Source organism: Leptosomus discolor, chromosome 6 (genome assembly GCF_034619465.1).
Source record: "Leptosomus discolor isolate bLepDis1 chromosome 6, bLepDis1.hap2, whole genome shotgun sequence".
NCBI lineage: Eukaryota > Metazoa > Chordata > Aves > Leptosomiformes > Leptosomidae > Leptosomus > Leptosomus discolor.
This window is the reverse complement of record NC_141396.1, coordinates 58,337,503-58,409,591: the sequence shown is the minus strand read 5'-3', so window position 1 is coordinate 58,409,591 and position 72,089 is coordinate 58,337,503. Positions and strand designations below refer to the sequence as shown.

General features: G+C 43.7%; 2 protein-coding genes across 2 annotated transcripts in view; one reads left to right on the top strand and one right to left on the bottom strand.

The window, feature by feature from the left end:
• The window catches only part of PAXIP1 (PAX interacting protein 1), a 36,141-nt gene extending 10,480 nt beyond the window's left edge, over nt 1-25,661 (bottom strand). Inside the window, exons 1-10 of the mRNA XM_086467331.1 lie at nt 25,575-25,661; nt 20,029-20,163; nt 18,003-18,046; nt 12,505-12,568; nt 11,397-11,510; nt 6,154-6,798; nt 2,552-3,275; nt 1,652-1,746; nt 582-677; nt 130-267 (exon numbers count right to left, since the gene is read on the bottom strand). Of these exons, the coding sequence (XP_086323457.1) occupies nt 130-267; nt 582-677; nt 1,652-1,746; nt 2,552-3,275; nt 6,154-6,798; nt 11,397-11,510; nt 12,505-12,568; nt 18,003-18,046; nt 20,029-20,163; nt 25,575-25,661 (2,142 nt within the window). The remainder of the gene's footprint in view (nt 1-129; nt 268-581; nt 678-1,651; nt 1,747-2,551; nt 3,276-6,153; nt 6,799-11,396; nt 11,511-12,504; nt 12,569-18,002; nt 18,047-20,028; nt 20,164-25,574) is intronic.
• A 20,780-nt stretch (nt 25,662-46,441) lies between these two features.
• HTR5A (5-hydroxytryptamine receptor 5A) lies at nt 46,442-48,456 on the top strand. The gene is made up of 2 exons (XM_009961836.2): nt 46,442-47,179; nt 48,124-48,456. The coding sequence occupies exons 1-2, from the start codon at nt 46,442-46,444 to the stop codon at nt 48,454-48,456; spliced, it is 1,071 nt and encodes a 356-aa protein (XP_009960138.2).
• The last annotated feature ends 23,633 nt before the right edge of the window (nt 48,457-72,089 follow it).

Genomic DNA, 72,089 nt, shown 5'->3' with positions numbered 1-72,089 from the left:
TAACAGAAGCTTTTCTTCCTAGACAAAAGAAATGTGCATGTTGCTTTGAGTAGGCACTTTCTAGCTATATTTTAATACTGCTCATGCAATGAAGCAAGCTATTCTTTAGAAGTAAGCTTTTTTTCTTACATGTTGAGAGCATGGCTTTCCTCCTGGTGGAAATGCCACTGGGAAATGAAGGGCTCGATGAGGTGGCACCATTTTCTTCTTCTTCAAGATTGAGTTCAACCAATGTGCCGTAATACACCTCTTCCTTTCTCTTAAAGCCTATGAAGACGTGCATAAACAGCTTTTAAAAACCAAAATAGATCTTTATTTTATAAAATTTTTCTACAATGCAAAGCTTTGATTGTAATAATTTGTTTTCCTCTACTTTTTCAGGATCGTCCTTCTCACAGCATCTTTCTCAGTGTTCTCTGGAATAAATCTACTACATGCGTTATGAAAGTCTGTCACACCACACATCATAAAAAAGCAGATCATGAAACATTTTAATGTTACACTAGCAATCTAAGCATGAAGTACACCTGAAAAGCCCTACCTTTTCAGTAATAAAAGGAAAGCATGGATGAATAGCTTACCTGAGCGTACATGTTACTGACTTGGCTTTCACAAAGAAGATGAGTACATCGGCTTGTAAGGGTAGGGTCCACTGTCCCACCATGTGCCTGAATGATCTGGTAAGAGAACAAACCCAGAACTCCTAATATTTTTTTAAAAAAATTAAAATTACCCTAAGAGATAAACAGTCTGAAACAAAAATCTACTCTTTAGGACACTGCCACCATTAGCACCATATCACTGAAGAGTTACCCCCCCAAAAAGGTTTTTATCTAGCTTAAGAACATTTTTGAAAAAAAAATAAAAAATAAAAAAAATGGAGAAACCAAAACTAAATATGCACCTTTTCACTGAGCTACAAAAAGTCTATTTTTTTAGAATCAATTAAAAAAATCAAATCAAGATATAAACAAAAATAACCCTTCTCACATTTTTTATTTTTGCAGTATAACTATTAAACAATGCTTCATGAACTGTTCAATTCTATCTCAGCAATAAACACAAGTGCTGTTAAAAATGTCAACAGCTTACTTGATTATGCAAAATTGTAGGGAAAATTCAACTATAAAATCCATCAGAAGTTTCTGAAGAACATCAAAGTCCTCTCATTTAGGAAAGGATACAATCAGATTTTTCTGAAAAATAGAAGTTGGCAAAAAATAGAAACACTCTATTCCTCCATCTTTTTCACTCAGGTGGATACCTCACAGGCCAAAATTATATGCAAAAAAATAGTCTTTTTATACAATCAAGTTAAAGATAGATAGCAATGCTATATTACATCTGCTGCACTACAGCTGCCTGATTAAAAGCATAAATAGTCAGGAAACAGTTAAGTCTATAACTTGTTTAGCTCACATTCTGACTAAAGACGCAATTCAACCCAATTCAACATCTAAAGCATTTTTATTACTGTTTCTGGTCAGCTGCAGTTGACTAATGGTTCTTAAGTTGCAAGACCAACATTACACAAAAGGATGCCTAAAGAAAAGTGATCAGTGCTGAAATACTTACAACGATTTCTTTTAGAATTTAGTTACTATGACATCATGTTATCATGTTTTTTTTTAAAAATACAGCATAATCTTACCCGTTTCCAGGTTGCTAACAGCTGTTTGTCAGACATCTGCTCTGGGTAATCAGCAATTGCAAAGACACAGCCCAGTAGGAAATACTCTTCTGGAACTGGAAGAGTTTGGCACATAAAAGAAGAAAAAAATTAAATACTACAAGTCTGAAGAGCTCATCTCAGAACATATTTGCTACACTGATACCTTCTATTACCAGGTTACAAACTTCATTCAATTTTCAAGTAAATCTGTCTTAGAAAAAGTAGGATCCAAAATTTCAACGCTGACAGCCACATCTAAAGGCACAGTTCAGCCCACAGTTTGGTTTTGTTCTGGGTGTTTTTTTTGTTGAGGAAGGGGGCTAAAGGGGCAGAAGGAAGTGGCACCAAAAAGAAAACAGTAAGACGAACCTACTCTTCTACAGATCAGCTATGAATAGTCAAAACAATCAAAAAGCTTTTTGTTCTACTAGCATGGACAGAATTCAAAGCACGTTATGACAGCTTCCTATCTGATACTGAATCCTCATTAATTTACTAGTATTTCCAAAATTAAGTTGTCTTTCCAGCTGTTATGCTGTTCGAAAACATCCCCCTTCCCCTTTTCCAAAAGAAAAAAAAAATTAAGAATTTATGGTATTCATAGATGAACACTGTTCTCATAGTATCATTTATATGCTAGTGGCATATATTTGAAAAGAGAACATTCTCAGTGCTCTCATGCTTTTCAGATTTCTGCATCATCCTTATTCGTTATTTAAATGTTTGCCTAAAAATTAGTAAAACAGGTCCTGAGCCACGAACGGCTTTTCTCCTACCACCCCATACTGTAAACACAGCATTATTTTTCGACATTCTAACCCACAGTAGGTCACATCATTAGCCACTTTTTTCCAGGATCAGAAAGCAATAATTACTAACTCTCTGCTGCTGGATCGTGTCCAAAAAGTGGCTGCTGTTGCAGTTGTTGCTGTTGCTGCTGGTGGTGTTGCGGCTGCTGGGCTGCAACTTGATGCTGTAGTGCTTGAGATGTCTGAGTTAAGTGTTGCGTGGCCTGATTCTGCATTTGCTGCTGCTGATGCTGTTGGTGTAATCGCTGTAAGTGCTGCTGCTGCAGCTGCTGCTGCTGCATTTGCTGCTGCTGATGTTGCAGCTGCTGTTGTTGCAGATTCTGTTGCTGTAGCTGCTGCAACTGCTGCTGCTGCAGCTGCTGCTGCTGCAGCTGATGAAGTTGCTGCTGCAAAGCATGCTGCTGCTGGAACTGGAGCTGTTGCTGAGGACGGTGGAGCTGCTGTTGAGCGTGTAACTGCTGCTGTGGAAACTGAAGCTGCTGCTGTGCGAACTGGTGCTGCTGATGAACTTGCTGTTGCTGTTGTGAAAACTGATGAGGCTGTTGCTGTTGGAAAGACTGCTGGGAAATCTGGGGTTGTTGCTGCTGCTGCTGTTGTAGCTGCATAAGTTGTTGAGGTTGAAGGTGTAAAAGAGGATGGTGCTGCTGCTGCTGTGCTTGATGTGACTGCTGTAATAAATGTGTCTCTGGTGTTAGTTTCACTTGACTAAACAGCACTGCATTTGGATGTCCCTGTTGGCTATGATTTACTTGTTGTTCTAAACTTTTTGTAGGTGCTGAAAGTGACTGTAATATCTAGAAAACAAAGATTAGTTTTGTGACCTTTTTGTTGTCATTCAGTTTTACAATTATTTAAAGAACTACTGGGAAAATACAAGTCTCAAAAGAAAAGAACCCTATGCTTAAATACCTTGTAAGCTGTAACTGTTAACAGCAAAATGAAAAGTCATGACTTACTCATAGAAAAGTGTGGAGCTACATGTGGCTCCTAATACAAGGCAATGCACATTTTAACAAGATTTAGGATTCACACCCGTCCCTGTATTATTGATGATATCTCTAATAGCATTATGACTATTAACACTATATTAATTATTACATTGATCAACTCAATCAACTGTAATATTCATTTTACAATCCTGTTGGCCCATTAAGTTCAAAGTTTAGTTCCATAGTCTTATTTTCTTTAACTTAAAAATTGCTAATAACAACTCTACTAATTAGTGCTCTTTGAAACATGGGAACTTAATACAACCTTGCTTTCTTTTGAACCAATTCAGGAATATTTAGTTCTAATTTTTAAATTGAATCCCCAAATACAAATAAAACCATTGATCTGCTGAGCACAAGTAGTTTTGTGAGGAAAAAAACCCCAACCAACCCATACTTAAGAATAATAGATTTTAGGTTTATACAGAGTGCTGAACTAACCTGGAGTATAATTTCATTTTTAGACGTATAACTCACTGTTACGGGAAAAAAATCACGTCACACTAAGCAGACACGAGTTAGCAAGTGAGTTTTTGAAGCATCAGAAAAGGGAAAATAAGGCAAATTCCTAGTAGATTAGGATGAGTTCTACATATTTATTAAAATATTTTAATATAAACTACCTATTAGAAGGAGCAACAGGAAACTCTATAGACTCACCATTCATAAAGTCTTTTAAATATGAAATCAGCTTTGGTCAATCCTGCAAAGCTTGTTTCCTTCACCCGCCCTATTTCACCACATAGAGTGTAAACTTCAGTGATGTGTGTGTGCGAGAGAGAGGAATCAAAGCACGTCACTAAAACACAAAGCCAATTAACTGTATCCTCTCAATGAAACGTCCATCAACTCTTCATCAGAGGTGGCTCAAGGGTTTTTTTGCAATGCACTTCAAAACACCTCAGGTTCCATCTAAGTAATTTTGATGTTGTTGGTATAGCACACATTTACAACCACGATTATCAAGGTATCACCCATCACTAAAGTCTAGACAGCACCACAGTACAAACATTCAATAACTAAAAATGACATACACAAAATGTATGTTTCTGTGGCTCAGTGTGAGGACAGATCTTCATGCTGCTCTCCACAAAAAAGTCCCAAAAGTCAAAATTACAGAAGCTTCAGGACACATATTTCAAAATAAAGGAATAAAACTTTCAAAAGTATCCTAGGGCTATATCCAGAAAGTAACTATATCTGCAAAATGCTTTTTTATTACAGATCTTGCCATTCAGCAGAAATCTGAGGTTCAAGTTAAACATTAACTCCCCAAGATTGTGCACCAAGACAGGGAATCCACCCAAGACTGGTACCAAGCAGGATACAAAGTACAATTTAACCTAGCCAGAGGGAAATTATAAGGAAAAAGGTAGAATTGGTTTTCCTCCCTCTAGGAAGCAGATTCACGATTCTAAGATGCAAAGCTCTCCTCCAGGTGCTGGAGCAAGCATGGGCAACTGACACAGCAGCCTGATATGGTACTTGAGAACAGTCCTTGCACACCAAAGTCAAGTCCCTAGTCTAACAGACTTCTGGAGAACAAAGTCTAGCCAAAGCACGATACCGTCAACTGCCCTGTAGCTCTACAAATATTACTTACAGAAAGATACTTCCACAGGAACACCACTAAAAAGCAGTTGATATACAGTGACTGGGTTGTAGATGTGATGTTCTGACATGAAAGCAGCAGCCAACTTACCAGCACTGGCCAGCCAACCAGGATGGTGGTGGTCTTGCTCAGTCCTTACTCAGAAGTCTCAGTCCTTAAACAATTCAAGGCACTGAGAAGAGGAATCTAAGACTTGCTTTTAAAATGAAGCCTGTATTTCCATTTCATATTCAGAAGTCACATGCACAACAGAGTGACTCCACTTTTTTTGTTTAAGTCCTAGCTTTAAGCTTCTATATTATTCAGGCACCTTTGAAAGTTTTACCATCAGATGAACATCCAAATAAATGCACCAATGCAATTATTTAAGTAAAAGATATGTCTAACATTTGCCAGCACCTACTTTTCTCATGTTCCCTTCCCATGAACATCTAAGAACTTCAATGCTCTAAGTTATTTCAGTGCATGCTCACTGGCTTTTTATTTTCTTCTAAAAATAATTCAATACAAAAGCTGTAATTATTTCAACTATACGAGTGGCATAAGAACTTGTAAGCTAGGACTCCTGCATCATAATCCTGACTATAGGATATAACACCTTAATGATGTCCAGCAGAACAACATAGTATAGAACTGAACCTACTGTTGAGAACAATCAATTTCACAGTTTCATGTGTTTAGAGCACAAATAATTCCTTGCACTGAATGAAAAGAATGAAAAGCTTGAACGGTATGAAATCACGTTTCCCGAACTAGCCAAATAATTCTAGAATTATTTTTTTTTGCTCTTATCAAGAAATCAACACTGAAACTCTAAACCACACTATAGTTAAACACAGCTTTACTCTTCCAAACATTTTTTTCCAAATGCATTCTTAGTTCTGTGAACCTGCGAGGAATTAAGTTACCTATTATGGGCAGGTTATTCATTTGGGCACAGCTTCCAAGTAATATGGGGAACTTTAAATCCTTTGTACATTTAAAGAACAAGAAAAGGAAATGGAAGTTCTTGGAAACGATAGTTCTTAAGAAAAAGTCCAATATCTTATAAATCAAAAATCCAACACTTACATGTGCTACATTTGATGGTCTATTAATCTGCTGAATGTCAGCACTATTAGTGATATTCCTTAACGTCCGCACGGCTGGACTCCACGTAGCCATCATTTCCTGTCGATCAGAACTTTGGGCACCTTGTACTGAAGCCATTAGATTGCCTCTCATATCTGGAGGCAAAATATTACCTGGCACTGGTGGGACATTGGCACATAAATTAATTAACCCAGAGTCTTTCCCTTGAGGCAACCTACGCTTTGCTGCAGATGCCTGTGGGACTTCAGCCGGTGTCCAATTCAAATTCCTTTCTTGCTTTTCTGGAGAAGAATCTGAAGAATCATCAAACATCAGTTCCCCTTTTGCCTTTTCAGCAGGAGTAGATTTTGGTGAAAAAACTTGATCACCCAAAGGTGACCCTTCTCGAGAAGATGCTGGGCTTGATAATTTTTCATCGGTACTAGCTTCATTTTGAGAATCTTGTTCTTCATTTTCTGCTTCTTCCTCCTCTTCCTCCTCCTCTTCTTCTTCCTCCTCGTATATAATTAAACGAGGATGATAAGGAGTCTCTTCTTTTTTAGCCTTATCAGCTATAGAATCCAGTACCCAGTCTGGTGTCACAATTTTAATGCTGTTCCGTTTACAAGCACATTCGTATTTTTCCTGGGGGGGGGGGGGAAAAGGTAAAAACTTTACTTAAAGACAAAAAATTATCAATAACATTTTGAGGGCAGGGCTAGAGCATGGATCCCAAGAGGCTGGCCAATCACAGGGAGTTATCTCTCCCAGAACCAACAGGACAAACTACACTACTGTGTGTAACCACAAGTTCCAAGAGATTAAAACAAAAACCTTCACATTTACCATATAAAGGACTCAGAGGGCACAACTGCAGAAGGTTAAGTCTTCACTTGCAAAAACACCACTACCTAAATTCTTCTCAAACCCAATCACCAAAGGATTCGAATGTCATGAAACTTAGTTCTGAAAAAGCCTTCAGAACCCCAGCAGCTAGGAACACCACAGTCAATACTAGGATGCAGCTAATTTTCAGGTTGCCATTAAGGTGAGTCTAAACAGTTTATACTTCCATTTTGTCCACTAAAAAGGAAAAAACCCAAAACCCTCCAAAAAAAACCCCAAAAAGCACCATGAAAAAGCATTTAGGGAAAAATCAGAATTTCACAATAGAGACAAATATTTACGAAGTGATCACTGAAAAAAATGCATTTCAGCAGGAATACAAATCAGAAACAGGTCAGATATTTCCCATACACCACCTCAGAAGCTGCAAGCTGCAATGTTGCCCTCAACTTGAAAGTTACACTTCTGTTCAAATCATTTCAGAGGTTACGATGTTGACAAAGTAGAAAACTTCATCGCTCCCCCCCTCCGCTACCACTTCATCATTTGAAGATATATACAAATAGTCAAAACTTCACTTTACTGTCCTAAGGAAATAGAAATAGACACAGAATATGTGCTTTATTCATTCAAATATCCTCTTTGATGGAAACCCCTCACAAGTATCAAGACAGTGGGAAAAAAAACGACCAAAGCTTTCCTTAGAAGATTTGAAACTAATTTCAGGACCTAATATTTAAAAGTGATTGAACTGGGATTTTCTTTGTATGTCAAACAATATAAATTAACAACTAGCACAGAGGAAATTAATTTAATTTAATTTAATGATTCTCTAGAGCTATTTCCTACACTGAAACTGTCATTCAAACACAATAAAGAGATTACAGATGAAACCAAGTTTATTTGCAGATATGAGCTTTCATTCTTTCTTTGTGGTGAGAATTATTAAGAACCTTGTTTTATCATCTTATGTCTAGTCAAAGCAATCATTTCACTAGTGTCAAAACTGTTCTCATTACAAACTGCTGCAGATTCCCTTGTAGTAGTATGTTAGAGCAGCAGGACTAGAAACATTTTAAGTAATCATCCTATAAAATTGTTCCCATTCAATGATTACGTAAATTAAACAAGATATTTTATCCTACAGATACGAAATGCTAATGTGTTTTTTTTCAGTTTCTTGACTGGCAAGCTCAAGACAACATCCTTTGCTCTAAGAAGCTCATGATTTAAGGCAATACTTCTTAAATGTATATCATTGCCTCTTAAAAATACCATTTTAGGTAGCAAAGCTCCTTGTTCAAACATTACATTTCATTGTGACAGAGAAGACAATTAGGGTGGTGTTCAGTACACCCGTCTAAATCTTCCACAGAAGAAAGATCATGCACTTTTAAAAATACAAACAAAAGAAACAAAACTAAAACCTAAAAACTAACAACCCCTCAAAAAAAAAAAAATCCTACAACGGTTCTTACAGTTTTAAATGAAACGAGGGAGGAAGAAAAAGCAAGCACTTCCCATGTCCACACTTTCTCTTCTCCCAATGCCAGCCCATGTTTTATTCTGAAACACTTTCCTATGTATTGCACGCCTAAGTTTATTGTCTTCCTACTAGCCACATTTTTTTCTCTATCTTAGTATTAGTTTACATTAACTCCAAATATGAAAAGAGTCATTGATGGGACAATAATATACTAAATTTGTATAAAACAACATTAGAAGCTTCATAGAGTTTTACAGATTTATATAAGGAGGTATAGAACTTGATCTTACTCATGTTCGTTCAAATAACTAACCTGTGTGACCCCTCCCACTGATGTGAAATTTTAAAAATGGTGATGGAAATGTGCTCACGTTATTAAAGAACAAAAAATTAAACACAAAAAAAAAAAAACAAACCAAAAACTTGCTCCATCCACCACATTAACTAAAAGCTCCCAAGCAATCATTTTTAAGTGAGCTTCAATTTAGTTGAAGTATTTTCAGTCTCTGAACAAACACATTAAATCAATTATAAATTTCTTCTTCAGGAAGAGGAGTTTCAGTGAACTATTATAACCAAAGCATTACTAGCATTATAGCAGAGGAGGCTATTCTGATGTGCTCAGTGTTGCCTTTAGCCAGTTACCTGATCTTTCTGATTCAGTTACTCCATCTGCATCAAGACAGCAACTCCTACATGGCATCAGGAAGTCAAATGATGATACTAAATTAGGAGGAGCTGTGGACCCTCTTGAGGGTAGAGAGGCCTTATAGAGAGATTTGGATAGACTGGAGCTGGGCAATCACCAACTGTATGAAATTTAACAAGAGCAAGTGCCAGATTCTGCTCCTGGGATGGGGTAATCCTGGTTACACAAACAAAGTGGGGAACAAACAGCTGGAGAGCAGCCATGCAGAAAGAGATCTGGGGGTTTGCACTGATGATGAGTTGAATATAAGTCAGCCCTGGCAGCCAAAAAGGACAACCATGTCCTGGGGTGCATCAAGCACAGAACAACTAGCAGGTCAGGGAAAGGGACTGTCCCACTCTACACTGCACTGGTGCGGCGCCAGGGTGAGTGCTGGGTGCAGTTTTGGGTGCCTCAATTTATACACAAGGACATCAAAGTATTAGAGTGTGTCCAGAGAAGGACAACCAAGATGATGAAAGGTCTCAAAGGCAAGACTTATGAGGAGCGGCTGAGGTCACTTGGTTTGTTCAGCCTGGAGAAGAGAGGGCTGAGGGGTGACCTCATCGCAGTCTACAACTTCCTCAAGGGGGACAGTGGGGGTGGAGGTGCTGATACCCTGTCTCTGGTGACCAGCAACAGGACACAAGCAAATGGAATGAAGCTGCAACAGGGGAAGTTCAGATTGCACATTAGGAGAAGGTTCTCCACTGAGAGGGTGGTCAGTCACTGAACAGGCTCCCCAGGGAGGTGGTCACAGCACCAAGACTGTCAGAGTTCAGGGAGTGTCTGGACAATGCTCTTAGTCATGTGGTTTAGTTTTAAGTAGTTGTCCTAGATTAAAGTGTAAGATGTGCCCAAAAAGTATTCTATTACCATCTTCATGAGCTGTTGAGACCAGGTGGGGCGGTGCTCCCTGCCTGCCCCCTCTGGACTATCTCCTGTTACTGGGCACAACAATGCCTTATCGCCTGACCCATCGATAACTCGCTCCTGGACTATCTCCTGTTAACGGCCCATCAAGGAACTGCCTCAGGACTCCCCATCCCATTGTGAGATGCTCCGCCCGAGGGGAAGGAGCCAAGCAGTCCATGCCAAATAAAAACTGAGATCTCGAACACCCTAGCAGCTTTCTTCCACTGGATTCCCAGAGTTTTCCCCCCCCCCACTGGAGTTCCAGAGGACAAAAGCTACCTACCTACCACTGGACCTTCGGAGGAAGACCAGACTCTTTTACCTGATCGCTGCTTCCACAGAACTACATCCATTGCTTCAGGAGGACTGCAGCCACCATCTTATCGGACTGCTACTGCCACCCTAACAGGGTGTCAGGTTGTATTTCTGACTCTGTTAGGGTAAACCAGTGGGTTGGGGTTTTTTTTCTGCCTTGTGTTATATATATATTAGTAAAGAACTGTTATTCCTATTCCCCATATCTTTGCCTGAAGGCCCCTTAATTTCAAAATTATAATAATTTGGAGGGAAGGGGGTTGCATATTCCATTTCAAGGGAGGCTCCTGCAGACACCTGTCTTTCAAACCACAACAGTAGTCCTGCGAGGAGCAGGGAGATGGACTCAATGATCCTTACAGGTCCCTTCCAAATTAAGGTATTCTTTGACACTATGATGGGAGTGGTTTGAAGTATGACTCCTTTATCAGCAGTTGGACAGGAATGCTGTGTATAGTTTACCCTCCAGTCTCCCTTTAAGAAGAATGAGTTGAGGGATTTTGAGAGCTCTCTTTTCTTTAAGGGGAAAAAAAAAAAAAAAAAAAAAATCAACCCCCCCCCAAACTCTTCCTTCTTTGGCTCGTTTTATTCCTTTCTCCCTCATAAGGTCAAAAGGCATTTTACGCCATTTTTCAATGTTGTCCTTCATTTTTCTTTCCTGATTCTGTATCCACAGATTTACAAATCACAATCACTAGCGATTATGACACATCAAAATTCGGTTAAGACAAACAGAATAAAGAATAAAATCCTTTATTCAACCAGAAATGTAAATACCGATATGAAATTGGATATTTTTTAATTAATCAGGCTTAAAGCCATGCAGAAAATAAATAGGAACTGAATAGCTGCAATGCATAATTGTGTTGAATTTAGCTGTTCAAGACTAGCAAACTGTCTTAAGAATCCTAACTTCAGGGAGATGGAAAATTTTTGATTATTCAAAAGCAAATGAGATTTACAAGAAGAATTGTACATGTAATAAACTCTTACCCCCTTTGGCTCAGGCACAATCAAATGAGTACACTTATTATTGAGGCTCAGCTGGCAATTCCCTCCATAAAAAGTAATCAAAGCCCACAGCGTACTTCGGTCTTCAGATGAAACCTAAAAGGAAGGTAAATAAGCCTTTTAGTTCCATGCAACCAGCTGCCTTCTGCTTGAATAATTTTAGTACAAACCATGACATACCGTTTACAAGTCTGGCTAATGTATTACCTATCACTTTTAAATACCAAATTAGCATGAAAGTCACAGAGAAAAAAGGGTGACAAAGAGACGCAACAGGAAAAGATATTAAACAATTATTTTTAACCTGCACAAAAATAAAACTTTTTTCACTCCTGTAAAACTCAACACTAATATATCACTTTCCACAAGAGAAAACAGTGATCAAGCAAACAAAAATTATTTATCTTAGACAACCTGTTTAAATTCATTAAACAGAATTTTAACAAGTAGATTGAATTAACAGCCTGTGTGAACATATGAAGTGGTTATTTCTAACAATTTCTGTCAGGGCAATGTCCCCCTCCCCTGCCAAGAAAGCCACATGTATTTAAGCCATTACCATTCAGAGTCAGTGACAGTGTTACAGGAACAACTTGTTTTAAAGTCTAAAGCACATATATGCATATATTCCATCAGCATCTAGGCCCTGAGCCGGTCTGTCTGCACACACCCTGGTCATGGATCCAGAGAGCTGGCTACGAATACAAGCCACTGAAGCACCACCTTTTTGCTCACTTTACTCACTGGCACCCTTGTTAAGGTTTCAGTGCATAAGCAGGTAAAACATGTTGACTGGATATTGTGTTAATGCAGAAACAGAAGAACAGGAACAAGACTTTACAGTCGAGTGTACTCTGCCATTTTAGAATCACCATATGGCTGAATACTGAGATAAATTACTGATTGAATGTACACAGTTTGAAATGTTCATGCCCTCATTTTCAGTGAAAAACTGTCTTAGGTGATAATTCACCTAACATACAGAAAAAAGTCATAGTACAACAGAAAAACTGGTATCTCTCCTCAAAGAAACAAAGCATTGCACACATACTGTACAGTGGAGCAAACTGAAATATGATTCACTTCTTACCTGAGAGAGACAGGCAGTGACTCCAAAAAAGATCTGACACGATTCTGGAGAAAAACCATTTACACTGGAAAGCAGGTGTCAAGGATGTAAAATAATTTAAATGAGAGTTTCCTGAGGGACATTAAAAGGAAATTAAATAGTGTGCATACTAGTTCTGAGATATTATCAAGTATCTGACCATTCAAAAAACTTTTATCTTTAAAAGCATGTTGTCTGTTTCCAATTCCAAATTGTATGCATCAAGAAAAAACAGAGGTGCAAACTGGATCAGGATACCTCTTAATATTACGACCGATTTTGGTAACATTATAAATTTGCCTCTTCCCAGAACATCTCCCTCAGCCCATCTCAGGATGCTTAGCTTATAGGAGTCAAGCCATTATCAAGAGCTTTCTGCCATTATCAAGAGCTTATCTTCCATGCTTAAAAGAACAGGACAATCTGAAGAAGAAATTTTCGCTACAGTCAGCAACAGATTATATAGAAGTATTATGATGCACAACAAATTTGATAAAACAAGACTGACCAAAAAAAGCGTGTTTCTTCTAAAAAAAAAAAAAAAGCTAATAGCAGACACCTGTGGGAAAGTTCAAGTGCCTTTTTTGCATGCTTATTAAAAACGACAGCAATCCAGCGGATGACTTCATTTAAAACCAGCATGAATAACAGCACAGACTTAAAAAGAATATGGGTTAGAATGCAATACAGAAGCCAGATGTTTCAGACATGCCGAAGTTTTGTAACCAAATGGTAGAGTATTTGGTTGAAGATATCTTTTGGAATCTAACCTGCCCTTTGCAATTTCTCTGAGACTCAAAAAGTGGGAACAGTTTCCTAGCATACAGCATGGTTATTAAGTCCACAAAAGGTGCTGAAACAACAAACGTATCAAGGAACAAGCTCATATATCAAGAAAAACACAAACAAAGTAATTATTAGAGAGATTATCTGCAAACAGTAGTAGGCAAGTCAGTATAAGCAAGTGCCCAATCTTCCAGAGCTGATTTTTCTCCTACAGAGATACAACCCTGCACTGGAAGTTGGCTATGCAACAGATACGGGCAGGGGAGTGCAGTCTAGGAGCTACTGCAAAACACAAACTGAGGTAACATCACACTGGGATGTAAAACCAGAAGTTTTCCACCATGCTTTCAAAATTCAAGATCTCTGGTAGTAATGCATATTTGTTTTCAGATGCATGAAAGAGATAAATGAAGCAGTATGTAAAAAAGAGCAGGAAAAATTTTTACAGACCTAGTAAATATGACTTACAAGAAGAAACTGAAAGACCAGAATTGATGTGATTCAGAAGCTAAGACAACACATATTCAAATCTTTTAAAGGCTGCCAAATGAAAAGAGATGTAGTTTGTCCTCCCTCTTCAGAGTGGCTTGGATAAATCAAAACAAGGTTATGTTTTAAGACTGCAGCATGCTAATGGGGTTAAACTCCAGCATCACAATAGCGAGGCAGTGCAAGTTGACCGAGGCAGTGCAAGTTGACCCGGGAGACTATGGAATCCCCACTACGGGAGGGGCCTTGTGAAACAGGAGAGAGAACGGTGTGACAGAAGTGACCTGGGGAAGACAGATGGACCATCTGACTTCTGTAATTTCCCTCCCTTTTCTACACTTTCACATGATTTTGTGTTTAAGATACATGCACATCTTGTCGGAAAATATGACTACAGAAACAGAATTATAGAATCATTTAGGTTGGAAAAGACCTTTAAGATCATCAATTCCAACCATTAACCTAACATTGCCAAGTCCACCACTAAACCATGTCCCTAAGAACCACATCTACACGTCTTTTAAATACCTCCAGGGATGGTGACTCCACCACCTCCCTGGGCAGCCTGTGCCAATCCCTGGCAACTCTTTTGGGGAAGAAATTCTTCTTAATATCCAATCTAAACCTCTCCTGATGTAACTTGAGGCCATTTCCTCTTGTCCTGTTGCTTGTTACTTGGGAGAAAAGAGCAACACTCACTTCACTATAACCTGCTTTCATCAGGTACTTGTAGAGCAATAAGGTCTCCCCTCAGCTTCCTTTTCTCCAGGCTAAACCACCCCAGTTCTCTCAGCCACTCCTCATACTCGTTCTCCAGACCCTTCACCAGCTTCGCTGCCCTTCTCTGGACACGCTCCAGCACCTCAATGTCCTTCTTGCAGTGAGGGGCCCAAAACTGCACTCAGCATTCGAGGGGTGGCCTTATCAGTGCCGAGTACAGGGGCACGATCACCTCCCTGTTCCTGCTGGCCACGCTACTGCTGATACACATGTGCATTGCGTTAAAAGAACACACTGAGATTTCTGAAATGAAACAAAATTATCTTCCCCCTGCTGTTGACAGACCCATCAGCAATACTTAAATTCTGAGACCCAGGAGAGGCAACACACAGCAAGCTGACAACAAAGCCCAAAGCACTTTAAAACTTAAGAACAGATTACTGCCATTATCCAGAATACTCCAAGAAGTTCAAGTTTGATGACCATCCTAAATTTCACTGTGTTGCTCAGTATCCCATATGAGGTAGAGATTCAGTACTGAATCTTTCAGAAGTGTACAGTTGTCTGCTCCCTGACTGAACATCTGTTCCTAGCGCACAAAGCAGCAAGAGCTCAGTATTTAGCTTTTAAGAGGTCCATCAGTTGGACTGCAGCTTGCACTCTCTAAAAAATAGGAGCAAAATAGACCCTCTTAAAACAGTTACAAGCAGCACAATGATAATGTCCCAAGCGAGTCTGAAAAACAAAATAAGAGGGAACACAACAAAAATCACTTTTTTTTCCTCCCAGCAACAAAAATTCAGAAGTGCTCTGACCCTCTTTCATCTGTACAAGACCATGGGAAATCAAACCCCTCCTCATTCTTCCTTCTGCTGCTATCAGAACAATTAAGAAAGAAATCACCAGCCCTCTTTATGGCCTTATAATTGAGGTTTTCACACACAAAATTGTCCTTCCTTCTTCCAAAGGCTGCTTCCCGCTTCATTTTTCTGTTGCTTCCCTTCAGCTGCAGGTTAGTCAGATTTTGGAAGATCAGTTAGCAGGGAACAAGAGAACACTGCCTTCTGAAGTTCCCCCTGGTGAAAATAACTTTCATAGTGGAATGTTAAAATATATTTATAAGAAACAGGCAAAATTATTATGCTTTTATATTGTATTAAATCTTTCTACATTGAACTTCACCTTTAACAACTGACAGGCAAATGTCCATCAAATAAGTACTGGAATTGGTAAGCCAACATAAAGTCTTTAAGGGTCCTATTAGATCCATAGATCTAACTGACAAAAGATGTTTCTAAGGATTTGTTTCTTCAGAAATTCAATGACCACTTTGAGCATCACATCTCCAAATTAAAACATAAACAACAAAAATGTAGGATCTCAAACCTCTACCTAAACGGGGTCCAAAACCAATCAACTGGAAAAAGTAAGCTATGCCTATTAACTACTGTATTTTTTTCATTATGGTAGCACCTAAAACCCTAATGAAAGGCCGGATGCCACTGCACTAGGAGTCATAAAGAGACTGAAAACAGAACAAAGTTAAGACTTAACAACCCATTTTAGTGAGCACTGTAAGGCTCAGAATAAAATCTAAAACCACCAGGTTCTAAGGACATGAAGTGCTAGAAAGAATAAAGGCAAGGGTCCACGGAGACATTTATTGCTGAAGGTGTACAAAACCTCCTTCTTCCGTGCAACTCAAGAATACGATACGACTGAGACCTGCTCTTTTCATTCCTGTACACCCGCAATAAAGACTTCCTGAGCAATAGCCATTGAGGGCTACGTTCACGCATTTATTGCTACAATTTAGTTACGGACTGCATCACTCAGTGGCTTTATCTGTCCATTTCTCTTCTGAGTATGTAACAACATCAGCTCTTAAGAGTAGTACCCTTTTAAGAACCCCTGGTTTCAGAGAGAAGACCAATTTTCTAATAGCGTAACTTCTCCACAGGAAAGAACCACACTAATAATGCAATGCTAGATTACTTGAGCCTGAAAATGTAGGTAATTGCAAGCTATTTTATTATTTTTTCGACCAGTCCTCAGGAACAGGGAGAAGGTTTACAGATGTGTGACACACACAACTATACGCTCCCCTCCTGATGATGAAAGGATGATAAACACATTGATTATTTCCAGATGCAAAAGCCAAAAATCGCCAGCCTATATCACATCACAATAATCAAATTACTTTTCATACAGGAGCAGCTCTGCTAATTTGGATTTTGCCACGTAACGTTTGGTGCAATTTTTTCCATTTGGAAGCAAAGTCACTCATGGAAAACTTTCTTCTGCTGCAGTCAGACAACTGACCATGACTATGGCAAGTGTTTCACACTAACTGCTGAATCCTGTCTGACCTCTTGATTATCGTGATCAAAACAGCTGCCAAGACCTCACTGTATCCTTTTATCCAATGAACTCAATGCCTTCTCTCCCAACAGTTCACTCCCTGAGCTGAATTCTCTTGGGGAAGCAGAGAATATACAGGCTATTTCCGAAATAGTCAAAACACAGTGAGATGCAAAGGCACATGCCTTGAAACACTGGGTATAAAACATGAATTCTAAATCACTGAAGCACATTAAGACCTGAATTGCTAATACAAACACCTGGATTCTTGCCTCTACCACTTCTTGTTTTCCATTACAGACGTGACCACCTGCTAACCTCATTCCAAAATGAGATCTCATGCCTGACAGCATACCTCCCTAGTCCTGGCGTTGTTCGTTGCAATCATCTGCTCATGTCTGTACTGAAATGTGTTGCTGTGCTTCAGCTTTTCCATACCCATAATCTTTATTGTGAATAGTCTAAGAAAAAGATGCATGAATTTTTCTCTATAACAAGAGCCATTGTCACCACTCCTATGAACCAAAGAAAAAATTGAGGGGAACATAAATAATGATGAAACAGTAATAACTGACAAGAAGAGGAAGGAATATGCCATCCATATACAAGAATATATGCTCCAAACATAGATCTATCCAAAGACAAACAACAAGGGTCTACCGAAGGCAAGGACAGACTATTCCAAAAATGGGAATACTAACACTATCTGTTTATAGTGTTACTTATAATACAGTGTTGATATGAGTTATTGTGTATTTATCCCTTAATTCTGCTTCTAGAAAAGGCAGAATAGGCCATTCTACTCTGAACCATCATTTGCCCCCTTACAGCATTTTTCCTGGCTCCTCACAGTTAATTATCAACTTCCAGATAAAATGTTTTGAGTCCATTGGTTGACAGTTTTCTTGCAAGTGCCTATTAACCATCCAAAATAGCCAGGGGGACTGGGAAACTGAAGTAAGACAAAGAAGCTCCAAACATGCTGCAATCTGGGCAGGCAAAACACATCCCATAATTAAAAAAATTTAGGCTGTACATACTTGAAACAGTCTCTAATCCCTGAATGGTATCCATTTTAACACGTTTCCTATAGAATTGATTCAAATTTGAACTTAAAAGGATACGGCAGAAGAGCTCCACAGCGAACAGACAAGATCACCCAGGAAGGCTGAAAAATAAAAACCACAAGACAATAAAAACCACAAGACATTAAAAACCTTGGTCTGCCTGTATGTAACATGAATTACCTTCCAAGTTCATACCATAGCTACTTTCAATACATATCTCCCAGCTTTGAAAGTCTAAGTGTTTCACAGACACTGTACTTAGGCCTTTACAAAAAAGACTGTTTCGACTTGTAGGAGTTAATACAAAGACTGCTCAAAGGTTGCGCAGCAATAGGAGAGCAAGACCCCTTTCTCTCGTCCTTCTATTGTGCCAGGAAAAACATTTATAGTATTTATTCATCCTCTCCCTTTTTTCACTTCTCCCTGCTCTAAAAAGCAAAACCAACCAAACAAAAAACCCTACAAAAACCCCACACCTTCCAGCCATCACCAAGGAGTCAGGAACTGTAACCTTACAGAGAAAGAAGTTCCTAAACACACAGCAATGCCAGCTGCTAAGCACACAGGTGATAGCCCCTAACTGACAGGATTCTGGGACAGGAGGGCTCAAAGGGAGAGAGGGAGGTGGTGGAAAATGGAGGAGATGTAGGACAATGGTCCCAAAACAGCATATAAGGAAGAAGAGGGAAAGAGTGGCATCACATTCAGTATGAAATTACTTTTCCTCAAAAAACAAACAAAAAATATATTGTGGTAACTTTGTTTTTGGTGTCCCAATTCTTGGTTGCTCTCTTTCCCTTACAAGAAGCCATACAAAAAAATGAACTAAAAAAATTTCATTCGTAACTCCTCAACCCTCTGCCAAAAAAAAAAAAAAGGGGGAGATTTTCCTCCCTCAAGTTTTTCTCTTCCTTATTCTCTCTAACAAGCTACCTTTGCCTCTGACTTCCATTCCCTTAAGATTTAGTCTAATTTTCTTGATTACAGATCATGCTGTGATGTTTTCAGGTCAAACTAAGTGACCTGACTGCAAGAGTTCCTCTTGTTTGGCAAATCAAAAAATTTAGCTAGTACCAGTTATAAAGAAAATTAAATTATTTAAGTAAATGGCACTATTAAGCAGAAAGCACTGTTAGGATGCTGATGTTCCTCCTTCACGTGAGAATGGCAGCAGTTGTCTTGTTTGTAAGATAAAAATTTTGCCACAAAACACTTCAGAAAAAGGAACCAAAACTTAATGAGCACACTCACTATAACCATAAGGTCTCCAACTGAGCACCTTTTATTTTTTGGAATTAAATCATACTTCTACACTGTCAGGTGAATTCTCATGACATAAGCTATCAAAATTCTCTACTGCTACCTGCAACCATAAGGAAAAAATAACTCGAAATCATGTACCCAAAGGTACTGGCAGTGAAATACTAGTGTTTTTTCTTCTAATCACTCTCCTGACTTGCAGGGTGACAAGTTCACATTTTCAAACTTGAAGCCCATAATCTCCCACTGGAAGAATAACCACTATTGCAAGATAGTAATAAAATATCAGTAATTTCAGTATGAGTAAGGAAAAAAAAAAATCTTGAAAAACTACAATCAAGAGAAAAAAATATAATCTCTTTTTCTACAAGGTCCTATTGTTTAAAATTAGCGTAGTACACATAGGCAGAATCAATAACATTATTTCACACCTTGCCAATTATACATGTTTAAAAAAAACCCTCAGCAGTCTACTCCTTAATTGAGGTTTTCCACTGCCAGAGGCCTGTAAGAACCTTCCCATCACAAACACTCCTGAAGTACAGCTAATAGGACACCATATCTCACAGATGACTGAAGGAAGAATTTGGAAAAAAACAGAACAGAAAATAAAAAAACCCAAACCACTGATAGATACACAGCCACAAGAGAAATGGGAGAACAGAATTATAATAGAAGTCTACAATAAAAGTTTGCATAACAAGAATAAAAGATTTTGAGAGACATGTTTCATATGGTCACCATCCAAACATGAGTGTTTTCTGTTACAATCATGAGGTATCCATGGCAGCACTTTGACACTATCATGGATGAGTTAATTCACCTTTACAACAGGGAGATCAAAAACTTCACGGGATTCTCCAACTTCTGGATTGTCCCCATCTTCTGAAATAATATGTGAAGCCAGGGCATTGTAAGAAACTTCCTTTGCTTTCCCAGCTTTCAGAAGTTGAATAACCTAAACCCAAAAGAGAACAGGGAGAAGTCAACAATTTTTAGCACCTTTTATTTGAGAAAAACGTTAATGCAAGAACACAGTAACATACGAGAGGAATGAATACGACCTTCCCTCTCGGTTGGCCTCCTGTAAGCAGCTAGCACTCTTTCTGAAGTTACCCAATGCATCCCATTTAAAACCTGACAGCCAATGCTTTACACCTCTGCCATATTTTAATCTTACAAGTTGAAGATTTACTTGCCCAACTGATTCGGGCTGGGGCAGAAATCTGGAAAATGTCAAAATTTTTCCAAAACATATACGCCTTAAAAAACATCTCGAAACAATCTTCTCTCAGGCAGGATAAGAAAACTCTTCTTCGTACTGTTTATTTTTGCATATGGCAGCTTTGGAAGTGTTTGAATATACTTTAAAAGAAAAGCTTGAACTTTAAAAAAGGTAACATTATAACTGTCCATAGCAGTCTTCAGAGGAATTCTTCCAGATTTGGCCAGTTATTTACTTGGATAGAGGGGAAAAAAATGATCATGCATTTTCTGTAAATGTTCATGTAACAGCTAAGAAAAGAATTCCACCTTCACCAAATGCATTTGGTTCAAATATTTCTAGATCAAATCAATATACCTCATCCCAGATCTTAAGAGTAAGTTTGAAGAAGCCATTCAGCTGCTCCAACAGTCTGGCCAGACAGAAGAACTAAGGAAAGAACAGGCCTAATACCCCCTTGGTATGAAAAAGGATCTGCAAGCAAAAAAAGTTGTAAGCACTGTCTTGAGAAGGGGAAAACATTCTAATAAAGAGTTGATGTATTGGGAAAAGAAGTGATGAAGGACTAACCGATTCAGAGAAGTAAGAAAGAGAAAAAAAAAGTAGGACACATGCCTGCTAAGTTACTACCTTGAAGAGCTGGATTGAAATGTCTCACTCGATCACTCTGTCCTCAGACAGTGCAAAACATCTCGCAACTCCCAAAGCACAAGTTACTCCTGTTGTTGCAAGGCCCACATAGAAGAGGCTGGTTTAGGAGTTCAGCAACCTCTCAGCTCAGTTGCAGAGATCTGTGTGAGGAATCCAGCCTTGCCCCTCAAAAACAAGACTCACTTTTATTTGAATAAAAGTAACAGAGAAGGTAGCGGGGTGAACAGGGGAGGAGAAGAAAAAAAGTTTTAAAACAGTAAGGTCTAGAGTTCAAATGTTAAAAATGCCAATTAAGATTATTTTTCCCTTTTTCCTTTTATTATTCAGAAATAAAGAAGAGTTCCACTTCATAATGATTTTGCAGAACCAAACTGGTACGATGTTCATCCCCCAAAACCTGCTAGGGACAGATGTCAACCCCTCAAAACCTGCTGGGGACACTCCCTTCATAACAGGACACTCTCCCCACAACAGGGAACAGCAGAGAGCAAGGCACCACACTCATCAAACAGAACAGGCAGTAACCGGTCCTTAAGCAATTGCTACCTACCCCGTACACGAAATAGGACAGAGAAGGCACTGAAAAAGAGCCCCTTTCGAAACATGGTGTCAGGCTATTATAAAGCACCTACGCCAAGCAGAAAAACAAGGATGGAAAAATCGCCACTCAGTGAGGAGACAACTTTGGCATTTCCTGACTGAAGTACTTTACTTGACAACTCTGTTTTCAAAAACAAAAATCAACTTTTTCTGCAGTGAATATGTGATATTATTAAATTAAAAAATATTTACTCTAAAATAACCAAGAAAATCAATCACGAGCTGCCCGTTCTTGGCACCACACAGTCAGGAACAGGCGAGAACGTTTCCAGTTCACACACCAACCTCCTAAATCAAGGGATACCTTCCTGCACGAAATCCAGTTAACAGCAAGGTAACACAAGATGCTGTAATTCCAGCAGGGAAAGCTAAATCAAAATAAAGCACTTTTGAAATGAGTTGGTATTTAAGAACAGCCCCACCACACAAGCTCCTTCTCCGGCACAGCTCTCTCTGGGTTACAAGCCCCAATCAGATGTTTATTTAAGGGAAAGCTAAAACCAGGAGTGAACGCAATGAAACCTGCACACCCAAATCGGACAGACAGCGTGAGAAAGGAGTTACAACTAATGAGCTGCAAGTACGAAAATTCCATTTTTTAATGGAAACAATGCTGCATTAAAGAGCTTGCCCTAAGAGCCTGCTTATGCAAAAAAAAGTTACACTAGTTTCAGGTAGTAAGTTTAAACACTATGAATAGGCTAAATCCTAACATCGTATGATTATTTAACGTGGTATGGAAAAGACTTTTCCTAATTTAGCTCATGCCAACCTCAAAACTCCTCTCAGAACACAACTTCTTCAGTTTAAGTAGTGCCTGGACTGAAAAGGTGTATTGGCACAACTGAAGAACTTCACCTATACGAGTATCAACCATACACCTGTAACTAGAAAAAAACAACGCTGAAGAGCCCTAATAGGAACATTGTACAAATCCTGCACTTTAGGCGTTAGCTTATATCCATTAAATGAAATTTCATTTTCTAGGGCACAGAAATTTTATCTTTGTTCTCTCCCATTAAAAATCTGTGTCGGAAGAAATAAGAGGAATAGTTCAAAACTAAGAAGTAAGACAATCAGCATTAAAAAAAATAAATAAACCAAGAGATAACCAGAAAACAAATATCCTGCTCAAGGTCCTTATGCTGCATTACCTTTTATCTCTTTCTGTACGAAATACGGATTTTAACTGCTGCTACCAAAGTGTGATGGTTTGGGTTTACATCTTTTAGGAAAGCAGGAAGTATTTATTAAAAAAAAAAAAGGTGACATCTACTCATCACCCCCTGTAAGGTGTGAGCAGCCAAGTGCTCATCTCAATGGAATGGATTTAAAGTTGTGAGCCAGCAGCCTAATTCTCCCTCGTTTGCCCAAGAACACCTAGGCACAATTCCAGACTTTTGTTTCCCTTCTGGTTTATGCTGCATATGTTTTAATAGGTAGTGGGTACGCAGTTATTCACCTGAATATATTCCTTTTTTTTTTTCTTCTTACTCTTGGATTTATTTTGATTAGAGTGCTCACTTGTGCTAGGCCTGTTTTAATATTTACTAAGATAACTGTTTTTCCACGAAACCACTTGGAAATCTAAGCTGATCGAAGTGTGCTCCTCCCCAAAGGATGAAGGAGGAAACTTCTTTTCAAAATCAATCTAGCATCCATTTGTATATGAAGAAGTAAAATGTACCAAATATATCTGTAATTTTGGTATTAGTAACGAACAACATTTCACTGTAAGAACTGTTTTTAAAAGCTGTTTGTGGAGTTCGATTTAGAATTTCTGCTTTCTGTCCTGGTTCAAAACACACCGGTAAATACTGCTCTTGTTCAGCTGCTCCCAGGGTACCACAGAGGGCACCTGCAGAAGGGAGGACAAAGGCACCACCAAGAGCTGACCCCAAGCTCAGCACAATGCGCTTCCTCGCTCCAACTCAGCTCCGTCCCAGGCAGGACTGTGCCCTCCCCGGTGCTCCGCGCTCCCAAGGGCTCACCAGCACAGGCACCAGCACAGGCACCAGCACAGACTGGAGCAAGCCCTGGTCTCCGCCTAACGCTATGCCTCACCAACCAGCCGCTTCAGAAACCAGAGCACACGGGGGGGAACAGCATTTAGACAGGCCAGCCAGCTGCCGAAACAACTCGGAGCCACAGGACTTCTCAATTTGGGCATCGCTCGTCATGAGAGAGTGGCTAAACAGCTCCCAGCACAACCTGATCTTGGAAGCAGCACGGCCAGCTCCGTGCAGTGCTGTGCCTGACCTCATCAACTCCGCCAGAGCCACCCTCGGTGTCTGCCTGCGACCCAGAGAAGTCATCTGCAAACAGAGGAGAATTTAGCGCACCTCACTTAGAGCAAATGAAAGCCTTAGGACAATGACACTAACTGCTAAGAAGAATAAAACTGAAGAAAGAGAACTAGCTGAAGGGAATGCTTGTTTACTCACTCTGTGGGAATACCGCTGATACTTGCCGTGTCAACATAGAACTAACTACTTGCCTTTTGGGACACTATTTATATGATAAATGATATACAAGAGTCCTATCGCCTTTTTGCACTCCTCCTCACACACATAATAATATTGCTGCTACAAGGGTCTTTTTAAACACAGGAACTGTTATTCAAGCTCGAACACACTGTCAAAAATTTTATGTCTAAAGACCTTGGGGGTTTTTTCCTGCTCTTTAACTCTATTCCTAGACTGCATTTCTTTTAGCATATAATCCTATTCCTATGAATAAAAACCACCTCAACAGGTCAGCACCTACAAGTTCACGTAAAGGCCTACAAGACTCAGTGAATGCCAGGACACAAGATTAAAGGAACCCAATGCTGAACTAAGATTCAACTACCGAAGAAGGAAAGACTTTCATTTCAGTGTGAAACATGTCCTAATGTTTGCACGAAGGTGCTGTCCTTAAGCTAGATCCGGTAGGCTTCAAACACTTGTCTAATTGGACATGCCACAGAAACTTTTCTTTAACCACCTTCAGCCAACGTGACTGGGTGTTATTAACTGTAAGGCCAACTGCATCATCTAGGGTACTGCCCCGGGCCAGAGCAGGCCAGCCTTGTCATCCAGGGTATCGCCCTAGGCCAGAGGGAGTTTGCCAGCACCTTCTGCTCCTCACCTCCTCCACATCAGGGCAGGGAACACATAGCGATGACCCCTCCAGCCACACCAGCCCCTCTGCGCACCCAACGGGTGCGGAAAAGTCCCGGGGAAGGCACCAGCGGTGCCGGGCTGCGCCCATCCCGCGAGGCTCACACCGAGCGGGACGGGACGGCCGGCCAAGCCCGCCTTCGTGAAGCCTCCCCCGCGCCCGCAGCGGCCTGTCACTGTCCCCGTCCTGAATCCGGATACAGCGACGGGGCGGGAACGGGCGGGGCTGGGGCTGGCACAGCGGAGGAGTCAGAGCGCGGCCCTGGCGGGGCAGCGGCGGTGCCCGTCGCGGCTCTGCCCGCCGTTCCTCCGCCTTCGGCGGAGGAGCGGCGGGCAGAGCCGCGACGGGCACCGCCGCTGCCCCGCCCGGCCCGGGCTGGAACAGGAAGTCCCTTCGCCCGCCCCTCCTCCGCTCAGGCGGCCACGGGGCCTGCGCGGCGGGGCCGCCGGCTCCCATGGCGGGTGGCGGCGCGCTGACCGCGGCCGTTACCGCCCGTTACCCCGCCCCACCCCCACCCCCCGAACACCCCGGGAGGCGGCGGGGCGCGTGCTGCGAAGAGGCGCGTGAGCCTCGAGCCCGCGCGGGAAGTGTCGGGGAAAGGGGGGGGGGGGGGGGGGGGGGGCGTGTGTGAACAGGAGCTGGACGATCCCACAGTGCCCCCCTCCTCGGGGGGGAGGGGGGGGGGTAGGAAGGAGCTGAGGGAAGGGGCGAGGGGGAGGGTGACCCGGTACCTTGGGGTCGATGTCTCCCACCACGAAGAACTTGACATCTTTGAACATCTCCTCCGGGACTTTCAGCTCCTCTTCGTCCGCCGACATGGTCCCGGCCGCCACCACCGCGGACCGCCCCCCCCGGCCCCGCGCCCCCTCCCCGATATCCCCCCGCGCTCACTGTGGAGAGCCGCCGGGGCCCGGGTCTCCCGTCCCCTCCCCCCGCCGAGCCGCCGAACCGCGCGAGCAAGGCGCGCGCTGCGGGACACACCATCCCCCGCCGGGACGCAGGGGGGGTGGAAGGGGGAGGGGAGAGCCGCCCGGGCAAAGCGGCTCCCCCCGCCCGATCAGCCACCCCCGCTGCCGCAGGACGGCGCCCGCTCCTGATCCACGGGCGCTATCTCTGCTCCTCCCCCTCCCTCCGAACCGAACCGGGAGCCAGCATCCGGGTCCGAACCTCCCCCCGTACGGAACGCAATGGACTCGCCCCGAACGACAGAGGCGGGCAGCGGGGATACCCGGACCCGCCCATTGGCAAACAGGCGAGGGAAGGGGGGAGGGGAGCGCACCGCCCTCCAGCCCCGCCTCTCAGGGCCGCCCCCCGCCCCGCCCCGCCTCCCGCCTCCCGTTCCCGCCGTGTGGGCGACGGCGACGATCGTTACGGGGCCTCTCGGCCGCCCGCTCCTGCCCAGGCTCCGCCTCGCCTCCCGCCGCACCCCGCAGGCGGACGGACGGCCCGGCGGGCGAAGGGGCCCTCACGGGGCCGAGGGGAGCGGTGGGTGGCGGCCGACGGCCCCTGGGGTGGCGGGTTTCGGTGTCCCCGCTGGGTCCTGGGCCTGAGCTGGGCCTTGCCGCGCTCTGAGGGCCCGAGCGGGGCTGGAGCCGCGCTCCTCGCACTCGAACCCCCGGTGACCGCGAGGAGTCGGGGCCTGTGGCACTCCCGTTTTCTTCGCCATTCCAGGCTTTCGTCGCTCTTCCTCGGGGATCAGAGAGCAACAGCCAGCAGCTTGCCACTGCAGCCGGTGAGGGATGATACGCTATGTGCTACGTACACCGTACGCATGGTACAACGTTCTGCACTTTCCAGCGTCAAACCATTTTTTTTCAGTTCATCACGAACCTTTCAAAATTCGATCCTTTCCCCCCAAAAAAACCAATGTTAACCCTTCCAGCTGGGAGCGCCTGCAAATCTAGTGGGTGTCATACGTATTCCAGCACCCAACTCGTTAATGAACATACTGACTACTACCAAAATCAGACATTTTCCCTCGAAAACTGACATTTTCCCTCAAAAGCCTACTCAAAGCATCCTTCTATGTTGACAGTAAGCCGTTCAAACCTAGACAGGGATGTATCTTACATAACTTTAACTGATGAGAAAACAGAAATCATCACTTCAAATTACCTTTATAGTCAACAGAGAGATATGAGCACTTTCAGAGCCTGATTCATCTGGCATATTTTAAACATCTGTGTGTTGTCTGATAAATCTTGCCTCTGCACTATGCTTTCTGAAGGAATTTTGGAGCCCTCATAATACTTTCACATGGATAATATTTCCCTCCCATACTTATGAGCGATGTTCAGAGAGGACATCAAAAGGCTTATTGAAATAAAAACACAGGACATCTACTGTTTGCCTCCTACCTACAAGGCCTGTAATACTTCCCCAGGGGGAAAAAAAAAAAAAAAAAAAGCTTTATTTAACCTGACTTATTCTTGAAACAGACCTGGTAGAAACTATTCATCTGTTTACATGAAATTTATTATTTATCCAGTATTTTGAGGGGAGTTTAAGTGAAATTTGAAGTATCCAAGTTCCAAACTTCTCGTCCTTTTTCAAGGAAGGCGCTTCATCTGCCTTTCTTTTGGATTTCCATGTGATACCTGTGCCTTTCTACTCCAGCTACATAAGAAATACTCAACCTATCACCCCTTCCCTTCTTTTCCTACTCCAGAAAGAGATTCTACCCTTTGGTTGCAGGTTTTATGGCATTGCCCCCCCTCCCCATATTAACATTTACTTTTTTAGTTAAAATGAGTAAAAAGCCATTAAACTTTTAATTACACCTTTTTTTTTTTCATAGTACAGACAAGAGTAGAAACAATCACTGCTTTTAAATCTCAGTTTGTCCCCTTCATGCAATCATTCGCTTTCTTATCTCACTTTCTATCTTTTCTAATAACTTGCTTTTGTTTAGGGTCATTTTCTTCTGCCCCAAGTATTTCCTGGACTGTCTTTGAAAAACACTTCTCTGAGCCTTGCCTTCCTTTACAGCCACTGCTCAGGCCTCCAGATCCAGCCCTCACTTTCTTTGTCACATATTTTCCTCTCTTTCCAACTCCATTTTTGATCCATTTGGACTTCTTCTTACTAAATTAGAACTACTTTGACCAAAATCTTCATTCACCTGAAGCGAAATATTTTTCTTATTCTTCTTGATCTATCAGATATCATAAACACCATTGCTTCCTGAGTTTCCTTTCCTTTTGGATTTCAGTGTCTCTATAATCACCTGCATCTTCCAGCACTGGTAATTCTCTCCTTTTTTTTTTTTTTTTCATAAATATCACTGTCTCTCAGGTTTCTGTCCACATTTTTCTCTGAATTCTTTTCTCTTTGTGATGTCATTCATTACTTGGCTTCATCTTCTTTCTCAGTATGATTGCTAAATTGCCCCTTCTCACAAGAGTACTTTCCTTATATCTAATCTCATATGCTGTTGCATATTCCCTCTCCACACAGAGAAAACCAAAGTGATTTGTCGTCTCAATTTCTCTACTCAACTTATTTTCTTTGTAACTGTAATGAGTTCCCCTGGCCTTCCTATCCTTTGGATTTACCATAGCCGCATTATTTTTAGTTCTTCATACAACTCCAAGATTACACGTATTTCAAATTAAGGGTTATACTAATTCTGACAAAGAAGCATAATGCAAACAACTAGCACACTTTGAATGGGGTTTTTAATAATAATGCTCCTGCCCAAACCTTCAGCTGAAATTGTGCTATTGCACAACTGGGGGCAGCACTTTGGGTTTTCTGTTAGTTGAAATGCATCGCAAAAGCAGTTTTCCACAAAAAGATACCCATTAATAAGGTGTCAACCTTAACCAGAATTGTTCTTTTTGACTAATTATGACAAAAAAAAACCCCAAGAATAAAGTTTAATTCCATTCACACTATGGAAGTGTGAAAAAAAAATGTGGAAAAAAAAAGAGGTGTTAAGAGATAACTAAAATACCTTTACCAAAAAAATTTGTTTTATAAATTCAGGCCTGGAAAGCAAAGACAAAGCTGTTGGAGCCCTGACCTGGGATGTGGGATGTGGACATTTGGGTCTGTCCTTCTCTTCCCGAATGGAGCAAAAGCAACTTCACTGAGGCCCAAGGTAGGTATGGCTGCTGGATCCCTGCATCCTCTGGATGTTCTTTAACCACAGAGCCTTGGGAAGAAGGAGACCATCACATCCTCCTTCCACCAAACGAATAAGCCCTGAAAGCAGCTACTGGACAGAGCCCTGAGGCCGTGCTTGGTGAAAGAAGAATGACTTGGAAAGTCTTACCAGAGCTCGAGCGGATGTCAGGCAGGTAACCAGCCGTGCAGCACAGCCAAAGCAAAGGCATTTCTGTACGTGACAGCAATCGATGTACAGCAACGGGTCTACAGAAAACTTGCCTGGTAGAAGTTTAGACACCTTACAGTTTTAGTGGCCCCTGAGATATGATTTTGTAAATCTCAGTATCGGATTTTGGGTCACATAGAGTGGGTGTTGTATTCTCAGCAGTGATACTAATCTTCTCACACGGAAATTTCTTTTTATCCACAGTTTTGTTGGCTTCAAGATGACCATCCCAGGAGAAAATGTGACATGAGTCACAAATTCTTTCCCTTAATTATCTTCTAAATAAGCCGTAGAGTTAAATTAATGAATGTATTTTTTACTTCTTCATGTATTTCATGAGTCACCTGTCAACAAGTTATTTAAATTCTAGTAATTAGACTATTTCCAACAAAAATGAATAGCTCTGATTTCTGCATTGTGTGTGTGATCTACTTTACGAACCATAAGAACAGAACACTAGATTGAAAAGGTATGTTATTGAACAAGAAAAATATCCCCTGTATTTGCCAGAAATAAATTCTGGGTTCTGCTCACAGTTCAGCACACAGAATGAAGACAAAGCAGTGGGCTGGTCCCACTGCTTAGTCACAGCAAGATGTAGAACAAAGTGCTCACCTATATCTAGCCTCAATAGGGATTTGTTAGGTAATGAGATAAAGCTCGTCTGCACGAGCTCAGCGTGACAATGGCAGGAGGGGAAGCCCAAATAATATCCTGCCAGGCTGCTCCCAGACCCTTCCCAGGGACCATCAAAGGCCCATCTGCACAAGCCAGAGGAGCAGAGGGGCACACTGGCAGGTGGGAACTCAAAGCAAAGTACCACCACCTTGTTGGGGACCCTCCCAGAGCTGTCCCAGCCAAGCCGTCGGCCCCAGATCAAGCTGGACCAGGTGGTGAACGGGTGAAGTGGCCCAGGAGCAAAGGAGGTGCGTGGGTCTTTAAGGGCCAGCTCTGGGTGTGACAGCACCCGTGTGTCTCTAGGGGCGAGAGCATGGGGGGGTCACCTATGGGATCTGAGAAGTCCTGGCCAACTGTGTGTGTCTGATGTTCAGTACCACCAACTGCAGTATGGCTGCAGCCTTGGGGCTTGTATGTCTAGATGCCAGCAACTGGGGAGACTGGGATTGAGGAACCTGCCTTCTGTGTGTACATATATTCTCACTAGTGGACTTCCATACTGTCCAGCCAAAGGGGGAGCAGGCCAAGGCCATTGGTGCTGTCCACGTTGATGTGAGAGCTCTGAGTATGTCTGTGATGTGTGTGGCTGAGCACGTATCTATGTATGTCTGTAGTGTATGTGTGTGCTTCTCTGTGTGTGTGTGTGCCTGCTGGGATGCGTGTTCAGCCTCGCTGCTGGTTGGACTGGGAGACACGGACCAGCAGCAGCCTCGGCTCTCTTGGGCTGTAGGATCCAGAATGGTGGATTTTCTTCTAACGGTACTCATCCTGCCCATTCATTTCATCCTCTTTCAGAAGGGTTTGCAGTCTTTCCCTATCACATCACTGGACTTGGGATGCTCTGTCCCAAGGTGGCATGCTCGTGTGTCGAGCCAAGCGGCTGTTAGTAGGTCTGATCACAACACGCAGGGATGAGACCAGTTTAAAGGAACTTAACTCTTGCAGAGGTGCTGAGCACATGGCAGAACCTTTGTCTACCCAAGAAACATCAAAGATTGGACTCGCTTTAAGTACAGTCTCTGCTCTGATGTAGCCACAGCAGTGTAAAAGCATGGGAGCAACAGCTTGCAGAGATCAATTATGCCTTAATGCGAGTTTATTTGGGGGCTTAGTTACTCTAGTGAACAGACTGAACAGAGACTGTGCACATCACTGTAGTCCACAATAATCTGAACAGCACGTTATCTGTACTATAAACACACCAAGCACAGCATCTAATATGTCTTAACCATGAGAGTACTGTACCTGGAATTTTATGACCATGTTTCCAGAAAAGGTGTAAAGCCGTCTTTATTTTGCAACGTGTGTCTCTTGCACACGGTGAAAGCCCACTGAGTTGACAAGATTTGTGCTGACAATTAGTCTTCGCTTACATAAATGCCTTATTTGTGTGCACAAATGATTATATGAAAAATTCATATGCACCTACAATATCATATTTAGGCATAATTGCTTGTGAAAAAACAACAGTTTGATTTTTTTCTTGCAGTTAATTAAATTCAGAGCTTAGATTAAATTGTATATTTGTTTTACTCCAGTGAGCAGAAGGCTTTCTGAGTCCTTTCTTAATAATACATACTCATTTGGTGGCAGCTGGCTTTCTAGATGTTATTTTTCCAATAAAATATATCTTCACAAAGTACCCAATTTTTACAGAAAGCTGATCTTAGTGTCTATATGTCTGGAAAGTTGATGAGAAGTCACAGAAGGCATGTTCCTGCATTATCACCACACCAGTTTCTTAACATGAATAAGAATCTACTTTTAGAATCTGAAACAAAATATCCAAAACAGGTATATAGAGGGCTCTGCTTTGGCTTGAATTGTCTATGCATTTTTCCTCTTTCCTTCAGTGGGACTCCTTGCAACAGCAAAAGTGATTTATAGTTAAAAATTTTCTTTTTATCTGTACTGCAACGCTGAATCCTAAAAGGCTCTCTTGGAACCGATAGTTTCGTTTTCGATTATCTTCCAGTGCCAGAACTGCGCTGAGCAGGTCTTGTCATTTGCTTGACAGTTTTCTTTTTTAATATAATAGTTAAAAAATGTTTAGCAAGTGCCAAGCAACAAGGTGTACATTTACTATAACTGCATAAATGAGCAGGGGAGGAGAATGCTCTCATTAGCACATCTAACGTGAGGGCAGTTTGTATCAGAAGTCAGACATGGTATTGGAGGAGGAGATACACTCCTTTCTGTTACTGCTCAGGAATGCGTCTGGCATATTAGCCTGCAGGGGAAAGGTGAACGAGCCCTTGTGTGTCACATCGCTGCGGCTGGGTCTGCCTTCATCAAAACACAGCTCGCAGGACGGGACGCAGTGTAATTGCACTAGTCACACTTGTCTAGAGCCGCTCCTGCTCCACGATCTGCTCCAGGTGTACCGTAGTACCACGTCGTTACGGGCCTTGCTGGAAGCAGGTCTACTGGGACGGCTGCATTGTTGTTTTTAGCTAATAAAGGAATTAATTATGCAGACTGGTGCAGGGCTCTTCAACACTGCAGAGTCTCCACACATACAGCTGAAAGGAGCTGCCAGCATGGATGGGGGAGAGCAGGAGGAACCCCTAGATATCCCCTCTCCTTTAAAACTTCCAGTGATAACATCTACAGAACCTTCCTGATACCTTGTTCTAGTGTTGTCAAAATTCCTTGTGGTTAGAAAATCTTCCCTAATATGTGATCTAAATCTTCTGTTCTGTAAATGAGGCTGATTATTTCTGTCCGACTTTCCCTCAGACTACCAATAACCCTCTCTATATAAATTTTCTAGATACATACATACATACTTGGTTTTATATATAAATACTTATTTATGACATTATAAAACTTTCTTAATGAGTTCTGGACCTTATTGTAATGCATCAGGAGAGAAGAATGCAAGTTGTCCCAGTGCTCTGGGCAAATTTTCCACAAATAAAATGTGGGCCTTTAATTTATAGGCTCCGTTCTTTGCATCTCAGAAGTCTTAGCTTCTGCTCCTACTAAGGTACCTACCAATTTCTGTATATTTTCTGAGTTTGAGAAGAAATGTTTCTGAAATGTGGTGGGTAGTTATCCCTATAGCCCTTCTTTGTAGCTTGTCAAGATTTCCTTCACTTACAGGCTTTCCATTTGGGTAAATTAGTGTATGGAGAATAGAAATTTTCCTTTAAGCCTGGGCTTCCATTCGTGTGGGCTTGAAAAAAAGTCAATGAAACCTGGAGTTAGTGAAAGTAGTTTTTCTAGAAAGGAACAAACTTGGCATTATTTGTGCCAAATCTGTATTACGTGATTCAAAGGACACTAACGTCTGTATTTATTTTTACATTGTTATTGCATAAATGCAGAAAAAGGCAACTGAAGTTGGTGACATTCCAGAGCATGTTCAGAAAAGTGTGAGGAGTGAGCCTGGGTACTTCTCTGAGATGATCTCCATTATTCATTTATGGCTTTGTGTTTATGAGAAGAGTAAAAACCCTAAGTTTGTGCTGATAAAACTTTTACATCACATTGCTCTTTCTGTATGTTGCCCAGAAAGTTAAATGTTTGTTTTACTCATCTAGAAAGAGGAATGGACAGAAGACACTTGCCTGAGGATGTGGCATCACATCACAGCTGTGCTATTCTGCAGGCTCACTGCTGCTGCAAAGAGGGGCAGGTTTCCTCCCTCCTTTCCAAGGCAGCCTGGTTGGTTCGTTGATCGCGTTTTGCCGTGCTTCTGTTGCTCCTCTCAAACAGGTTGTGACACTTATCTGACCAACATGGGGCCAAACTCCCCGAAAACTAATCATCTGATTTATGCAAGGCCTGAAGCAGCATAAGGGAGAGCCTCATGCTGCTGAGATGGGAGAAGTTGTCCGCTGCTAACTTAGATCCTCCAACGTGCAATCTCACTTAAGTTGACTTAAACCACCCCAAAACCTCCCTTGGTTCTGGTCGTTCATTTCTGCCTCTGCACTTTTTTCAGCACTATGCTCGCACAGCAGTTTCAGTGCCTCGGGGCTGACCCACACTGAACAGCCTATTAAAAATGGTTGGGTTTCCTGCATAACTGACTCAGTTAACCCGGTACTGGCTCGGTCTGGGCAGTGACTTGGGGTTCACAGAGCAGGAGATGGAGGGCAGCAGCTACACAAGCCCATCTGGCTGCCTGTGCTGCCAGAGAAATTCGTATGTAGCCATGGGACCTTAATGCTAAAACAAATGAAAGATATTTCTGCTAGGAAACTTTCCCTGGCTGACATAAATTTACAGCAAGTCCATCATCTTCAGAGCAGTTCCTCCAACTTACTGAGTGTGAGGCCAGAAGGCCACTTAGATTAACCTTTCTCATGGAGGAGAGGGAGCAGAGTTGATCACTCCATTGTTTTTCTCTAAAAACCGCCCCAGTCTGGGAGCACATTTCTGCTTTATGGCCTTCCCAGATGCTGAAGCTTAGAGCAGCATTTTCAGGGTGGTCCAAAGACATATGCCTGCACATCCTTGAACATAGACACAGAGGCATACGTACTTACCTGCCTATGATTTGGCACGTACAGAGAAGTTGATTGCGTTTGTCACACATTTGTGGATGCAGCTTTGGAAGGCTCCCAGTACTTACATCGGGATGTTACTGTACTATGCAGACAAGTAGTTAGTGTTGCCAGGCTGGACTGCCACTTTCTTTTTCTGCAGAAGGAACCTGATTTCTGTTTCTCACATATTTTCAAATGAAACAAAGACCTTACATCAACATTCTTGAAAAATATGTTCTGACAGCATTCTGATAACAGCCTTGAGGCCAGAAGAAACCAGTAGATCTTCTGGTCAGTCTTTCTTGTAATTTGCTCTTAAATTTCATCTAAAATTCTCTTGCTCTGAGCAGAGTATCTTGAGTGACTGGTTAGTCAAAGTGGAACATCTAGAAAGATATTGAATCCTCATCTGAAGACATCGAGAGATGAAGAATCCACTGCTGCTGTTAGTTGATCAATAATTTTAACATGACCTTGGAGCCAGCTTAATTAATTAAGAGATTAATAGCTAGAACTCTTTGCCTCTTTAGTATGCCAAGCAGAAAACATTATGAACTAACACATTTGTTACTTAAGTCCCTAATTGTCTGCCACTCTTCAACGTGAAAAGAAAAAAAAAAAAGAATTATTGATTAGGTATCTCGAGTAAGTCTGTTTTAATGATCTCAACTACTCAGTACTAACCAGAGGTTGGGATTCAAAGAAACAGGTCTCACTGGCAAGACTTCTCTCATTGGAGCTAAGCTCAGGACAAATGCAGGCGTGCTGCTTATACTCACAGGCCAGTCCTGGCTCTAACTCTCTGGTTTTGCTTCCAGGAGGCTTTCAGGGAAATGAAGACTCTGCAAGTCCCTAAATGTTCTGGTTAATTGAAAGATACAGTCTGTGGATATGCTGAAGCACCCTCAATATGAACAAATAGTTCTCTGAACCAAGAAAGCCTATAATCAATCCATTTATGTCTCAAGGTCTAATTTCTTTGTGAACTGGCTGAGGCCAATTAAATTTTAAGTTCACAGTGTGGCTCCTTCAGTGTCTAGTAAGGTCTTTCACCCCTACCATATCCCTGATGCCTCTACAGCCTGGTCAGGTATGGTTGAACATGCCCAGGAATTGGGGAAGAGACACAGCTGCCTTATCACATGCAAGAAAATATGATCACATTGAACCTCTCCAAGACCCCAGGCTACAAAGAAGCTGCCTCTTCTGGTTTTGGTATACTACTGCCTGAACTTGGTAGCTCTCAAATGTGCTTAAAGGACCATCCTCCTCCGTCACTGAGGCCTCTGCTATGTTCATACCAATGTTGGTCATTTTTAGTCTATGACACTGCGGTAGACACTCACAGATACAGGTTTAACCTTCAAAGAAGCCACTGAAAACTTCTCCAGGTTTATATAGAGCTTGCTGAGTTCCTTATATAAATTAGAGCGGCCTCAGGGTCCCAGGATTTGCCAAGTCTGAATTCTCAGTGTTGCAAATGGAAGAAATTGTGGCATGAGGCAGCAAGCACCAAAGCTGTAATGATCTTCCTTCAGGGTGTCAATTACATTTGCTGTTTGCCTTATGGCACACGTAGGTGATTACAGCGTGAAGGCCGGGATACATTTGTTTAATGTATCCTTGAACTCTATTACATTTTCCACTCATCTTGCTAGAGCCTTATCTTCAATTACACTCCTTTCCATATGCCCCAAGCTGTTATTTGTTACAAGACCAACCTGACCCTCTTGTATCCAAAATGTCAGTGAATTAAATCAAATTTTTATACTTTTCAGCTTGAACAGTTATCTCACGATGCACATAACAAACAGATAATGAGATCTGCATTTTATTAGACACAGTGGTGCTTACTGATGTTTAACTATTAGGCAGAACCATTTTGCTGCTCGCAGTTACAATTACATTATTTTTCTCTGTGGCTGGATAGCTGTCAAATGATTTAACTCATTCTAAATGTGTATTATAGTATTTTCCTTAGTGTTGCTTGCACTCGTATTTAGAGAACTGAATATATTTCTATTCTTTTTTCCTAAAAGGGAAGGGACATTTCCATAGTTACATTTCTCTACAGTCTAAGCTTTTTGCCTCCTATATTTTGTGACAATTTTCCCAAGCTTTGTCTCAAGTCAAGGATGCTCCAAAATCACACTTAGCTTTAAGCATATCCTCAAACCCTGCTCATTTGGATAGGACTAAAGCACATACTTGAAATTAAACAGGGTCACGAATGAGGATACATTCCTGAAATAAGTCCATGTGAAAAATGACCCACTGGGCATGTTCTAATGGTTAATATACACACCATCTAGTTGTAGTGCTCTATGCTTTTTAGCCTTTATATGTACGTGCTTATAGTTTATGACTCATCCAGTGCTCATAATGGTTAAATGACAAATGCACCACATTGGGATCTAATCAATGCAAATATTTAGGTCCATCACAGGATACGCGAAGATCTGCCCCCCCAGAAGAGCCTAGCTACCACGTGGCTCTCCTACATGCCGGGATTTAACTCACACATTCATAAATAATCCAGTTGGTAAATACCAAAAGGTTACCCTCACCGGTTTTGTGTGTATTCTCCTGTTCTGGCTCAGGGCAAGGGAAGGAAGAGAGGAATGCAGGGAGGTGAATCTAACTCTCTTTACATTAAGCTGACAAGAACAGAACCACACATGTCATCATTTACTGTATCTCAATTTGCAGAGGGTAATTTCTCATAATAGGCTGAATTGATTGCTTGCTGTACAAACCTTGGAGACTGTTTGGTCTTGGTTTTGTACAGCAAAAGCTCACCCATGTCTCTCTTCACTCTGAAGGATAAAGGTTATAAAAGCTACTACAGGAGTATTATTATTCAGATAAAGAAAAGAAAGCTTGTTTCAGATAGGGATGTCTTTTTGAGATTTACTAAGGAGTCCGGAGGATTTAGATATCTACATTTTAGACATTTCAGTTTTATAAAAAAATCTTACTACTTTTAAAAATAATAATCCTCCTTGAAATGAATGGAAGAGATGCACCCCGAGCCATAGATCGCTTATGAAAATCTATTATTTCCTCACCTATTTCACTGATGCTCACAGAAAGCAGCTGCCATAATTTTTTTACAATAAACGCTGGGCATACTGGGTTTACACAACCCAAACCCTTGCACTAAACCTCGCGTGTGTAAAATATTCCAGCTGATGCACCTAATGACCCCCCTCTGGTTCTTCACGACCCATGGTGCTCTTTTGTAACACTGTACGTCTGAGGCTGTAATGCGCTGGTCAATGGGGCATGCCTCTCAGTGGGCAGGAGGGGTTGTCTGGGGTGAGGACACCGGCATTTGTGGTTCCTTACAGGCACAGCTGTCATAAAAACAGAAAAGCTGCAAGAAAACCTCCTCGAAACGGAGAACATGCGCTGTGGCAGAGACTATTTGTCTTTGTGCCTCTTCCCTCTTCCTCATATCAAGCCATGGATTCCACTTAGAGACTCCCATCGTGGCTGCAGAAGGGATGATGGCAGGAGAAGGACAGAGCACTAGCAGCCAGACTGGCTGGAGTGTCACCAAAACAGGAGGGATGGGAAGTACATGTGTGTGTGGGCAGCTCTGTGAGACTCAGGATAGTGATAGGAGTCAAAGCTAGTGGACAGGAGATGTCGTATGTGTGAATGATGGATGAAAGGCTTTAAAACATGAAAATGATAGATCTTTTTTTTCTTAATTTTTCTGTTGAATTATTGGTCACAGTTACAAAATGGTATTTATAACCCCACTGCCAAGTCAGTTGCTAGTGGAGATGTTTTAAAAGCTGACCATGTTAACCCTCCTAATGTAAAGCATAGAAGAAAGGAGAGGGATTAGCATACAGGGAAGATGGTGAAATGTGTAGAGAAGGAAGGACACTGACAGTCTGCCCAGAAAGCTCTGAAGATGTACCAGTTCAGATGAGGAGTCCTTTTAAAAAACAGTGATTTCTTTGTTTCCAAAATGAGATTCAGCTTTTAAAGTAATACATGAGCTATCTGCAGATGATAATACCTTCTTCAGTGAAGACACCTCATGAAGTATGCTCATATGAGACCTGAATAATTCAGCTGTATTAAAATGGAAAATTTTTTACTAAGTTTACGCTGAAATGCTGCTAGGGAAGTCACCTTTCTGATTCCTTTAGCGACTGAGTTCAAACTCAGTGTGATACAGTTGAAACTTGAAAGTAGAAGGTAACCACAGAAGAGGTAGAAAAGGAACTACAGAAAATGAACTTCGAGAAGCCACTAGCTTAACAAGGCCAGCCAGGTCCCTTGCCTTTCAGGTCACATACTAAAATCTCCACAGGGACAAGAATGACACAATACATTGCACCTACCTGGAGGCACCTGAGGAAAGGCGGAAGGGGGGGCTCCGAAAAGAAAGGAGAAACTCATGGGTGGCGGATGCCAGCAGCTCCTTCTGAGCCTGGTGGCTTCACTGCACGACAAGGCAAGGATGGGCACCCAGAGATGCTGGCCTCAGCTGCTCTTGCTGGATCCGTTTTCCCACCACCAGCTCTTGCATGAACATTTTCCCACTGTCACACATCATGTCCCCAGTGTGAGCTGAACATGAACCCCTGGTGAGCTGCTGCAGCTCACAAACCACTGGGCCACCACCTCTGAGTTACAGTCTACCACCCTTGACTCACAGACCAGCAGACAGAAAAAAAAATCAGCTATCTTAAAACAAAATGCATTGCCAGACAATTAAGAAAGGTCTGGCAACATTTTGCTGTCAAAGTAGTGAATACTGGTTGTCAAAAATAATGATGCTACTAATAAAAATCCTTGTGAAAACTAGAGAGATATTTAGACACATTTATACAACCTCTTTCATCCTGTGGGTTCAGAGAATTTTACAGCAGTAGCAAGAAGACACTGCTTGATCAGGTGCCTGCTGCAGGAGAAGGAAGCAAAATATTTGTGACATGATACTGCCAAATTCTATGAGAGAAATTATGTTTGGGGTCCTTTAAAAATGGCTGTCTCTGTTCAAATAACTGGAAAAGTTTGCTGTCTTGCCTGTGATCAAGAGGCAAGATTTTGTCAGCCTACAGGAGACGTCTGCAAACACTTTTCTTGCACAGGCATGGGAGCAGACTCATTTTAGTTGCAGAAAGAAAACGTCTGGTCGTATCCTACCATTTAACTTATTCTATCTTGTAAATAATTCCTCTCATTTATATGAGCCTTTCACTCACTTAAATAGCAACACGGATATGAAATATGAATAAGTAAAATTCCACAGCTTTCCTATTTTCTCTCATGACCTGCCTGGTTGCATGGCTTGAAAACACTGGGAATTTACCTTACTTAAATTAACAGCAGCTTTGCTGATCTGCGTGACCTGGGCAGGCAGGGGCAGGGAAACGTACAGGTATGCCGAATAATCAGAGGGAGGCAACTATTCCCCAGCTGGAAGGAAACAGCATGTGAATATGAATCTGAGACACTCATCAGCGATAGCCAAGCTGAGAAAGCTGCACAACTATGGCTATGCTTCCTTTGGAAGGTAGAGGTGTGGCTGTGGCTGTTCAGAAATCTCCATGGAAGAAGGCAGCAACCAACAGCATATAAAGAAATTAGGCTATTGGGGTGGAAGAAGATAAAAGAATCTCCCACTGAAGACATCATTTGATGGTGGGCATCGGTGGTTACAGTTTTGCACGTGCTGCCAATTTGTTACAATTAGAAAACCAGTCTTGAACGTTGAAGTTAATGGTGGTTTGGGGATAAGGTACTCCAACCAAGGAAGACATGGTCATGGGAATACACTGCCAAGGAGCCAAAGGGAGCAGAATGGGGATGGAAGGAGGTATAAGAAAAAACAGTTGAAGAACAGCTGGCCTGGAAAACTGTTCAGAGTGATTTCTGTTCTTATTATGGTAAATGGATCTTAAAACATTTTGCCTCTGCAGTTCTGAAAGAACATTTCCAGACTGCGGCTGGATTTATGTAAACAAAGGTTCAGAAACCTACCACCTGCGAGGAAGCAGAAAGGTAACCTGCAAAACAGCACGCAACAGAAAAACCGATGTTCAGCCTAACACTATCACAGCCTTCCCTATAGCTTCACACCTATGCAAATTATCTGCCAAACTCATAACGCCTAAGATAAACAAATCTCTTCCACAACTTGGCATATGGGAAAAGGGTCTGAACTGAAATGATAATTGAGTTTTAGAGACCCATCCATTTGCTGTCATCGTGCCATCTGTCTCCCTGGCAGAGTCCTGATAGTTTGCATTGGCAGCTTTGATTGCCAGAGCTCATGTATTAAGTTAGAGTTACCTAGTCCTCCCACACACAGTTTCTTATTATTTTTCTATAGGCCTGCTATTCCAGATGATTGACAGAACTGCAGGATACTGTGTACTCTCAGAAGCATAATATATTTTGATATCTTTAAACTTTTTTTTTAAAAAAAAAAACCCTCAGAAATATGGATAATTTTCTATTGTGGTCTGTAAGCAACCTGTGGAGAGAAAGTCCGTCAGAGTCCAGCAAACGGTTGACTTCTCAGGGACTGACCCCAGGTAAAGAAGATCACAGGTGCTGGTGTATATGTGTGTTAAATATTTGCTATCACTGGAGTAATAAATGAAAACTGTGGGTGCTTTATGAGGGCAGTACCCCCTGAGGCTGGCTCCAAGTTATTGCCTTGCTGTCATAACTGCTCACTACAAAGCACTTTTGACTAAAAGCCAATATGACACCTAGCATAACTCTGCTAACTCCTCTGAAATTACACAGATGATTAATGTTGTCCCTTAAGGTATGAAAGAAGTGATAAAATTATTTACATTTCATTTATTTACACAGAGTGCAAATTTAACTGCAGCAGTGAATGATGTGGGAGTTGCCCTAAGACTTTATTAAGTTACATTCCATCTGGTCCTTTGACCATGTATATGTTTCTGGCTATGGAAGAATGAAGGGTTTAATTCCAGCAGGAGTTAATTCATGTTGGGGAGAAGACAGATAAGCACTGCTGGCCGTCCATTTACTGAGACTACACAGTAATTCTAGATACCAGAGTCGATCCTCCCTTTAGGCTGGCTCTAAGAGACACAAGGACTGAGACACTCACCATGGTGTTTACATAAGAGAGGACTATGCTCTAGGCAAGATGGATGTGCAAAGAGGCTGCTCTGTTGAACAGCTTTTGTTCTTGTTCTGCTTTGTTCCTATTGCAGAATTAAACAATGCTTCAGTGATGTCACTGAAGTCATACAATTGGTGACAATTCCTAAAGGAAAGCTTGCATGCCCTAAACTGAATGACACCTGCCCTTAGAGGCTGGATGAGGAATAGTTTTCCAGCCATATAAATAAAAAGCCAAAAGGGTTTCAACTCATTGTTTTCAACTCTGCCCCAAGACAGAGAGACTTTTCAAAGTTCCTCATAAGGTTCTAGAGCAGTTTGGCAAACAGGTCAGTCACTGGGGCACACTGGGCATGTGGGGCACTCAGGTCCCTCCTCATTCCTGCTCTGACATACTCCCACAATCCTGCTGAGTGTCCTACTACCGCATGGCAGGATTAACCTCTGCTGCTCAGTCAGTAGGAATTGCTTCACTTTGCAGTAAGTAATTACGTGTTACTGGGAGAGAAAGGCTGACTCCGTCTTTCCATTGCTGTGGCACTTGCCTGAGGTGTTAGAAAACCTCAGGTAAGTCTGTGCTCCAGCGAAGATACAATTATTAACCAGCTTAAACATAAGAAACCTGAGAGAGAGCTACCCAGAATAGCCAGCTGCTTGGCAATTAAAATGCTTACATGAGATATGAAGCATCACGATTCCAGCCTGTAGCCTGAGCTGTGATGCTTTGAATGCTGATTGCCTATGCCCCAAATACATGCTCTCACGGACTGCCGGAGAGGGAGGGAATCACTCATCTTCCTCCCAACTAGAGCTACTACCCTGCACCTGAGACGGCTTCTATGGGCTGAATTAAACAGAGATGAGCTTCATAAAAGGTGGTGGGTGTCCATGAAGAGTTCTGGTTCAGCATTTCCCCCCCTCCACTCCCAAAACTATCATCCTAACACCACAGGATGCTTGAGCCAGAGGTGGGGTGTCATGAGAGTCTAACACAGTGCTGATATGGGCCATTTCTGAAGATCTTGGTTTTGGGAGACTGGAGTGAGATCAGAAGTGTGGATGGGCTGTAAAAGTGTGAGAACAACCTGTGCATTTCGACTGTGTTTGTGTTTGAAAGTTTTGATGTTATAGGAGAGGAGCAGGTGGTCTGCAAGTGTGTTCAAAAAGCATGTAATATGTAATCAGTGTGAGCTGGAGTTGATGAATGTTAGATGAAATTTAAGTGATTATTACCTGAATTTCAGAAATTGCCTTGGCAGGATGCACATTTACTGAGCAGTCTGGCTGGCAACTGAGCAGAGCTTTCAGTTTTGGTGTATATATACAGAGAATATACATGTTCCTTTAATCCTTGTTTAACCTAGCAGCTCCACCTACCCTGTAGACAGAAATTCTCATGTATTCATTAAATATGCTCAGCAAAAACAGCTCCTGAGCCGTCTCCGCTCCCTTTTCTGCCAGATATAAGTGCAGGGGTTCAAAAGATCTGCATGCAGATTCTACATGTCCATTCACCCTGTCCTCAAGAGCAGATGCTCTTGGATGTGCACGTAGGCAGTGGCACTGATTGTGTTGGGAATTCCCTTCCAGCCTCCAATTATCATCTAGGTATTTTGAATTGGAAGTTACCTCCAGTAAATGGTATTTAGTAGCAAGTAGCATTTAATGGTCCTTGCTGGAAGGAACTCTGATAAATCTAGGGAAGTCCTGTCACTTTTAATTCCTCTGTCTCCATCAGTGCAGATGTGAGAGAATCCTGACTTTGTAGTGTAGATCCTTTTCTCTGAGAGTTTCATAGATGTGATCATTCCACAAGCATTACCCGCTTGCTACAGATCCCGGCCTTCCACTCACTTTATGAATATCAACAGTTCTGAGGAAATCAATGGGCTTACTAATCTGTGAAAAGTAAACAGCAATTTATCCTTAGAAATAACAACATTCAGTCACCTCCAGAATCTGGTGCATTCAGCCAACGTGCCTAAAGATTGCAGAATCAGAATCATGGAATAATCTACGTTGGAAGAGATCACTGGAGATCACCTAGTCCAACCCTCACTAAAGAAGGGCCAACTTCAAAGTTAGATCAGGTCACTCGCAGTGCTGTCCTGCTGAAGTTTGAACATCACCAAGGATGGAGATTTCACAGACTTTTTTGACCCATTTCAGTGTTTGACCACTCTCCAGGTGAATATTTATTTCCTAATTTCTAATTGGAATATCTGATGTTGTGACTTGCATTCATTGCATCTTATCCTGTCACTGTGCACCTCTAAGAGGTTGCCACCACCCTCTCTACACCCTTCCCTGAGGTAGCTGGAGACAGCAGTAAGATTTTCCCCTTAACTGTCTCTTTCTAAGACTGATAAACTCAGTTCTTGCTCTCTTTATAGATCACGTGCCAGTCTGCTCATAATCCCGATGACCTTCCACTGGACTTCCCCCAGTATGTCAGGGCCTTGTACTGCGGAACCCCAAACTGGACGTAAAATTCCAGGGTTTGTTGGCTAGAGGGAAATAGTTACATCCCTCCACTTGATGGCCACACTCTTGCTCATACAGGCCAGGATGCTCCAGGATGTGCAATGGCACGTTGTGGACTGCAGCTTCTTGCCTGAAAGGCCACCCAGGTCCTCTTCTGCAGAATGCTGTCTGCCCAGTCAGGCCCCAGCCTGTACTGTTGTGTAGGGCTCTTCCACCCCAGGTGCAGACCTTTGCATTTCCATATATGCTGTATATGTATTTGTCTACATTTTCTATTTCCAATTAGTACTCAACTGACCCATTCAACTCCAGAATCTGATAATATATATCTTTTTAAAGTCCAGTAAGTAAGATAATGAAAAATATTCATAATTTTTCATTAGAACATAATCTAGTTTTACTTCTTCAGATTTAATACATTTTATTTCCATTTCCCTTTAAATGTAATTTTTGTCTATTTGTTCCTGAAGCAAAAAATAATAACATCTTTTCAGGAGCACAGATTCCACAATTTGTGGTTGATTCTGTTAATTCTGGGCTTCATAGGCTTCTCTGGGAAGGGCCCACACAACAAAAAGCTCTCAGTCCTATCAGTTGCTAAGTGTTTTGATCAATTGATTGACAGTCAAGGATGTTTGACACCTTGCAAACCAGGAATTTTAAATCAGGAGGCTTTATGAAAGCCTGCAAACCCCGTTTGTCCTTCAGGTTGCAAGTAAAAAACCCTACCCATTCCAAAATTGTCAGTATTCATGTGTATAAAAGATAAAATAATCATCTTTCCTCCAAAAAGGTGGCAGTATATTTCCAGAATTATGTTATAGTCTCTAAGACTACATCTGTTCTAGTACCTACAATAGGCCAGGTCCTGTTCCCTGCCTCTGGGGATGACTATCACAGCACAGCATGAGTCAGTATAGGGAAATTCCCATCCCACCAAAACAAGCTCCTGGTCCCATTCTGGATATGTTGCCTTGTGTTTCACTTAGTAGCATGGAGAAACAAGTAGCAGCACTAGAAAACATCCTGTTTCTTTAGCCCTTGTTACTGTTTCTTTGCTAGTTTTCATCAAAAAGTCCAGAGAGATTCAGAAGAGGGGGCAGAAGGCACCAGTTAGGTGTCACCCTCTGTATATCATGAGCACAGCAGGCATCGGGTACTCCTCTGAACATCTCCCCCAGCTCTCTGGAAGTGCAGTTCACTGGCAAGTGTCATTGTCACTGATTCTTAACACTGCTGCCTACCCTTCCTTCTGCCCCCCCTGAGATGCAGACTGTGAGCCCCGTGTCAGCGCCTGCTGGCTTCTCACAGCGTGTGTCAGTTCTGACCCAAAAGCTCTTTGGGACTGTCCGGAGAAGCAGTGTGCCAGCACCGGCTCAGCCCTGCCCGAACGCAGTCCGAGGCTTGCAGGCTGGAGCTGGCTGACCTTCCTGCGTGGAGCTAGTGAACGTGGAAACCTGCTCGGTGGGTTTAAATTCTGCTTTCTGCTGTGAGGCCCAGAATCCTACTTCTCATCACAAGCAGCGTGATAAAAACCAAGTGCAATGCTCAAACATTTAATTAACGGGTAATGTTAGTAATTTAACGATTAGTAACAACAGCCAAGTGATAGATTATTTCTAATAATCTATTAGACAGTTGCTAACGAGTCAGGAAATGCCAGAGCAGAAGTTCTCAAAGCAATAATCCCCTGGCACATCCCCCCTACGCAGAACAACCAGGGTTACTAACAGGTCTGCTGGACACAGACTCCAGCACACACACGGGAGCTCCGAAATTCCCGCGGCACCTCGCTAAAGCGTTTTTCAGGAGAGCCCAGGCACAATTTCCCGGGGATGCTAACTTTCTGCGCCTGGCACGGAATGCGCCCCGGGGGGAGAAGCCACCCCGAGCAGGAGCGGCGCGGACACGGCCGGGGCCGCGGGCGGCGGGCAGCGGCTGCCGGCTCTGCCTCGCCCCGCTCCCCCCGGCGCCGGTTCCGAGGGACGATCCGCGCACTGAAATGACTAAGCACGAACTCGCCGGCCCCGCAGCCGCTCCCCGCCGAGGGGCTGCTCGCTCCGCACCCGCGCACGGCGAAGGGGACGCGGACCCACGCACTCACCTGCCCGCCCCGAGCCCCGCCAGCCGGCACCGCCGCCTCCTCCGCAGGGGCAGCCGCTCCTCCGCGCTGGTTCCGCCGCCGCGGCCGCAGCCCAGCACCGCCCCGGCTCCGCGCCGCCCAGGAGCCGCGCACCCCGTCGCGTCCGCGGAGCCGCCGCCTCCCGCCCGCCGGGGCGGGCCGGGGGCTGCCGTCAGCCGGCGGTTGACGCAGGGCTCTTCCTCCCGGGGATGAAGACCCCGGCGGCCGGGGACCCTCCGCGCCCGCGGTAGGGTGGCGCTCCGCCCGCTCCCCACCCGCCATCCGCCCCGGTGCGGGGAGTGCGCGGCGCCGAGCACCGCCCGGAGGAGCCCGGGTGGCCGGAGCCCCGGCATGGAGCGCCCGCTCAACCTCAGCTGCCTCGCCGATACGACGCCGGACATCGGCAACCGGAGCGGGTCCTCCGCTGGCCCGGACGGCAGCCGGGCGCACCTCTCTGTCTTCAGCGTCCTGGTCCTCACCCTGTTGGCCATGCTGGTGGTGGCCACGTTCCTCTGGAACGGGCTGGTCCTGGCCACCATCCTCCGGGTGCGCACTTTCCACCGGGTGCCCCACAACTTGGTGGCCTCCATGGCCGTCTCTGACGTGATGGTGGCGGCCCTCGTCATGCCCCTCAGCTTGGTGCGGGAGTTGTCCGGGCGGCGGTGGCGGCTGGGCCGGTCGCTCTGTCAGGTGTGGATCTCCTTCGACGTGTTATGCTGCACCGCCAGCATCTGGAACGTCACGGCCATTGCCCTCGACCGCTACTGGTCCATCACCCGCCACCTGGAGTACACACTCCGCATCCGACGCCGCATCTCCAACATCATGATTGCGCTCACCTGGGCACTCTCTGCCTTCATCTCCTTGGCCCCGCTGCTCTTTGGCTGGGGAGAGACTTACTCAGAGGACAGTGAGGAGTGCCAAGTCAGCCAGGAGCCTTCCTACACCATCTTCTCCACCTTTGGCGCCTTCTACCTGCCCCTCTGCGTGGTCCTCTTTGTGTATTGGAAGATCTACAAGGCCGCCAAGTTTCGAATTGGATCTCGGAAGAGCAACTCCATCACACCCATCACGCCTGAAGCCCTGGAGGTAGGTCACCCTGGTTGTATTTTGCTCTAGTCAACTGCTGGTAGCAACAAAGCCCTTGCTGCGGTGGGGGAAACTTAGACCTAAAGCATGCAAGCAAACAGCATCCCACCAAAGCCCTGTGAATCCCAGAGTCTGTCAAGGGAAAGTTGACTGCAAAGCTTGCAAGCCCAGTCCTTTCAAGTCCCCAGCAGTGAGCACGCAAGGTGTAGCTAAAGCAACTTTGGGCCAGATTGCGAGCCTGAGCTCCACGTGGGTGTGCAGTGACTCACAGACGTCCCCCCGTGGAATGCTGAATCAGTGCTCACGAGCGTGAGTAAGGGGGCACCGTTCCTCCTGTGGGGAGGCATGTGGGGGTGTGAATGGATGGGATCCCGCCCCGCTGGGGACGATAACCTGGCAAGCAGCTGTGGCTTTGAGGAGGCTGTGAATTTACCCACATGGAAGACACGTGCAGAACGTCCTTGTAAATCCTTCCCAATTGTGGCTGCATCATGACAGTTCATCGCAGGCACGGTGACTGTGCTCTGTAAAGACTTCTTGGGGGGAGGAAGGAAATGTATGCTCATTTTCTTGCCTCTCCTATCAAGGCCTCTTAGACTCAATGAGTTCAGAGAAAGCAAGGAGACTTCTGTGCACAGCATGTGGGTGTGTGCCTGTTCTACTGATCTGATTGTAAACGGGGAAATAATCCTATTGAGCTGCTGTATCAGCAATTCCAGGTGCCCATATATCACTACTCTCTTTAGTTTCCAGCCTCACTTAAAAAGTCTCCGTTACCCAGGAGAGAGTCATACAACCACTCTCCCCTCCATTAGAGCATGACGTAGATGGCCCGTGTTTCCCCGTGAGCTCTGGCCGTCACTTGCGTAGTTTGGTTGCGTACCTGCTGTGTGGGATCAGCTGACCGAGGCACATATGGTGCAACTTGTGTTTGTCTTTGGCAGGTAAAAGAAGCTGCCCAGCAGCCACAGATGGTCTTCACTGTCCGTCACGCCACTGTTGCGTTCCAGACGGATGGAGACACGTGGAGAGAGCAGAAGGAAAAGAAAGCTGCCCTCATGGTGGGCATCCTCATTGGGGTCTTCGTGCTCTGCTGGATCCCCTTCTTCATCACGGAACTCATCAACCCCCTCTGCTCATGCGACATCCCACCCATTTGGAAGAGTATTTTTCTATGGCTAGGCTATTCAAATTCCTTTTTTAATCCACTCATCTACACTGCTTTCAACAAAAACTACAACAATGCCTTCAGGAACCTATTCTTTAGACAGCACTGAGCAGAAAAAGCTTTCCTACTGCGCCAGGAAGCTGATTTTGACTCTCAATGCATCCTACCAGACTCTTGAGGAAGTTCAAAGCCACAAATACCGAGATGATGCTAAAGACACATCCCCATGGGTCGTATGTCTCAGCAACGGCCCCAGTTCCTACGCAGACTCTCCATCCCAGCCTCTAAGTCAGTTGCTATTTTTTCTGCAAACAGCATGTAAGGGTTTCTCTGGCCAGCAGCACAGCATTCTTCCTCCAGTGCCCCACTGCTTTCCTCCTGCCTTCCTAGGGACGTTCTGTTTGGTGGCAGCAATGGTGCAGAGGAGTCTTCTGACAGAGTCATATTTGAAACTCTGGTTTGGCCAACTGCTAGTCTCTCACAGCATTAATCAACTTTGGCCCATGTGCAAAGCTGAGACCCTTTAACGTCAGGAGGTTTTGTGATCATATATGAAACTAGATATTTTATGGCTTGGTTGAAAAGGCTGTTTGTCTTGTCTTGCATCAGTGGAGATTGCTAAGTGTTTGTATTTGGGGAATAAAACCCTCAGAAAGGGTTAAGAGCAGACTCCAAGTACAAAGTCTTTTCTCACATGCTTTAGCAACACCAAATTGTGCAATTTGCTATTGGATTCCGTGCAGCAAGTTTTTAAAAAATTTGTTTATTGTGAAAGCTTAATGCATGGTGTACCCTGGAGGGAGAGAGAATGCATGGGAAATCCACCTCTCGTTCTGTGAGTGCTACGTGTGAGCATCTGCCTCAGACCTTTACTTTCAGAAATACCGGCTGTAAATGTTAATTTTTGTGTCTGTGTTTCCCATTCCAAACCATAAATGTATTTTGAGCAGCTGTCAGGCAGGTTTCCTGTAGTTGCAGGGGTCACAAGGAATGTATTCCAACTTGCCTGTCAATAGGGATCTGTGTTTTATGATTTCTTAGTGTACTCATGTCTTCTTGAAACCAAAGCAAAGACCACACTTTGTTTCTTTGAGCACTGGACTGCAAGCAAAGGGCAGCTAGTGACTGGTGATGTTTCATTCTGAAAGCATAACGAAACCATAGAGGTGCTCTGCTGCGAGGACCAGACTTAAATATTTCTTCTTTTGCCCACCCCTCCTTCTCTTCCTCCCCACTAAGGCTGCAGACCTGCCTGGTCATTATTGCTCTGCTGCCTCCCTGCCTTTCCATGTTGCCAACGTAATTATAGTACTTGGCATTTCACTCCTAGAATTAAAATTATACACTTTACGCTGCACCGCTGGAAGACTGACAGGCCTTCAGATAAAGAAAAACATTAGTTTTAACTATCGGTTCGTATGGGGCAGCCACTGAAATCAGACCAGAACTAAAATGGTAGCGAAAAAGACAAGATGGGAATCGGAACAACATGATTTCATGTCAGATAGCTCAAGAAGAAGAGAAAAAGAGAAAAATGTCAATAAGTCATGGGAAAGCTCCCTGGAGGCGGATAGGATTAGTTCTTATCCTTAGCCTGTCACTGGTCCTTTAAACCAGTCAAAAATCCTGGTAGAGTTGGTAATAAAAGTCCCTTTTCTTTTCATATTTTGGGACAGGTGAAAATGGAAGCAGAGTTCAAGGTGCTATCAAGTGTTGCAGCTCTTTCGGGACCAGTTAGACAAACATCCATCAGGACTGACATAGATGCAACTGATCCTGCCTTGTGGCGAGAGGAGAAATAAGATGGCCCTTGAAATCTTTTTCAACACTATTTTATAAAAGTCTGTTAGAAATATTAGGCAAAATCCTGCCCTTATTGAAAACAATGGACAAATTCTCGGTGACTTCAAGAAAATCAGAATTTTATCCAACGTGTCTTATCTATGTAAAAACTATGTTTATCTATAAAACTATCTAAAAGCATAGTTTTAATATTAATTAATTCAAGGAGAAGATGGGTGGGATGGGAGCAATCTTCTAACTCCCCTGAAAGAGTCTCTGATCTGTGCTAACCATGGACCAATCTCTCCATGGCTAGTAAAGAACATTTTCTTTCTTTGTTACATATTTTAAAGTATTATTAGTGACATCTCCGACATATCAAAAATTTTAATAAACCCTTGAGTTGCTTTTTTTTACTGAAGATCTGAAGGTTGCATTGCTTTCTCTGGACAGCCCATCATCAATTCTTTGTTGTTCTTTTTGGGAACTTACTAATTTTTGTTGTGCCAAATGTTGTTTAGCCAAAAATGAGTTGGGAAAAATGCTTCCTTGCCCAAGCCAGACCTTCAGCTAAGCTTCATAGTGCCTGAAAGGAGGAGACTACTTGTTAGGCCACCACGGCAGCACTTCGAACATGGATTATTGAGGAAGCTGGACTTTAGTTCACCATTTTAACACATAACATCATGTCTACACAACCCCGTTTCAGTCCCATCTGTGTCCATCCCTGGTTTTCTTTGCTCTTTGACGAGTATTGCAGATTCTCTATCTGTGTTGTGTGGGATCCTTGCACAGGTTGTGGAATCAACTGCAAATGGAAATTAGTATCCCGTGTAAGCAGACAAAAATTAAACTGAAATATATGTGAAAGATCCCTACTTTTGCTACAGCTCGGTGCTGGGATGAAGCTCCCTTTCATTACATCCTGTGTTTATTCACGCTATGCCTTAAACAGGGACAGCAAGACAGAAGAGAATCTTTAAATGACACTAAATTCTAATTTGTCTGTGATCACATCGTGGTGTAAGTTACATCCACACTTATTTGACAACCTACATCCCATACAATCCATATTGATCTTCTGCAAATTATAGCTTCCCTTTGGTCATAAGTTTTGTTCCTTTGAGTCTTGACTTAATTAACAGGTACGTTATGGAGCAGTTCCTACTGGTCTTACTTGAGACTTAAGACCACTGACTTTTCATCTAAATACCATTCCTGCAATGTAGTATGATCGGGCAAAAATATATCAGTATTCTGGAGAGTGCTGAAGAATCATATCAAAACATGCTGTGGTGGTCTGAGCACAGTGAAGGGGCACAAAGAAACCTTGACTTCTGATCCGGGCTCTGAGGCCTTTTTACAAACCTCTCAGTATTCAAACACAGATGCCGAGTGGGCTCCCATAGACCCAAATCATGTTTGAAGACACAGACAACCCCAGCTTCAAAGGATGTATCTTGTACCTTCTTGTTCCCATTTATAAAACAGAATCAGTGGTGTGAAGAGATCTGCCTCACCAAGTCTGTGTGAGGATTAATTGGTAAATGTTTATCATGTAGCAGGAAGGTGGAACACTCTGGTTTGAATGCCGAGCAGCATTATAAATTTGGCTTCTATTTAATTCCCCGGAAGAACATTATTACCCATTATTATTGAGTTTCACATGCAATTTAATGGCTATATAATACTTCCAGAAAAGATTTAACTAACCTTCTTCCACTTACAATTAATTTATTTTCCTCCTGATGCTCTGACAGTTCAATGAACATCTGTATGGGAGCTTGATAGCTAGGGCAGCCATGGCGCGTGCTGAATGCTGTCTGCTGAATGTCTCCTTGCAGTGCTGAATGCATATTGTCAAGGTTCAAGGAGCAGCAGCTCTCCAGGCAGTCTGCTACCATGTTTCCTTTATTTTTTAGGGAGGAGAAAAGGTCACAAAAGAGTGCCCTTGGATTACATGACAGGTTGGCTGACCACCTTCCTCCTCCACCCCCATCCCATTGACCTTTCTTCTCGATGCAGGCAGGTCAGGCAGGTGACTCCAGGACACGTTCTGATCCTGCACACCTGGAGGTGGGCCACACGTGACTTCATGCCCTGTTAATTTTCCTGGACTTTTCCTAAAAATTAGTGCTGGGAGACATGGCCTTTAAACTGGCAGCGGCAGCTAAAGTGGGAGTTTCCTGCAAGTAAAGTTGCAGGCAATTAAAGATATTTCATCTGACAAAGGTAATTAATGACTATTAGTTCCAGTGATTGCTGCGGTGAGGTACGACTGACAAAGTGTCAGAGTGACTTTTGCAATGTAGTGATTTGAGCTGCTTTGTTCACGAGGGGCTTGTCAATGTTTTACTCTTCAATCCTTTATTTTACCTGCATTACTACAGCAGCAAACTGGAACACCAGCAAAGTCCTGGTGAACATAATATGGGCATCAATAATGTTCCAAATGGGAATGGTGGGGTAAAACATCCATGGCAAAATTTACATCCCCACTGAGGTACAACCTGGCTGAACATCATGAAACTGCCAGCATATTCATCAAATATAAGAGGTGGCCAAGGAGCTCTTTAAATCACCATTATTTTCAGTAACACCGAAGTGCTGAGGAAGTTGCTGAAAAGCCTGGAAGAGAGCTGAAGTTGTGCCAGTGTTTTAAAATGGCAAATTGGGCAAGCCAAGTATTTATAAGGCTAATACTGTTACTGATTTACCGCTTGAAATTGATCCTTGGCAAAAATGTGGAACAGCTGATAAAGGACTCGAATAAAAAATTACAGGAAATAAATACGATTAAAATAAATCACATTGATGTCTTACTTTGATTGCAGCTCATGGTTCACAGCTGATGGTGATATAAAGAATTCACTCCTCAATAATGAATCTGACTTGACAACACTCAACACTTCCATGAAAAAGTGAAGAAGAAACCAATATGAGGTTCAAACTGTCCAATATTTGCTAATGACTCATGGACTGGAAAAGGTGCAAATACATAAAATGAAGTCGCTTGACAGAGAAATGGCGATGCAAACTGGCCGGGGGCATTTTAGCCCAGCCTGAGGGAAAGACACAACCCAGGAGCAGCGGGATGGGACCCTTGTTGCAGGCGGGGAGGCACGGCCGCATCAGGGCGCATCAGGAGCTGAACATATGGTACTGTTCAGCATTTTGGGGACAAACCAACTTATTTCTTACCTGTGCAGGGGCTGTGACCAGCTATGGATTTTATTCTGGTCACCGGCCGGGAGCCTTCGATTTCAGTTCGTTGCCTTTTCGCTGTTCCCTCCCTCCACACCGCTGCCAGGCAGTCAGCCTCAGCATTGCAGTTCTCTCAGCCGTGTAATTTCCCATGCTGGCCAAGTCAAATACTTTCCCTGATCATCCTAAAAAGCAAGACAGATGGGCCCTTTCTCTGGATCCCCCAGTGCATTGCTGTTGTTCCTCTGTCTAGCTAACAGTTTCGGTGGTGGGAACAACAGCTTCTGCAACGCTGAACCCCGGCTGCCTGCTCAGTGGATGGGACTAAGCAGGGCTGGGTGCCGCTCCAGGGGTTGATCCCACCCACCCATCACTGCTCTCTGACAGTGACTAGGATGGCAAAAGAGGAAACAGGAGCTATACCCTGCTGGAGCTGTTCCTGACAAACCAGTCCCTAATCCTGCTTCTAGCCACCCTCCCTGCTTCTGGTGAGACCAAACCTGGCCAGGCTGCCCCTGCTGTGGGTCTGGCACCTCTGCAGGAACACAAAACGAAGGGGAAAAACTTTCACCCAAACCACTGCAGCCCTAGTTGCATGAAAAAATTTAATTCCCCAGCCCTGACTGCCTCTCTGGGAGAGGATACATTTTCTGCATGGCTTAGGCATCCACGTTGTCCAGTTCAATCCCCTTCCCACTGCTAGCTGCAGAAGGTGGAAGTCTCTGTGTCGTTCAAAACTACCTGCTGCTGGCGAGGTCCTCAAGTTTGTTCAAGCATTGGCCTGAAACATTGCATTTTTCATCAGTTCAGGGCTGCAAGCTGAGGTCAATGCTTCTTCCTTGTGCCTCTCCATTACCGAATCATGGTTACACACAGGTCCCACCAGCCTTAGCTGCTGGTACAGAGGAGGGCAAGCTTTACTTATCAGGAAAAGCCTCGTCTCTGGGTTCAAGGTGCCAAGTCAACAGTTGAGGTGCCACAAAATCCCAAGACCTGTTTCCTCTTGCCTGAGCTACCATGATTCAATGTTCAAATCACCTGGCTCTTCACAAGACACCTGGCTAGGCAGTCCCAAAGCTTAAACCATGCCTAGTCTGGCTCATTTTGCTAAGGTCCATCATGTGTCCCACCTTTCTCCTGCTCTCACTACTGCCATGGTGGAGCTCTGGACATCAGGAAGCTGTTCACACTTTGGTCAGGGTGGTGCCTCTGCAACATCTCCCTGGACTGACACAGCTGGACCAAACATGGCTGTTTTCAACCCAAAAGAGCCCGTGGCACAGAGACCATGGTGAAAATTAATGTGATCATCTTGCAACCCACTTCTAGATCTGCTAACAGCCTTACACCCTACCCCACAGGTTACCTGTGCTCCTGTCAGGCAGACTTTATCAGGGAAAAGCAGAGCTCACGGTCACGTAGTTTTGCAGTTTAAATGGAGACCTGCTTTCAGGGAGGGGGGAGAAGTAATTTTGATGCAATGCCAAACTTGGCTCTTTCGGCAGGCACCGGAGCATATGGAGCCTCTCGCACAATTGCCTGGGAGTTGCAGGTCTGTGATGTTTTTTCTCTCCTCAGCTGCTTGCCTGGTGCCAAAGTTTCCAGGTGCATTAAGGCAGGATGCCCCTGCCGCGCATCTTGGACCTTCCACCCACACATCACAGCGTTGGGGTGAATATTAAACAGACAGGAGGAGTACAGCAGATGCGAAGTGCGAGTACACTTGCTGGCACAAGGGGTTACACAGTATCTGGAATTTGAACAGAAAAAGAAACTGCAAACCCACGGTATTAAGCAATTAAGCTTTTTCCGAGGCTTTTTAAATGGGTGCAGGTAGATGTTGAGGTGAGATGATGCGGCACTCAGACACACTACTCTGCTTCCCGCAGTTTTGCATCACAGCTCTAAGCCTCACTGGTGATTTCAGAGCACGTTACCCTGACTGAAGCCCTAGGGCTACTTTATAAGCTGTTAATAGTTGCCAACCAAAATGAGTGTCAGGGCTGTTGCTTATTAAAATGAGCATTTAAGGCACCTGGAGAAGACTGTAAGTAGCATAAGCTCTTTAAGTTCCTTCCAAAACCCCCAAAGTGGCCAGCATTTGCATGCAGAACAGAGCAAATAACTTCTAAACGAGACCTATTTGACAGCAAATCTGCTGCTCCTCAGACCAGCTTCTCTGTCACTTTTACTCTCACATGTCTCCAAGACAGCATGTACCCATCCGCCACGTGCACACCACAGCATCTTCCCCAGGTGATTCCTGAATCACTGGCGTGTGACTGTCCTACACAGGGCTATGCCCTGGTTTCCCCAGCTTTAGGTGCAAGGCAACACCTCTGGCCACACAGACTCCTGTCCCAAGGTGACATGGCTTTTGGGGTACACTGGACACTTCATCTGGTCCTGGAGCATCTGCACTGGTTTTCGTCCTCCTGTTCCTCATTCCTCTGGCTGGCAGCCCCAGCTGAGCAGCGGCTCCCACCCCACCCCACTTCTCCTGGCTCCCTTCTTGCTCCTGGAGGTGCCCAGAGGAGATCTCTGATGGCTCGGTGGAGCCTGTTTCCCTACATGCTGGTATGGTGGTGCTCCCGGAGTCAGGGCTGCTCCTCTGCTCAAGGGCTCGTAGTGATGATAATCACTTCATAAACCAAATGAGCCGTGCCCCAGATCAAATGGACTAATAAAAGGCTGGGGGTTTGCACCAGTATTCCTGTGAAACACCAGTTTGCAATGGCCTTTAAACACTTCAAAACCATAAAGTAGGCAAGTTCCTCACAGAGGGGGACTTTTTTCAGGAAAAGTGGGAATTGTCTTAGCCCCAGCCTCTCCAGTGCTGTTAATAGGAGAGTAATTTGTTTCTTTTAGGACACCCTTTCTTACAGAGGGGCTTGCACGCACCCAGTGCAACGCAGCAGGACCCCCATCCATCGCAGGCACCCAGCATCAGTGCCACCCAGGAGATGAAGAATGTTGTGCTTTTACCCCAGCTATTACATGATGATGTGGACCTGCACGCAGCCTGGAGCCCACCAGAAAGAAAAGAGGCAGCTCTGGAGGCACGGCAGAAGGTTAAGGAGACAGCATCTGGCTCCCTGCGGGCTCCGTGGCTTGGCTCAGCCCCTCAGGAGCAGTCAGCCACCGGGGCAGCAGGAGCTGCAGGTGACAGACAGCACGCTCTGCCCGGCTCCGCTGCCGCGGATTTTGGCAGCAGGCAGACAGCGAGATGACTCTGCTAGCTTGCAGGGAAGGAGATGAGGTCAAAAGCACCATCTGGCCCGCTCACCTTTCCACTCCTCTGTGGCAAGATAAGAGTCTGTTCGGCAAGACATGAGGTCAAGGGCTGAGTGTGCTCTTATCTGCTTGAGGGTGGCAGCACAGGGCAGAAAGAGACTGATTATTTTTCATTTCCTTCTGCCAGTAAGGGGGAAAAAGGAGCAATATCCCTTTTATTTTTCCCAGATGTGGTCCTTAGAGATGGCAAGATGCTTAGACATTTTTTTTATTATTTGAAAGGTAATGAAGAACCTAAATAATCTAGATAACCCAAACTTTAGTGGAGACAGTGGAAGCAAAGGAAAAGCACACTTTCTTCCACTAAGCAAGTATCCTCCAGCTTTGCGAGATGCCTCAACTCTGTGCAAAATGAGCAGCGTGTAAATGTTGTTCAGCACTTGGATGCTCAGCTTCAGCCCTTTGTAAGTGGAAAACTTCTTTCTCACTTACCCCCTATGGCTGTTATAATAGCCCTCTGAACCAGATCAAATCCACTGTCTTCCTTCCCCTTCCCCTTCAAGTGCTCTGAATTTTGAGGTATTTCAGAGTAGGATTAGCACTGTATGTTTCCAGACTCCTTTATCCAACTTTGCACCCTCTAACATTTCAATTCCATGAAAAGGCAAAGCCGCCCAGCCTGACTCTTGCCGGCTGGAGTCCCAAGTGATGCATATTGCTCAGAGCCGTGGGCCTCGGGATGTCCGCGAAGCATCAGGGAAGAGGCAGCTCTGAATTAACTCAAGCCTTGCTGCCACTGATACTACATAAACATCCCGCAGCACTGAGTAGGCAAGACAACCAGCATTACCCAGACTGTAGGGTGATATAGTCTCTGAAGAACGGCTCGTTCCTTTTGGGGGGCCAGGATGCTACTTTTTTATGCACAAACGTGCTTGGCAGACTTTAAAGAGACGGGTGAGTACAGGAGCCTTTTTTGTCCTTCGCGTTCTGAGCAGAGCAGCCCAGGAGACATGTGAACACCAACACACATCAGTTTCCCAGATTCATTGCTCTGAGTGCTCCCGTCAAGCAAACGGCACTGCATACCTAAATAGACCCAGGAAAATATGTTCTCCTTGGGCACAGTGATCAGCCCACATGCACTGGAAAATGTCAACACAGATGCATAATTTTCCTACAAAACATACACACATACGAACACACGCACACTTCTTTTCCACGTTGCATCAGCCATTTTAGCTGGTTTTTGGTTATTTTCCTCTTAATTAGAGAGACTGTGCAAATGTATGAAGGACAAAAATCTCTCTCAGCAGAAGCTTAATTACTAAAGCCTCTCTGTGATCAAGGATAAAAGGAAAGGCAAATCAAAGGTAAACTGATTTTCACTGAGGAAAATTCTGTTAGCTTGTTAAATTTTTCTATTGCATCAATTATATGTGATTTGAGGAGATAAAACATTTCCAGAACTCTTTTTGGAGGTTAGCAAAATGCTTTGGAAGTCACTCTGATCGCTCAGGATTAAGTGCTATTTTATTAATCATTATGCACAAAGGGTTGATGTTATAGGCAGAGCTAAGAAATGGGACCAGGAATTAATCACAGAATCACAGGGTGGTTGAGTTTGGCAGGGACCTCCAGAGGCCATTTGGTCCAACCCCCCGTGCTCAAGCAGGGCCACCTAGAGCCAGTTGCCCAGGACTGTGTCCAGACATCTTTTGAGTATCTTCAAAGATGGAGATTCCACAACCTGCCTGGGCAACCTGTGCCGATGCTCAGGCACCCTTACAACAAAAATGTGTTTCCTGAGAACCTCCTGTGTTTCAGTTTGTGCCCACTGCCTCTGGTCCTGTCACTAGGGACCACTGGAAAGAGCCTGGCTCTGTCCTCTTTGCACATTCCCTGAGGTATATGAGGGTCCCTGAGCCATCTCTTCTCTAAACTGATCAGTCCCAGCTCTCTCAGCCTTTACTCATAGGAGAGAGGATCCAACCTCTTCACCATCCTTGTGGCCATTCATTGGACTCTCTCCAGTATGTCCATGTTTCTCTCGCACTGGGGAGGCCACAACGGGACACAGCACTGCAGGTGTGGCCTCACCAGTAGAGGGGAAGGGTCACCTCCCTCAACCAGCTGGCAATGCTTTGTCTAATGCAGTCCAGGACAGCCCTCGCCCTCTTTGTTGCATGTTCAACATGGGGTCCTTTTCTGCCAAGGTGCTTTCTAGCTGGGTGTCCCCCAGCATACACTGGTGCACGGGATTGTTTCTCCCCAGGTGCAGGTCTTTGCACTTCCCCTTGCTGAACTTCAGGAGGTTCCTGTTGGCCCGTTTCTCCAGCCAGTCGAGGTCCCTCTGGATGGCAGTGTGACCCTCCGGTGTATCAGCCACTCCTCTCAGTTTAATGTCATCTGCTAACTTGCTGAGAGTACATTCTGCCCCATTATCCAGCTCATTAATGAAGATGTTAAACAGGGCTGGACCAAGTATTGGCCCCTGGGGTACGCTGCTAGTCACTGGCCTCCAGCTAGACATTGCACCGCTGATCACCACACTCTGGGCCTGGCCATTCAGCCAGTTTGCAATCCACCTCACAGTCTGCTCATCCAGCCCTTGCATTAACACCTTCTCAATGAAGATCTTATGGGAGACAGTGGCAAAGGCCTTACTGAAGTCCAGGTGAACATGAACATGGTCATCACTAAGTGGCATTTTCTGGAGCATTCCCATTCAAAACAACTTTTTTCCACTGAGTATGAAAAAAGGCTACAGAGAGACTAGCTCGCATTCAAACATTAAGCTTAAAGACTTTTCTAGGCAGGTGCGATGAATCTTACTTGGGTATGAATTAATTCAAAACCGGGAGAAGTACAGAAAATTAATTTGCTTCTTTTTTTCTCTCTGATGGCTGTATAAATCTAGGAGGCTGGCAGAGCTTTTTTTCCCTCTTCCTTCTTTTGATTCTCCTCTCACACATAAAAAGTAGAGATACATGGAGGGTCAGTTTTCATCCTGTGGGCCTAGGACATCTGGGCTGTGAAAACCAATTTTTACTGCTGTATCATGCTTGTTGCTGTGCTGTCCATTTGCCAAGCTGTTTTGCTTTCTCTGAGGCCCCTTGGACTCTGTCTAATCTAACGAAACTTGTAATCTTCAAATTTCGCCATGTCTCCAAATCATTGCAGGTGGCAATATATATTACTACTACAATGCCATGGAAGCAATAAAATGGCAACAAATACTGAAGCTTGTGGTACCCATAGCTATCCTTTGCCATTATAAACCTCCACCATTTAATTCTTTTTGCTTTCATGCATGGTTGCATTCTAGGAAAATATTTTGACTCATGGCTGTCCAGTTACACCTTGAACAGGTCCAAGAATTCATGATGATGGTTGGACTTGATGATCTTAGAGGTCTTTTCCAACCTTAATGATTCTGTGATTCTGATTCTGTGCTCCTCTTTGAGCAACTGGCTAAAAAAAAAGCATCTTGGACCATGGGTGTTTTAAATTCTATTCTGAGCATAGAGACCCATATCAGCAAAAATATTGTGTTTGCAAAGCTGTTTTCTCCATCCCCTGTTCTGTAATATGTGTAATTCCCTTTTACTTTCAGTGGCTCGTGACTTCAGAGCTAGAATTGACTGTTAGTCTAAACCTATTGAAATTAACTGGGTGAGGGTTGGGGGTTTTTTGAAAAGTCTTTAGCTTTAGACTAACAGGACAGAAAAACTTGCAGGGGCTAGCATGTTATTTAGACTGCAATATGACAGATAACTTTATATCGTCACATTCACATCTTCTATTGCAATTAAATCTAGCGTTACATTGTCTGATTGCATGTGGGAAGCAGGGATATAGCCTGTACTCTGACTTACAGTATTCTAGGAATTAATGAAAACAACTTTTTTTGATAGAGAAAAAAATTTTATTCGCTCGTTTTTGTTACTGCCTTCAGGGATCATCTGGAGAATTCTTGTAACTACACATCTCACAAGATTTTAAAGTGGAAAAACATATAATAGCCTCTTTTTTAGCTTCTTTTTCTACCTTTAGAAAAAAAATAGCACAAGTTGAGTGGAAGGTTTTTGGTGATGTGTGGGTGTATTATGTGTATGTCAGACTCACCATGGGGAAGCTAATGAAGAGCGAGGAGTTTTGCACACAACTTAAACATCTCTTCCAATCATTCCTTTGACTGGCATTTCTGGGAAAAGCCAATAGTTTGAGGATTAAAGAAGATGAGATGTGGAGGTGACAGACAGTAACGTTCAGCTGTGGCTGGTGTTGCAACACATCTCTGCAATTTCTGCCGTAAGGCTGATCTGTCTAAGAAGCTGACAAGCTGCCATTTTGCCAGCGGGTTGCTCTATATTCAGACTCTTCTTGCTCTCCATGCCTTGTGGAGCTCAAAAATGCTCCGCCACCCCCATGTATCACCGAGGAGGCAGCCCCACGTGCCCAGCCAACAGTTGCTTGGGTCTTGTGGCACTTCGGTGCTGACTTGTGGAAATGGAGGTTAATCCATTCAGACAGGAAGAGGTTTTGGCAGCCCTTCGCTGTTCTTGTTGTGTGGTGCTTCCGCTTGAGACAGTTAAAATGGACTTTGCAACGAGACAGAGCTCAGGTGTAGGAACAGGGGTTATTGCTTGAAGATGACCCAGCACATCTCAGATGTGAGTAAGCACTCCATAAATCTGTTAGTGAGAGGATCCGGAAAATACAAGCATCTCTTCATCGAAGGTGAGAATTAGATTATATAAACCATTGTTTTGAGAACAGCTCGAGCATTAATTACATGTGGGATTTTTTACTTGGTGGGAAAGAGCACAGTGGGACTTTCTTCTTTAGCCCAAGATTGTGATAGTCAAATACCTCCTTGGAGTGAATTCATAAAATCCATGTAGAATAGGAGATTCACTACAGCTGCATCACCAGACAACAGGGAAATATGTTTTTTAACAGGTGACACACCAGTTCTTCGGCTACTGGCTATTCTTTGTAAATAAGAACATGAATGTCCAAAGGCAAAAATATTGATGCCGTTTCAAGTGATGGCTCCTGTGGTCTCAACAGGATATCATTCTTTTTCAGTTGAGTACTACAGTAAATACAAAGAGCCTTACCACTGGCAACTGCAAGTGTTACACATATTATTGAGCCTGGAGACAAAACAGGAGGCTAAACTTCCAATCCCCAGTTTCATGTCAAAAACAGCCATCCTAAAGATACCAGAGCTTATGCTTTTTTGCCTTTCAACAGTCAGTGGAAATAGATGTTGGATTTACCAGCTGGATTTTTGAGTATCTGCTCAAGAAGTGAGACATGGATGCAACCTGCTCATGGGTGGAAACAGTGCTTCAAAACACACCTGCTATCGACTAGTATTAAATAGGTCACATGTGGTTCTTATTTGGTTTTTGAAAGTCCATGAGGCAAATAGCAGGAAGTCACCACCTAGATAAGTGTTGTTTGTTGGTAACACTTTGCATTTCCTAATTATTGTCCTAATTATTCCACACTGCGATATGGTAGAACATTCATGGCTGAAGCAATGATTGCTGTGTTGCCCATAATATGGTCTGAAAGCATGAAAATGTCCATCGGGTTGGTGCTATTCTTGTGTTGCAGCCCTGCCTTTGCCTGGCCATGGGCCCCATATAGGCCCTCACCCCAACCCTGACCCACTTGGCCCTGGCTCATCCCTGTCCCCATTCCCACAGAGGTGCCCAACATCACCAGGCTGATGCTGAAAGCACTTGCTTGGAAAATGCTGTTGAATGAGGGGAGAGTTTAGGACCAGGTTTATCACTTCCATGAGGTTAATATATCATATATATTATATACTTATGTATATAGCTTCAGGTGCCAAGTTCCTGGCCAAGGCTTGCACTTCAGAAGCTTCCTGAAGGCTCTGCTGTTCCTCACTGGCCATTTATGTGAATCTGCTCCTCTGAGCTCCCTTTCCATTGCTGCTGAACAAACCATAGATACCCAGGACAATCCTAGACAGCAGCCTTATGTTTTAAGTATTGCAATTATGTGCCTAAGGTATGGGTGGATCTTGCCTTTGATCTGTGCACATGCACCATCTCCTTTACTCTTTTACTACCCATTGTAAAATCCTTCCCTCAAAAGGGCTGTGATCTTGGGTGGGGCTTCTTGCTGCTTCCCTGCTGCAGTTGCCAAAAGGATTTATGGGAGGTGCAGCAGTGCTGGACTGGCAGCCCGGGAGAACGAAACACTCTTTGCGTTTGCAGTTCAGGTCTCCACAAAGCAAGAGCTGGGAGCTCCTCTCACAGCACCCACTGTGCTGTAACCCCGCCTCGGTGCAACCTCAGACCAGCCTGTCTGAGCTGGATCAGTGGGGAAGCCTTGCTGTGCCCCTCCCTCAGGAATAACCAATTTGTGAAAATGGTGAGTTCCCACAGCCCAAAGCTTGCAGTCACCGCTGTGTTCATCTCTGAAGCACACATTGACATTAAGCAGCGATGCCTCAGTGCAAAACAGGGTTGCTGTTGTAGGAAGTTTTCTGTCCTGTGCTATGGAACTTGGAAGTCTGCTCCAGCAAGATTTGTAGACTTACAGAATATGAGTTGTCCTCTTCTGACCCACTTATCGGATGTCCCTTAATGTCTCTGAAGACAATTTTTGCATGTGAGGTAAACTGCTCAGCTGCACGATAGGTACTGCTTGATTTTTTTTAAAAAAATCAAAACCCTTCCCTCAAAATAACAACAAACAAGAAGAGCTCTGAGCACGGCTTGTTCCACTCTCCTGCTCCATGGGCTGTTCTGGGGTCATCATTCTACATTTTATTAAATATATTCTTTTTAAACCCTCTCATCTGAAATGCCTTTGAGGGTGGAGTAAGAGGACAAAGGGAAGTGTATGTGGGGGGGTGTGGGCAGAAGAAAGAGGGAAGACGTAAAGATTGACGAGCACTTGCCCCTCCAAGCAGAGCAGAGGGCAGAGAACCCATCCCAGGGCAGGGAGGTGGTGGTTTTGCAGGGTGGAAATAACCCGTAAGAGGGTGATCCCAGCTTGGGCACTCATCCACCCACAGACCTGGTGGAGCCTGGTCCTACTCATAATGCAGAAATAAACACTGGACACAGAGGGGGTGAGTCGTAATGCCAGAGGACCTTAATGCTGAAAGAAGTAGGAGCTTCTCATCCAGGCTTGGAAATGTTTGGTTTAGACCCCCACGTACATTGCGAGGGGGCACAGCCCTGTAGGTAGCCCTGCAATGTGATCAGAGTGCATGGTGGAGGAGAGGCAAGAGCACTGGTCAGGTGCTGTGCCCGTCTTCCTCTGAATCAGCTCTTGGCTGCAAACCCCAAAGGGCTCTGACGTGATAAGGCAAAGAGAAAATGTAGTTGGAGCTGCTTCAATGGTCCACTGGTTTCTGAAGCTAAATCAGCAGAAAGAAAAATGTAGGCAGCAGTGACAGGAGCACTACCAAGTTGTTCTGAGCCCAGTATTTAGATTTTCAAAAAGCAGCAAAGGATGAAGCAGCAACTACAGAATTTGAAGGGACTTGAACAATCGCGCGTGTATTCTCAAAGCATCCTAAAAAGGAAACACACAGTTGCATTTCTTTAATTTCTCTGAGATCTCAAACATTCTACAGATTTCAGAGAAATGGGAGCAAAAAACCTCTCCTACCATTCTGTGAGTCCAACTGGAAAAGTGCTGGGACAAGAAAACAGCTTCATGTGGCCTGTTAGACCAAAGCAGCATGCAGCAAGTAAAGCAACTGTGGATATTGCTTGTCCAAGGACCTTCGTTACATCACCTTGAGGCTGAACTGAAAAGCAAGTCACCGTAGCTTAGTAGGCTCACAAGAAGAGATTTTCTTAAGGCAAAATTTTGAGAGGTTAGGAGAGTTTGCAGTGGCTTTAGTTAAGGGTCTGAGTTCAGTGCTAAATTTATCCATGTTGCTGCTCTGGGCTGACGCTGGGTTTCAGAGGGAAATGAGCTGAAGTCTTGGTATGGAGACATATCACAGCACATGCTCCACTGCAGTTGTGTTGAGTTGTTTTCTATGTCCTTAAATTATACTAAGTGGAATCACTTAATTCACCATTTTATCCCAGCAAGTAACAGTAGTCACACAGTTAAGTGTAGTATCGTAGAACAACACATTCCCTGCCTCCTGGAGTATCTGTATTGCCCTCCCTTGTGTCACCCTTGGTTGTTTGCAAGCCAGAAGATCTGGATTTGAATAGCCAGTTCACTGCCGTTGTGCGATTTGCAAGCCCTATTCACATGTCAAGGTATGAGGTTGGTAGAGGAAAAAAAATCACCTTCTCTCAGTATGAGGTCCCTGAGGATCACTGTGTGGCTTCATGAGGCCATTGCCATCACTTTCCTGTAGCAAACCACAGATCAGACCTTCTCCCACAGCCTGCTTTACATTTGCCTGTTTCCTTTCTCACATGGAGAATCTGACAATAGGGGCACTCCTTAATAGGGACTGAAGTGAAGTTCAACCACATATGAAGAAGCCAAATGTTGCCAGGACAGTTAACTGTGGGAAGAGCTAACCAAGCAGTTTACCCTTACTTGGAAGCAAATAACTACTTTTTCTAAAAAATGCAGACTGGGAGAGGCAGAAGGGCTGAGGCTGGTGAAAGAAACACAGGGTGGAAACCTATAGAAATGATAATAAGAGGGAGTCTTGTGGGATGATCCCAATAGTCACTCGGAGATCTGGGGTTATTTCTCCAGCTTCTGCTTGAGTTCTGATTTTAGTTCCCTCAAATACTACACGCTTTGATACTCACTCTTCCTCACGTTTAAAAATTACTGCCCTTGACCCAAATGGTTAATGACATGCACAGAGAAAACTGCAGTGAGACACCACAGGGTGAACAAGTGCCCAGAGCATCTTAATGGTGGGAGGAGAAACCCCCATTACACCAGTGTTTGGATATGGGCAGCGCCTGGGGCTGTTTCAGAGATGGGTTATTAAAGACCTGAAGACTGCCAGGATCTTACCTGCCCCCAAAACATAGCTTCAAGGCCCAGAGTAAAACCTCAATGGTCCATGAACTATTCATCCTCCTAGTATGAAAGCTACAGAGGTGATACTAATCTAAATCCAAATGTCAGAATTCAGATTGCTGCTAAAATTTAGCTATAATTAAGAAAATAATAAAAAAAATCCAACTAAAAATTTTGAGAATGCTCATTTCTGAGCAGGAGCCAAGAAAACTTGTTTACAGCTCACTCTCCGTTTAGAACAATTAATCACTCAGCCTTGGCTACACTTCCCACAAATCACCTGAAAGGATGTCTGTCAGGTTGTGTTAAGCCAAAGTGCTGTGATAGAGTCAGCTACTGCCTGGGATACGGATGAAAACTGGCATGTTAGCTTACTGCTAATGGCTGATTTACCAAAAAAAAAAAAACAAAAAAGAGAAACTATCCATTGAGATAACAGGGACCACCTTTTTTCTCTTTAATTACTTCCTGATACCTGGACTGAATCCACAATCAAGGAGATGTATCTGACATGCTCCTGGAGCTCCACAGTTGTGGGCTCTTCTCTGACCATGAAGGAATAAAATGCACTCAGAAGCACGCTAAAGATAAAAGAAAGAGAAAAAAAAAAACAACTTTGTAAACAAGGAACAATTTATTCCACTATTCTTTGGAAGAGCTACTGTCCTGATGGAGTGGCAGAAGAAGTGGCCTTAACAGTAGATATGAACCTGGAAAACACCAGAAAAACATGAGTTTCTGTGGGCAAACCAACCCACAAGGTGACTTTTTGCATTTGGAAATTCTGGGTTTTTCCTTGGCCAGGGGCCAGGTGAGGGACGGGCTCTGCAGCTTCATCTTCAGCCGTGGGTATCCTCTACCGCTGACCCTCACCTTCCTGGCTTGGTTGCAGACCTGCCTGGTCACTAGGGATGTGCCTGGAGACCCAGCTGGTGGCCATCATTTTATCTGCATGGGGAGTCTAAGTGGCTGGTGTAGACTGTCAGAGGTTGTTACACCAGTTAGAAAAGAGATAAAAATGATAAATATCTCTCATTCATCAGCATATCAGGTAAGTTACACACACTGTAAAAGGAACCAGAAGCTGAGTTTAGAGTTTTATGTGAGAGCAAGAGAGTATCTCGATCTGAAATAGTTATTTTTGTTTAAATGAGAAATAAAGTCTAGATGAACATGTGCTATGTTCTCAAACCTTCCCTGAAGGAACATGAACTTTATAGATTTATAGGCCTATCTGGAAATATTCAGCAGCATTCACTTAGGCCATTATCACACATAAACCAGCCCAGGTACAGACTTCTAATTACCTTTAACAAAAGTAAAGTGTCTAGAACATAATTTCTTGGCATTTTCAGTTGCATTTTTTCCCTATACTGCAGACATAAAGGGATCGTTGTGGCTCTCAGCTGATGCCTAAGAAGCACCAATGAAAACAGAGACATCAAATATTGAGAAGTCTCTTATTTATACATTATATCTGCAAAACAATTACTTTCTTCAGTTAAGCAATGAGTTACTGTTTTAATCTGTTTCCATGTCTCCTTTCCTGTTCCAGTGTAAGGTCTTCATCAAGAAGAGTTTTCCATTTAGAAGATCCATCAGCCTGTCTACGCTATCTTTCCGAATATACTTACAATTATTTTGCCTCCAAATGAATGCATTTGCATTTCATAATGCATTCTGACTCCAAAACACATTTCAGAAAAATTACATGCCAAAGAGATATTCTAGAATACATTTCAGTTGACTTCTCCTTGAAGTAATAGTTATTAGTGTTAAAAGTTGTTTTTTTCGTTAATATCATTGTCTAAAATTAACAGCAATAAGCAACAATTTGAGGTGTAGAATGTTGCTAATCAGATTGAAATTGAAATATCAAGTCATTTCATTAAATACTCAAGCAAGTCACCTTAGACAGAAAGTCAGTCTGGACCACCAAAGACATCTGGGCTGACATCAGCTACAGACCTGCTCCTCAGCACTCTGAACTAGGCTCAGTAGCATTTGTTAATAACATCAGAGTCAAGGAACACTTCAAAAGCTTCAGGTTTTGGGTTTTTTTTTGTCTGACCTTTCTGACCACCACTGAAATGTTTTAGATAAATGGCAAGGCTATCTCCAGATCCCCATGAAGACACCAGCATCCTTGCAGTTATGCAACTTCATTAATTAGAGCTGGCTGTCTCCAGAGTAAAAGATCTGCAGAGGACGAAGAGGAACAGGGCGCAAAGTAGCAATACAGGAGCGGGGACATTGGTTCATAACTTACGCTCCTGTGAAATGTTTGACCTTTTGCTGTGGATACTGAGAAGTACACTAGGCTTGATATTAGGAAACATTTCTTTACCGAGAGGGTGGTCAAACACTGGAACAGGCTTCCTAGAGAGGTGGTTGATGCCCCAAGCCTGTCAGTGTTGAAAAGGCATTTGGAAAATGCCTTTAATAACATGTTTTTAACTTTTGGTCAGGCCTGAACCAGTCAGGCAGTTGGACTAGATGATCATTGTAGGTCCCCTCCAACCGAAATTGTCTAGTCTTGTTTTGTCTTCTCTTCCCTTCTCTTCCCTTCTCTTCTCTTCTCTTCTCTTCTCTTCTCTTCTCTTCTCTTCTCTTCTCTTCTCTTCTCTTCTCTTCTCTTCTCTTCTCTTCTCTTCTCTTCTCTTCTCTTCTCTTCTCTTCTCTTCTCTTCTCTTCTCTTCTCTTCTCTTCTCTTCCCTTCCCTTCCCTTCCCTTCCCTTCCCTTCCCTTCCCTTCCCTTCCCTTCCCTTCCCTTCCCTTCCCTTCCCTTCCCTTCCCTTCCCTTCCCTTCCCTTCCCTTCCCTTCCCTTCCCTTCCCTTCCCTTCCCTTCCCTTCCCTTCCCTTCCCTTCCCTTCCCTTCCCTTCCCTTCCCTTCCCTTCCCTTCCCTTCCCTTCCCTTCCCTTCCCTTCCCTTCCCTTCCCTTCCCTTCCCTTCCCTTCCCTTCCCTTCCCTTCCCTTCCCTTCCCTTCCCTTCCCTTCCCTTCCCTTCCCTTCCCTTCCCTTCCCTTCCCTTCCCTTCCCTTCCCTTCCCTTCCCTTCCCTTCCCTTCCCTTCCCTTCCCTTCCCTTCCCTTCCCTTCCCTTCCCTTCCCTTCCCTTCCCTTCCCTTCCCTTCCCTTCCCTTCCCTTCCCTTCCCTTCCCTTCCCTTCCCTTCCCTTCCCTTCCCTTCCCTTCCCTTCCCTTCCCTTCCCTTCCCTTCCCTTCCCTTCCCTTCCCTTCCCTTCCCTTCCCTTCCCTTCCCTTCCCTTCCCTTCCCTTCCCTTCCCTTCCCTTCCCTTCCCTTCCCTTCTCTTCCCTTCCCTTCCCTTCCCTTCCCTTCCCTTCCCTTCCCTTCCCTTCTCTTCTCTTCTCTTCTCTTCTCTTCAGAGTTGAAAGACTTTACGCACTAAAATTTTCTTCATCAAACTTGCCTGCAGATTGCCCTGCTTGGCCAAATGTCTCCTCTCTTGGACACGTGTGCTGGCTGTCAGATGGGGCAGTTGGCTTCTCAGCCCATGCCAGGACACAAACTGGTTTCTGTCTGCTACATCAGAGTTCTCCCAGGGCTGGGCAGAACTTGTCTGTGGAGGTTTAGCCCGAGGCAGCATGCCCCATGTCCTTGGTGTTCTCTTTAGGACTGGCACAGCGGCCAAACATAGCACCTGTGCTGTTTTCACCAGCCTGCTCCTTACAGGGCTGCCTGGGAATAGGAGTCTCTCCTGCTTGTAAAGCATACTGGGATCTGTACTTGAGTGCTTCCACCCCACCACTTCGCCTTTTCATAGCAGTGATTCCCAACATCACACACCGGCAATTCCAGGGCCATAGCATTTACCGTGATTTTATCAGATTCGAGTAAAAAATATTTTTTAAAAATAAAAATGTGTAAATAAATCCATTTTAATGCAAACATGACCAAGCAGTCCAAACTAGAGCAGAGTGCTTGCCAGTGCTGAGGTTTTCAGATCAAATCCCAGTGCCAGCAGAGGTAGGAAAGGCCCTTCAGAGCAATCTGTTGCCTTTCAAGTTGTTTGATGTTCCTCAGCTGCACTCTGCTTTTACAAAACAGACTTTCTCACACCAACGATCAAATTTGTTGTCTGAGGAAGGAGAAAAGCAATTCCCACTTCCCATTCTCCTAAACACTCATCTTTTTTTAAACAGGTTTATTCTGTCTCTTTTCCCGATGAGAAATGTGCAGAGTAAGAACAGCACGAAGCAATTTATAGCACACAGGCTGAGCTCTTTTCTCAGGTCTAGGCAGCAGTATGTCCCCCCGCCTCCCTCCCAGGAGGGAAACCAGCTTCTGATCTCGCTGCGGGAAAGGGCTGATTTCACATGAGGTTGCACGACACACACTTGTGTGTTATAAACACGATTGAGGCCAGTGAGGTTTGGTTCCTGCATCTGTAGATGGGCCAGACAGCCTTGCCTCCTGCTCGGCAGGGTAATTCTCCAGGGGAAACCACAGGATACAGCAGCTCTTGTTACACCAGCAGGAAGGCAGAAGGGTGGCCAGTTTAGCTGGAAGGAACCTTGCAGACCGAAGTTGTGGTCCTGCAGCTTATTGCCTGGCTCTAATGGCTATGAAATCTGCACACACCTGCAGGTGCTGAGTTTTCATGACTCAGTCCACACGCAGTCATTTGTACACAAGCCCTGGTTCAGTGAAGCATGTGGACACTTAGGTGGCACTATCAGTTTCCTCACATGCTTTTTTTTGTGTGTCTAAGCTCTATTCATGTTTACAAACAGCATACAGCATAGAAAGGGTACATATTGCTTACGCTCTTCTAACGTACGTGGTGAATGAAAAGGAGTCGTATCATTGCAGGAGGAGACGGCCCGAGACCATCTCCCTCAGGCACACGCAGTAACCCACATACATCTGTGGCAACCCCCGTAACAAGTTCAGTCGGCCTTCATAAAACATTTTGGAGAGGTTGGATAAGTATCACAAAGTGAGATCACTCTACACATTTCACTCAACTTGTCCTCGTATCCCACTGCTTGCTTCAGGGCTATAATTTCTGGTCCAGAACTGATAATAGTAGCAGCTATCTTTCAACAGAAAAGGATTGACATCCTCTGTAGTAAGGAGCGTGTGGGTTTTCACATGCTGTATCCACTTTGTTCACAGTTCGCAGGCAATTTCAAATCAGCTATTGAAGATATTGAGACGGGCTCTTCCTATCATGTGAAAAGCTTTTGCGAAAAACTTGGATCAAATTTGCTGGGGGGGTGTTTCGTAGTACTGAATATCCATAATTTTAACCAAATACATTTTAAATAATACTTTTTAAACTGTCATATGAAGTACTGCCTCAGAATAATCCCGCCAGTTTGGAAACCCAGTGCAGCATTTAATCGTTTCTTCTAAATTGCTCTTTTAGCACATATTCCCCAAATCCTATTTTAACAGGAGGGCTGCCTTGAAAGCCATGCAAAGTACATAAACCACAGAACAAGATATATAGTAATGCTCATTACTGCTTCCATACAGCATTGCCCAACTGGTGTGTGAGCTAAAGACACTATGCTGTTTAGGAAGCACTCCCATGTTACTGGCATTTATAAAGAATACAAAACAGCCGTGTGTATGCATGCCTGGTGATGTGCAGATGGGTGTTTGTTTGAACCTTGGGATTCCAAATTCAACTGTTTTCAGACAAGTGAAGGATTCATTAAAAAGGAGCAAAATTTAATTTTGGTAAACGAGCCAAATTTCAAGCTTACAGCCAATGTAGAGGTGGAGGATGCTTTCAACTGTGAATGTTTGCATGGATCCAGTTGCAAAAATCAAGCCCACTCAAAGCCTCCCTTTAAGCCTCGCTTTTTGTAGCCCTTTTGGATTTTACCTGTTGTATCTGTGACTCTCCTGGTGTCACTGTTATCTCTCTATCAGAATTTCTATTTGCATTGCCTTTCGGTTTATTCTGTCAGGTATATCAGCGCTGCTGTTGCATGTTCAGACGCTTATTCCATCCCCTCTAAAGCATTCAAATCCTGCACATCAAAGCATCCAACAGGCAAATCCAGTTGCTTCCAAGTAGCGTTTATATAACTAGATTTTGTAGCAGGTTCAATATGCAGAAAAGGTAGAAGATATTTTCAATGAATAAATTGAGGGGGATTTAGGTGTTTTATATTTATTTGAAATTCAATGGGCATGCTGTGTAATGCTTCCTCCATGAGCTTCCCAAATGTGCCAGGAACAATGCACAGGCTGAAAGCCATCATTTCAAGGTGCTGCAGGCTTTGTTCTGCTCCAAAGGCAGATTTACCCCCATCCTCTGGATTCACTTCTATTTGCAATGTTTAAAATCTAATACAGAATAACCAAAACTGAACCTGCTACAGTCTCCAGGGAGCCAATGTCTGTGTTAATGGGTAAGAATCTTAAAAGCGATTTAATGTTGTTGGCTGCCATCTGTTTCTCCCCTATATCAGTTTTTGGCTGAACCAGTGCAGTACAACTTGTATTGAACAAAGTTGTACCCACGTTAGAGTGGGA

Excerpts from the sequence above, each read along its gene's own strand:
- HTR5A (XM_009961836.2), top strand. The coding sequence starts at position 46,442 with ATGGAGCGCCCGCTCAACCTCAGCTGCCTCGCCGATACGACGCCGGAC. Across the intron at positions 47,180-48,123 it reads TCACGCCTGAAGCCCTGGAG|GTAAAAGAAGCTGCCCAGCA; the intron begins GTAGGTCACCCT and ends TGTCTTTGGCAG.